Source organism: Stegostoma tigrinum, chromosome 9 (genome assembly GCF_030684315.1).
Source record: "Stegostoma tigrinum isolate sSteTig4 chromosome 9, sSteTig4.hap1, whole genome shotgun sequence".
Taxonomy (NCBI): Eukaryota; Metazoa; Chordata; class Chondrichthyes; order Orectolobiformes; family Stegostomatidae; genus Stegostoma; species Stegostoma tigrinum.
Genome location: NC_081362.1, coordinates 53491314 through 53563402, shown reverse-complemented (window position 1 = coordinate 53563402; position 72089 = coordinate 53491314).

Below are 72089 nucleotides of genomic sequence, written 5' to 3'. Positions count from 1 at the left end.
TGGAAAATTATAGGCCGATTAGCCTAACCTCGGTAGTTGGTAAAATTCTAGAATCTATTGTCAAGGATGAGATTTCTAAATTCCTGGAAATGCAAGGTCAGATTAGAACAAGTCAGCATGGGTTTAGTAAGGGGAGGTCGTGCCTGACAAACCTGTTAGAATTCTTTGAAGGGGTAACAAGTATGTTAGACCAGGGAAACCCAGTAGATGTTATCTATCTAGACTTCCAAAAGGCCTTTGATACGGTGCCTCACGTGAGGCTGCTGAGCAAGGTGAGGGCCCATGGTGTTTGAGGTGAGCTACTGGTTTGGATTGAGGATTGGCTGTCTGACAGAAGGCAGAGAGTTGGGATAAAAGGCTCTTTTTCGGAATGGCAACCAGTGACAAGTAGTGTCCCGCAGGGTTCAGTGTTGGGGCCACAGCTTTTCACCTTATATATTAATGATCTGGATGAAAGGACTGGAGGCATTCTGGTGAAGTTTGCTGATGATGTGAAGATAGGTGGGCAGGCAGGTAGTACTGAGGAGGTGGGTCGCGGCAGAAAGATTTAGACAGTTTAGGAGAGTGCTCCAGGAAATGGCTGATGAAATTCAATGTGAGTAAATGTGAGGTTTTGCACTTTGCAAAACAGAATACAGGCATGGACTATTTTCTAAATGGTGAGAAAATTTGTAAGGCAGAAGTACAAAGGGATCTGGGAGTGTTGGTCCAGGATTCTCTAAAAGTTAACTTGCAGGTAGAGTCCATGATTAAGAAAGCGAATGTAATATTGTCAATATAAAAGCAGTGATGTGCTTCTGAGACTTTATAAAGCTCTAGTTAGGCCCCATTTAGAATACTGTGTCCAATTTTGGGCCCACACCTCAGGAAGGACATACTAGCCTTGGAGCGTGTCCAGTGGAGATTCACACGGATGATCCCTGGAAGGGTAGGTTTAACGCTTGATGAACGGCTAAGGATCCTGGGATTGTACTCATTAGAGTTTAGAAGGTTGAGGGGAGGTCTAATAGAAACTTACAAGATAATGTATGGCTTAGAAGGGGTGGATGCTCAGAAGTTGTTTCCGTTAGGCAGGGAGACTAGGACCCGTGGGCACAGCCTTAAAATTAGAGGGAGTAAATTTAAAACGGAAATGAGATGACATTTCTTCAGCCAGAGAGTGTTGGGGTTGTGGAATTCATTGCCACGGACTGCAGTGGAGGCCAGGACGTTAGATGCCTTCAAGGCAGAGATCGACAAATTCTTGAACTCAGAAGGAATCAAGGGCTATGGGGAGAGTGCAGGGAAGTGGAGTTGAAATGCCCATCAGCCATGATTTAAATAGCGGAATGTACTTGATGGGCCGAATGGCCTTACTTCCACTCCTATTGTCTTATGGTCTTATGGTCTAATGCCAGATGTGAGGATGGGTTCGGATGGCAGTTGGGTAGTGACAGGTATGGTGATAAGTGGATTGGAGCAAGATGGATGGTTGCTGGGATAGGGTGGTAGGGCAGTGGATAAGCTTATAAGATGGCAGGGAAACAGATGAGGGGTAGGGTGGCAGGACAGTCGGGGTGAGAGGGCCATTAATGTAGTTAGCCAATAGATAAAGCGGGTTTTAATTAATCTAACATTACGTCATTAACTATTAAGGTAAGTAAGTTGGAACCCTCCAAGGTTTCTGGCTCTAATTTAAGAGTACAGAGACTTTTTTGAGAGTCCCAGATGCCATATAATTGTCTACTCAAAGTTTAAATGCCCCTGGCATCCTCTGGGGTACGCTTAGTGTCAGAGTATCCAGAAACTGCACTATTTGGGCTCTCAAGGCTATGCTGAGCTCACTTTGCTGACAAAACCATTTGTACTGTCTTTGCCCCCACTCTGTTTTGATGAACGATTCTGCTCAGACACTGGAGCCACCAGCATACCTAGCGTCAAATCCTTTGGAAGGATGATCCTTTTTTTTAGAATGACAGTGAGATGTTCATCAATGTCAGAATAGAACTTCTCCTTAACCAGTCAACATAGAACATAGAACAATACAGCACAGAACAGGCCCTTCAGCCCTTGATGTTGCGCCAACCTGCGAACTAAGCTAAGCCCCTCCCCCTACACTATCCCATCATTATCCATATGCTTGTCCAAGAACTGTTTAAATGCCCCTAATGTGGCTGAGTTAATTACATTGGCAAGCAGGGCGTTCCACGCCCTTACCACTCTCTGAGTAAAGAACCTGCCTCTGACATCTGTCTTAAATCTATCACATCTCAAATTGTAGCTATGCTCCCTCGTACAAGCTGAAGTCATGATCCTTGGAAAAAGACTCACTGTCCACCCTAACTAATCAAGTCCCTCAGACTTTCTTCACAGGGCCTGCGCTCCAGACCAGGCAACATCGTGGTAAATCTCCTCTGCACCTTTTCCAATGCTTCCACATCCTTCCTGTAATGGGGCGACCAGAACTGCACGCAATATTCCAAATGAGGTCACACTAGCGTTTTGTACAGTTGCAGCATGACATCACGGCTCCGGAACTCAATCCCTCCACCAATAAAACCTAACACACGGTAAACCTTCTTAACAACACTACCAACCTGGGTGGCAACTTTCAGGGATCTATTACATGGACACCAAGATCCCTCTGCACGTCCACACTACCAAGAATCTTTCCATTGACCCAGTATTCTGCCTTCCTATTGTTCTTCCCAAAGTGAATCACCTCACATTTATCCGCATTGAACTCCATTTGCCACCTTTCAGCCCAATTCTGCAGTTTATCCAAGTCTCCCTGCTACCTACAACATTCTTCTGCACTGTCCACCACTCCACTGACTTTCGTATCATCTGCAAACTTACTAACCTATCCACCAATGCCTGCGTCCAAGTCATTTATAAAAATGACGAACAGCAGTGGTCCCAAAACAGATCCTTGAGCACACCACTAGTGACCTGACTCTAGGCTGAAAATTTTCCATCAACCACCACTCGTTGCCTTCTTGTAGAAAGCCAGTTTCTCATCAAAACTGCTAAATATCCCTCAACCCCGTGACTCTTGTATTTTCTCCAATAGCCTACCATGTGGAACCTTATCATAGGCTTTACTGAAGTCCATGTACACCATGTCAACTGCTCTTCCCTCATCCACATGCTTTGTCACCTTCTCAAAACACTCAATGAGGTTTGTGAGACACGACCTGCCCTTGTCAAATCCATGCTGACTATCTCCAATCAAATTGTTGCTTGCTAGATGATTATAAATCCTATCTCTTATAATCCTTTCCAAAACTTTTCCGACAACAGACATAAGGCTCACAGGTCTATAATTACCTGGGTCATCCCTACTGCCCTTCTTGAACAAGGGCACAACATTTGCAATCCTCCAGTCCTCTGGTACTAAACCTGTAGACAATGAGGACTCAAAGATCAAGGCCAAAGGCTCTGCCACCTCCTCCCTAGCTTCCCAGACAATCCTCGGAACAATTCCATCTGGCCCAGCGGATTTATCTACCTTCACACCTTCTAGAATTGATAACACCTCCTCCTTACTTACCTTAATCTTTTCAATTCTAGGAGCCCGTAACTCACTTGACTCATCTGCAATATTCTCCCGTTCCTCAGTGAAAACCGATGAGAAATAATCATTTAGCACCTCTCCAATCTCTACAGGGTCCACATACAACTTCCTCCTTCTGTCTTTGACTGGCCCTATTCCTACCCTAGTCATCCTCTTATTCCTCACATACCCTGTAGAAAGCTTTAGGGTTCTCCTTTATCCAACCTGCTAATGTCTGCTCATGCCCCCTCCTTGCTCTTCTTAACTCTCCCTTTAAATTCTTCCTAGCTAATCTGTAACTCTCCATCGCCTCATCTGAACCATCCCGTCTGATCGTTGCATAAGCCTCCCTCTTCCGCTTAACAAGAGATACTATTACTTGACAGTCAAGTGTCAGGAATAATAACTGACATGGCAACAGGTTGGATATTGCCAAACTGCACATGACATGCGATAGGGTTACGGTTAGCTTTCCTGCTCTTCTGATGTTGCTTGGCCTGCTGTGATCATCCAGATCTACACCTTGTTATCTGCACATGGTATGTGATGGGATAATATAACTGTAAAAGTAACTGTAACCCAAACCTTAACCGTAACTAATTCTAACTGTCACCCTAATCCAAACCTAACACTAAGCTACTGTAATTCTAAACCTAACCCTTAAACCAATCTTACTCTAACTAGAACTGTAACTCAAAACCTAACCCTAACCTTAACTCTAACACTAATCCTTACCTTTTCATTTATACAACTAGGGAGTTCTGGCAATGTATCGAGGATCCAAATTTGGATGGATAAAGCTACTCTATGGACTTGAGTCTTGCTGCCAGCCTTCCTTTCCACTATAACGTGTATCCTGCTCTTTGTGCATTTAACTGACTCATCTGCCGGAAGGCTGGTCTCACTGAGGACAGCGATATCAATTTGGAGGCTTGGTAGCTCACGTATAATGTCTGCACTTCTTTCATTGGGACGGTAACTCTTGAGATTATCCATGGCCATTCTAAAGTGCTAAACTGCAATCTTAATGTTTTCTTTCTTTGACCACAAAGGTGGTGACCCTGTAGTGTAAGGCTGCCCCAGCCAGGGTCAAATGGGACAGTCCCTATTCAGGGCAACATTTCCAGGTCATTCCCCACTTAGGGTGAGTTGAGAGTATTCTGAAAATGATTGCTCAATAACAGATTCTTCTGCCTAAATTCACATCTTCCCCCACACAGGTATCTAATTTCTTTCACATAACTGTCTCTAGTGTGTAGATTTTTGGCTAGTGACTCTGAAGTTCGTATGTTTAATATGGGACCTATGGGTACCATCATCATCCAAACAAGCCCTGATGGATTGGTGGCCAGATTTTGATGAGATTAGGACCACCTTGCTGCTACAATCATCTTCCAACTTTTCAGCCAATAAACCAGCCCAGTTCGTCCCCTCCCCCCACTGCACCACACAACCAGCGCAGCTCTTCCCCTCCACCCACTGCATTCCAAAACCAGTCCAACCTGTCTCTGCCTCCCTAACCTGTTCTTCCTCTCACCCAACCCTTCCTCCCACCCCAAGCCGCACCCCCACATACCTACTAACCTCATCCCACCTCCTTGACCTGTCCGTCTTCCCTGGACTGACCTAACCCCTCCCTACCTCCCCACCTATACTCTCTCCACCTATCTTCTTTTCTCTCCATCTTCGGTCCGCCTCCCCCTCTCTCCCTATTTATTCCAGAACCCTCACCCCATCCCCCTCTCTGATGAAGGGTCTAGGCCCAAAACATCAGCTTTTGTGCTCCTGAGATGCTGCTTGGCCTGCTGTGTTCATCCAGCCTCACATTTTATTATATTACATTGTCAACCTCGCTCTGTTATATCATTGAGGACTTTGTCTGGTACCTCATCCTGAACTTGCTATCACAGAGTCCCTGCCAGGAACAAGAATCTCCCAACAATATTGCACCAGCCATCAATGGAGCACCCAGCTCTCTTCACTATCTCAAGGTGGTGATCTACTGAACGGTGAGCTCAAACCTTTTAGTAGAAAGAATAAGGATATCACATATTGTTTGGAAGTCAAGCACAAGTCTGAAGGGTGGGAGAGTAAAGGGGTCTTGGATTAAAAATACACCTGTCAATAGACTCATGTCAGAAATTTGCAAGGATGTAAGAAAAGCCAATCAAGCACCAGACTGTATTTCTTGAGAGATAGAATTGAAAAGTAGTGAGGTTTTGCTAAACTTATACTAAATCTTGCCAGAGGGAAAACCCAATAGTACTTGACTTGTGAAAGGTCAGTGTATGATGAGATCTGAGATCAGTAGATGCCACTCTTGACGTCAGTAAGATGGCCTCTGCCACTAGTAATATTCGTTGTTAGACAAAACTTAGAGAATTATAGGTTGATATGATCCACATAGTATACAAATATGGTGTCTTGATGTACTAGAGAGGGTGCAAGGATGATATACTTATGATGTTGAGTGCTTCATTTATTGTTGCTGAACAATGAGAAGTGATCTAGGTATTTAAAGTAATGAATAGTTTTGACAGAATAGATGCAGAAGAATGTTTCCTTTTGTTGGGAGCAGCATAACTACAGGCCATCCATGTAAGGAAATACAATGAAGGATACAAAATTATTTATGTAAGAAGTGTTAAGAATTTGGAAGCAGCACTTTAGCTGCACCTCACTCAATCTGGTCCACTGGCTCGCTGTTCACAATGTGGTCTCCTCTACATTGGGGAAATGAAGCGTAGACTGGGTGACTGCTTTTGTCCGTAAAAAAGACCCTGAGCTTCCAGTTGCCTGCCATTTCAACATACCACCTTGTTCTCTGGCTACCATCTCTGTTTCTGGCTTGCTGCAGTGCTCCAGCGAAGCACAGCACAAGCTGGAATAACAGCACCTCATTTTCCGCTTGGTGACTCTACAGCATCCTGGAATCAGTATCAGATTCAACAATTTTAGGGCCTGAGCACCTTCTCCCATGTCCTTGTCCCAACCCCAAGTCATTAGGCCTGGTCATCACATGGGCTACTACTGCCCTACAACAGTATTCCCTATTAGCAACTATTCATTCTTTCAGGCTAACTTTTATCCACTCTTTTGTCTGTCCCACAGTTTATCTCTCTCTTCAGATTCTATTTCAATGTATCATTTACTCCAACTCCACCCCACCCCCAACCGTGCAACCTCTTGACCCTATCTTCTGCATAAATATCAACCTTTTCTTAGCAGCCATCAATGCTGAAGAAGGATCACTGGGCTTGAAACATTAGCTCTGATTTCTCCCTACAGATGCTGCCAGACCCGCTGAGTTTTCCAGCAGCTTCAGTTTTAGTTTTTGAATCCCAGCATCCACGGTTCTTTTGGCTGTTCATGAAGATTTTGGAAGTTGACACCACAAGGGCTGATCTAAGCAAATAGTATAGATGCATTTAAAGGTCATGAACTAGACTTTTTCTTTTCTCCCGGGTTGTCTTGGGCGATACCTGGCAGGCTTAGTTTTCATTCCTGAGACTCCAGGAGAGTTAGTGACTCTAACCCATATGAGTGTTATGTGCATATGGGCCCATGGCCTAATGCACTAATCTGCTAGATCTAGACTGGGCTTTATCTATCTCAGAACCTAGGCCAAAAGCTAAGCAGATAATTGTTTAAATGTGGTCTAGAAGTGCTGAATAGGATTTTTTGTATTCTATACAGTCTGTCTCAACAGTGGCCACATGAAGTTTGCTGTGAAAAACTCAGGACAAAAGGCACAACTCAGAAAAAAAGATGCAGCCTTAAAGACTTAGCAAACTCATAAATAAACATTGAATGGGAGCTTGGGAGTGGCCACAAATTCAAAAGTATAAGTTTTGTATTGAATGATTTGGATGTGAATTCAGGAGGCATGGTTAGTAAGTTTGCAGATGACCACCAAAATTGGTGGTATAGTGGTCAGTGAAAATGGTTATCTGAGAGTACAATGTGATCTTGATCAATGGGTCAATGAGCTGAGCAGTGGCAGATGGAGTTTAACTGAGTTAAATGCATGGTGTTGCATTTTGGTAAGGCAAACTAGCACAAGGCTTGCACTGTTAATGGCAGGGCCCTGAGGAGTGTTGTTGAATAGAGAGACCTACATCCATAATTCCTTAAATGTGACAAGGAGACAGGGTGTGAGGAAAGTGTTTGCCATGCTTGGTCAGAGCATTGAGTTGGGACGTCATGTTGCAGGTCCACAAAGCATTAATGAGGCTACTTTTAGAATTCTGTGTGCAATTTTGGGGTCATCCTATTATAGGAAGGATGTTGTTAAACTGGATAAGACGCAGAACAAATTGACAAAGATGTTGCTGGGACTGGAGTATTTAAGTTTTAGGGAGAGTTTGGATAAGCTGGGAACTTTTTCCCTGGAATGTCAGAGACTGAGGGCTGAACTTATCAAGGTTTATAAAATTGTGAGGGGCATTGATAAGGTGAATATCCAAAGTCATTGGCCCAGGGCAAGGGAGTCGAAAACTAGAGGGCAAAGGCTTAAGATGGGAGGAGAAAGATTTAAAAGGGACCTCAGGGGCAACTTTTTTACTCAGAGGGTGGTGCGTGTATATAATGAGCTGCTGGAGGAAGGGGTAAAATTACGATGTTGAAAAGATTTGGATGGTTATATGAATAGGAAAGGTTTAGAAGAATTTGGGCCAAATGGAGGAAAATGGGACTAGTTCAGTTTAGGCAACGTGGTTGGCATGGAGGAGTTGTGACTGAAGGTCCTGTTTCCTTCCAGTATGACTCTATTTTAATAAGATTATTGTTAATGGTGCATTTATTTATAAGGATTAGCAATGTGCTTCTACAAGCGTATTTTTCAGAGTAAACAGTTGAAAGGTTACGTGAGTGTCATTTGTTTTCAAATGCCAGATTTTGAAGTACTTGTCAACATACATACCAACAGTGACAGGTCGCCAAAATAAAAGAGAAACATTATTGTAGGATTATAGTCAACAGAGATGACAGAAACCCTATTTGGAGATGGTATGATGGGATATGTAAAGCATCAGGAAGTTTGCTGCAGATGAAGTAAGTTATAGTTCAAACAAAAGACATGATTCTCATTGGCCACTGATGACATCATGGCTTCAAATGCAAACTATTGAGAACAATTTTGCAGAAAGCCAAGTTTATGACCTTTCAGTCAGGATGCAAACAATGTTTGCACCGTCTATCACTTAAGGGTTGCTTTTGAAATTGCATTAGCTGCCACTACTTGCTTGGTTTTTGTTTTCCAAATTTTATCTGGCATTATTTCTTCTTTGATCCTCTTTTGAAGACATTATCTCCTGCTGTGGGTGGTTCCATAAGTGGCAGTTGTCCTCTGGCACCTTACTCAAGCAGTGATTGTGGTCATTGGATGTTGTTAATTTATTTGACTGCATCCTAGCTGTGACTATTTCTGTCCACAGCTGACTCACATGTGCATTTTCAAAGGACATCGCTGATCCAGTAGAAGCAAGAATGCTGATCCATTTTTACTTGTATAGCCCAACAATTGGAAGGTCACTTTTCTGATGTGTAGGCTAGCTGTTAACATACCTTCAAGAGATGAAAATGTGAGAAACGTAGCAGCCTGTTAGAATTCTCTGAGGAGGAAACAGGCAAGTTAAACAAAAAAGAGACAGTGTACATGATCAATTTGGATTTCAAGACCACTAAATAAGTGAAGAGTCGATGGTGCTAGGTGCAAGTTACTGGCATGAATTAAGGACTTGCTGATTGGCAGAGGGCTGAGAATGGAGATAATGTGATCTTTTTCAGGGTGGGGGCCAGTGACTAGTGGAGTTCTGCAAGGTCTGTGTTGGGACATGACAATTCACATTATGTATTCACATTCTGGATGGAGGAACTGAGGGCGTTGTTACTGAGTTTGTAGTTAATACAGAGGTAGGTGGAGGGACAGGTATTGTTGAGGAAGTGGAGAGGCTGCAAAAGTTCTTGGACGGGCGAGGAGAGTAGGCCAAGCAGATAGAATACATTCTGGAAAATTGTGAGGTTATGCACTTTAGTAGAAACAATAGAGGCATGGACTTGGGAGTCCTAGCTCTGGATTCTGTTAAGGTCAACATGCAGGTTCACTTGGCAATTAGGAAGGCAAATGCAATGTTAGCATTCGTTTCCAGAGGGCTGGAATATACTCACAGAGATGTACAGCGGAGGCTGTTTCGGACTCTGGTCAGGCCGCATTTGGAATATTGTGGGCAGTTTTGGCATCATATTTAAGGAAGGATATCCTGGCATTGGAGAAAGTCCAGAGGATGTTTACAAGAATAATTCTGGGGATAAAGGGCCTGTCATAAGAGGAGCAGTGGAGGGTTCTGGGTCAGCGCTAGATGGAGTTTAGAAGGTTGAGGGAGGATCTGATGAAATTTACAGAATTTTGAGGCATAGAGAAGCTGTTTTGAATCATAGGAGAGACTAGGAGCTGATGGTATGGCCTCAAAGTGAAGGGTCAACCCTTTAGAATTGAAATGAGGAAGAATTTCTTCACCCAGAGTTGATGAATCTGTGGAACTCATTTCCACAGAAGGCAGTGGAGGCCAAGTCATTGAGTGTCTTTAAGACAGCGAGCGTTAAGTTTTTGATTTGTAAGCAGATCTAGGGTTACAGGGTGAAGACGGCAGAATGGGTTTCAGAAACACATTAGCTATGATCAAATGGTACAGCAGATTCAATGGGCTGAATGACCTACTTCTGCTCCTATGTCTTATCATTTAATTCAGTCTGCAAGTCTTTAAAAGTGTGAAACCAGTTGAGAAAGCAATGAGAGATAATGGGAACTGCTGATGCTGGAGAATCCGAGATAACAAGGTGTAGAGCTGGATGAACACAGCAGGCCAAGTAGCATCTTAACAGCAGGAAGGCTGACGTTTTGTGATGAAGGGTCTAGGCCTGAAATATCAGCCTTCCTACTCCTATGATGCTGCTTGGCCTGCTGTGTTCATCCAGCCCTGCACCTTGTTATCTGAGAAAGCAATGAAAATGCTTATGGAATCTGAGGCTTTATAGAGAAAGGCGCTGAATACAAAAACACAGCAGTTTTACTAAATTTGTATAAATAGTTGGGTGGACCATATTAAAAATATTGGGAGGAATTTTTACACCACCAGCCTAACCCCTACATCCACCATATCATTCAAGAGAAACTAGGCAGCCATGAGTGTAAAATGGAGCTAGATACTTACCCAACACTTGAGCCCCAAAACAGCTCATTGGCATTTCAATTGTAGGAAGCAAGGACTCCCAATCAGAGAAAAGAAGTTAAATAGTTGTGTCCTGTTTTGGATGCCTACTTTAGGAAAGGTGCCAAAGCCATGGTAATCATGTAGAAAAGGTATTCATTCAGTTGATACTGGGTATGCAAGGCTTTAGTTATGAAGCAATCCAAAGAAGATAATCGGGACAAAATTCAATAACTGCTAAAGATGAGTATGGGGATTACTATGCATAATAAGCACACACCCAACACTTCTAATGTAGGCAACACGACCAATTGGAGTCCCTTTTTAACTTCTCTCGTTGATGCAAGCAGCCAGAGCTGTTGAGCTCATCTCAGCACAGGTGCCAGGTTTGTCAGAATCAGCACCAATTAAATTGAAGGGAGGTTCCTTCTCACCACAAACTGGCTAGAATTCTTCCTAGTGGAGAGTCTGAGCAGGAGGAAGAGAATGCCACAACAAGATCACAGTGGGCTCCATGGTTCTCTCATTATGAACTGAGGTGGAGAGGTTTTCTGCCAACATAGAGCCTGAAGGCCATCCAGACAAAATTTACAATGTAGTTTTATGTTCCTGTTGTTGCTTTTGTTCATTCTCTTAATTACATTGTTGTGAAAAGGAGATGTATATGACTCTACCCATGCCTAAGAACAATTTGTGCAGAGTCCTTGAATTCAGGATAAAAACATTGAAGAGGTGCCACACCATTCTGATGGACTTTAACAAATCTACTGAAATCTGGAAATTAGCTTCTACAATCGCAACAAACCTGTAAAGAATTGATGAGTTATTATACCTGATAGTTAATTAGCATTGGATAGGTCATTTGTGTTGTTGAATATGTCTTCAGCGGTGAGTTAGACGGATGTGTTAGACTTCAAATTATTTTGACGAGTAGTTGTTTACTGATGCAGAACTTGAGTATTGTTGCGATAAGATATTCTTTCTATCAAATTTTTTTATCTTCCATTCATCAGGACAACTAACAAGAAAACCCCTTTGGGAAACATTTATACTCCATGACAGGAGTGTATTGATTGGTTGGCAAATAAAATTTGATTGGAGAATAATTAATAGTGATTAATTGTTAACTACCAGGCCTCATTTAGATTTTATACAAGACAAGTTGCCTCTGATTGACCAAGACATTGTTTTCAGAAGTGAACTTATTTTGTTGTGTTGAAACTGTAGCAATGCATGTTCATATTCTTTCCGACTCCTAAGAGCAAAACACAATATAAAACTATATATGTAACTTCCAGAGCACAGAAGTATACCAGACTGCGAGCATGGCTGACAACCCTATATTAGTTGTTATAGTTCACTTGGATTATCCCGAAAATGTTGTCCAATTGCAGAATCATCTAATGCTGGAGACTGTGATGTGATCATTGAAAAATGTCATTGAAGGAAAAAATATCATTTTAGAGTTTGTTGTACATGTATAATTAAAATGTCACATGAGATTTCAAAGGATACGTCTTAAATGCCACAGCCTACCCCAAATAAAACTGATGTTGAGCAAAACTTTTCTTCCAAAGGTCGGTTCAATAGTAACCATTCTATGTGGTGGATTCAGAAAAATGTTATAGCTTCCATTTTTATTCATTCCTGTGGATGTCAGCATCACTGAAAAGCATTTGTTGCCCATATTTATTGCCTTTGGTGTTGAGCTGCCATCTTGAATTATGGCTGTGCATGTTGTGTAGGTGCACCCACAGTGTTGGTAGGTAATATCAGGTATGACAAAAGCAAAAATATGTTTTGCAACAGGCACTTTGTGTTTGCATACCTACTTTTATTATTTAGATTTGGGATAAAAATAGTTCATAATGGGAAATCAAAAAGCACAAAAGTTCATATTGGAAACATGGTAACATTTGCAAAATAAAGGCTTAAGTATTGAATGAAGTGAGCAATGTGAACACAATGTGAATTCTCTCTAGAAGTGTGTCACTCACCTCATGGGTCTAAGTATAATTGCTGGTGTTCAGCGACGTCTCACCAAGTGAGACCAACACACATTAAACAATTTAATTCTCAACTGTCTTGAATTGTAATTGATTTTGTAGCAACTCGTTGTTTATGAGAAAACAATTATCAATTTTTTTTTTGGGAATCAGCAAAACACTTGACAGTCATTTTGACTTTAGCAGTGTTGCAGATTTTATATACAAGTCCAAATGTCCTCCTCTATTATTGTTATATGTTGTCATGCAAAAAGTAAAGAATAATATATATTTCAATGACAACTGACATTTCATTTATTGCATTTGAAAACCATCCAAACACATTTGACAAATATTTTTTAACTTAAGAGATGAATTTTAAATTCAAACAAGCCTGAAAATTGCCAGGCCTAGGACCCGCATGCATAGACTGCAATAAATTGCTGGTTCCTTAGTTGATAATTGCTGTTTGACAATAAAATATGCGATGACTCTTCTAACAGCTGCCACATTAGAGATGGGGGACCCAGCGTACCATATCACTTCTACATTCCTTTCATGCGCAGACCACAAGAACAGCAGGGTGCATCAAGTTGAGGGTTTTCAGATTACAGTAGAGACAAATGCAGTCCTGTCTCAGGTTAACAGTGTACCAGTTCCTTACCTTGTACTCTATTTGTGGCCCTGTTAATACCACACATCTGTGGACTTGCCTGGACATCTTGACACGCTGCAGCCTGCAACCTGGCCCTCAAGGTCCACAGCTGCTGAGATCATCCAGAGCATCTTTTAGAAGTGTCCTCCTTAGCAACTTGGCAGCCTTCCAGCTCCAAGGTTATAGTGAATCTGAGAAGTGTGTGAAGAACTAACAAAGCAAAGGTTCTGAAATTATTTCAGAAATTACTAAATGCTACAGTGCAGGAAAGGAAGCAAGCAATCTCTCCGGATAGATATATTGAAATGTGCTGTTCCTCAGTCATGACGAACTCAGTGCTGGCAACAAAAAACTCGGGTGATTTTATCATCAAAAGAAGACCTTGATGAGAAGTACTCAGCTGATCTTAGTAAAGTATGTCAGTATGAGTCCCTTTTTGATTGTTCATGAGATGTGCGCCTCACTGACCAGGCCAACTTTTATTACCCATCCCTAATTGCCATTGAGAATCCGATGGTCAGCCACATTCTTGAACTGCTGCAATTGATCTAGTGTCGGTGGAGCTACACATATAGGAGTTTCAGGATTTTGTCCCCGTAACAGCAAAAAAAGATGGTGGCCTAGTTCCAAGCTAGGATGGTGTGTCGTTTGAATGGGAATGTTCAAGTACTAGTTTTCCCATACATCCACTGCCCTTTTTTTTCACCAGCTACTGAAGGTTTCAGGTTTGGAAGATGCTGGCAAAGGAGCTAGCTGAATCACTGCAGTGCACTTGATAAATTGAGGCTGGCAGCAAGAGAAAAGGAGGGCCTTAAACCAGACACCACAGTGCTAATGCGAACTGAATTAGAAGTAGTAAGGAGTTGGAGGAGTGAGTGGGGGAGGTGGTGGGGGTGGTCACTTGTAACTGTAGGTTGGAGAGCAGTACGTTCAGCAGTACTGGTACGGTGAACCGCCAAGCAATTTTCTATGTTCATGCAATAAGAGTGCGACAAATTACATAACAATTTAGAATGAAACTAAAAATACATTCCTTATCCTCTCTTTGACCGGGGCAATGCATGTAAATCAGGACTTTCCTGACCATCTCTGGCAATAGTCAAATTTATGCCAGCATTCAGAATTGATTACAACTTAAATTCATTAAACTCTAGATTGGCTCTTTTACAGCTTGTTCATCAAGAAATTAATTTGCAATTGTGAACAAAACGTTGGAAAGAATCATTGAATTACCAAATGCCCTGCCATGAAGTTATGCCTAAAAAGAAAGCGAAAAGAAAAGAAAGACATGCATTGATATAACACTTTTTCAGCTAAATCTAAATGGTTAATTTTCAGCATTGTGTTCCTGGCCAGGTGCCACGTCAGTTGGCAGTTCAAATAGGAAATTCCTGCATGTCACATTTTAATTGGAAAACAAATGTTTTCTATTTGTGACAGGAATGTTTTAAAATTGTTAGGATAAGTAACAAATGATTTTCAAGCACAAAGTTAGAATGTGTCTACCAACAGATTGTGTAAACAGCAACCTGATGGAAAGCACCTCACAGACTTAACAGACAGAAAGATATGAGGTTAAGAGTTCTGTGTAATAGCAATTCTGGCCTTTATCAAGAAGATAATTTATTTTGTTGTATGTGCCTTTCATATCCACTTGCAATAAGTGAGGGCTTGGTATTGAGTCAGCTGCAATCAAATCATAGAGATTTTTAAATTCATCGACCTGTGCCCATATCAATCATCAAGCAGCCATCTATATTAATCTCATTTTCCAGCACTTGGCCCATAACCTTGAATGCTATGGCAATAGTCTGGTATTAATGCAAAAGCAGTTCCTGAGGTGGACTGGGTGTTGAAGGAGTTGGAATAAGAAGGGCAAAATTTGGAATTCAAGTTAGCATTCTCAATTCTCCATGAAATCAAGGCAGTAAATTTTGACTTCTGTATATTTAATGCACAAGCTGCATAACGGACATGATTTGGAGTTGCATGATGCAGTTTGAACTCCATTGAAAGGACAACATAGAAAAGGACTTAGGAAAAACACAGAGATTTCTAAGCACAGAGAGTGAGGGCAGAGTGCATCAGAGGGACCTCACAGATAGCTGATAACAGAGTGACAAATATCTCTGACTCAAATGTAAATAATCATCAATGGCTAAACTATAAAAAGACTGAATTTGTGTTTGTTAAATCGCTACATTGCAACAGCTAATCCTTGTTCCTTTCATTTCGCTTTTGGGAGCTTTGCGCAAACAGGAAATATCAGTGAGGATGCATGAGAACAATTCTTCAGAGGACATTAGGAAAGGTTTAGACAGATATGGACCAAATGCAAATAAATGGGACAAGTTTAGTTTGGGAAACTTGGTTGGCATGGGCGAGTTGGACTGAAGGTTCTGTTTCCGTGGCGTATGAATATGTGCTATCATTCCTTCTGCAAATGCAACATCAGTGCACTCAAAAAGATTCACAGTTTGTTTGTGAGTCAGTTAGGTTTTCAGCTGGCACTCCATAATTCCCAGTGACCATAAACAACCTGGTGGCAGACACTTCTGTGGAGTACCAAATCAATGGTCACAATTCTTTCCAATTGCTGCTCAGCCGGACACTGCTGTTGGGAACTTGTGGTGATCATCGAAAGAAAGACTATTAGAGATGTGTCAGTGACTCAAGGACTGACTGACTTACCACTCTCAAAACAGCAGAGAAGTGGATGGCTCCAACTCTATAACCAGTGGGTTAGTGGCACAGGTAATTATGAGAATGCCTCATAGACAGTGTGATTGACTCCATCTAGTATCAAGAATGGTTTTCAAATGAGCCCATGAAGGCGATTACCAATACCACACCACCTTCAGTTGTCAAAAAAATTGTTGCCTCATTCGTTGCCTGATGTCCATCAAGCTAATCCACAATAGGGAGTCAGGAGCAATGTAGCCCTACTTAGGACTGGGTGATGGGAAGGGGATCCTGGAAGTGAGAACACTATTACAAGTTCTCCCATTTCTTGCCAAATGCATCCCTGGCAGCCAGGTGTGCTGCTTCAAAAATTGATAGCTGAGCCTGTTTCCGAGCGATAACGGTTTGGGAAGTTGGAGTATGACAGCAAAGGAAAAGCTCCCAGGAAATGTGGCACTTACCTGCATGAATCAGTATACCAGCTGAATATTGACAGAATGATACCCCTTACAGTTGTTAAGAGCTGCTGCTTTTTCAGGTACTTGAGGGAGCATAGAGTCATTTATTACCTCTGTCCGATTACTGGAATCATATATCTGTGTGGGAAATCTTCCAATTTGTACATTTGAGTCGGATTATGAATGTCATTATCTCTTGCTCCAAGTTTAAATATACACCTGACACCAATGCACCTGCCCCTGCCTGTTCAAATTTCTCCAGTATACTGAGAGACGTTGGACCATGAAAGATACATGTCTCATGAGACACATTTGTGTGACCCGTGCAAGGTAATGGGATACTTCAACAACATGGTCTTGAAAACAGCTCCTTGGTTTGAATATAAATAGGGCTGTACTTCCACATAACACACTTGTTGCTTTAATTACTGATGTGCAATTTAATTTTAGTCACACCGGAGTGCCAGTGTACTCTGATTGGACAAAATATTCCCAACTGAGAGTTTCACTGGTACATTGGCAGTACAGTGACATAATCTAATTCTGTTAAAAGCACCAAAAGGAAGAAATTTTGGAAATATATAGGCCAGCGAAATATCAGGAATATTTAATATTCAGATCAGGGTATGGCTTAAAATGCAGCACTTTACTTTTACGTAAAGCATTTTAAAGTGGACCATACTTACATGATGCTGTCAGCGGTGTAGGTCAGGAGCATCCAAGCTGCAGCATGTGGGCAGTATTTAGACCTTCAATCCCACACAACTCTGTTTTATTTGCACTTATATATTTTAATCACTAATGTTTCCTCCCTAAAATTCATGGGCCCATTCATCAATAACTGTCTTCTCTATTTTCTCACTTCACAAAGTATATAACCTGAGACATTTATAATGCCATATTTTATTCACTGCTGGCTTCCATCTTCATGGAATTACTCTAATCCATTACTGTATTTTCCGAGCATTGACTCAATTACTTCAGTGCTTTTGTTGCTGCCCCATTGACATCCAATCTCTATAAACCACATTTTATCCATATAATTGCTGCTTGTAACCGATTGATTGCATTTTTAAAATTCACAGATCAATTAACACACTAATGCTAGTATTCACAAATCTACATTAGCTGCTTTCTCAAAGTAGGTTGAATTTAAAACATTCTCATCTGCAACCTCAGCCCGACCTATTGCTACAAATATTATAAGCATTAAATTCCTTTCTATGTTTCTTGGTATTCCAGAGACTGTGAAAGCAATATGGGTGGCAAATGGACATTGGCCATGTCCATTTCAAGCTAGCTTCCATTTAATTAACATTTATGTGAATTCATGTCATGGCCTTACCCAGTTCATATACTTCAAAATAATGTACGGTTTGACCAATCCATTCATTTTCAAGCATTAATGTTGTATTTAAATGTGTTTTCTCTTGAGATGCCACCGACCTCCTGCATATCCCATTTTGCTTCCACATCTCCAATGACTGAACTTTTAACTGCCTTGATCCTACTTGAAACTTTTACCCCGAACCTTTCCATCAGCATAACCTCAAAAACCACTTCTTCCATTTAGCTTTTGACCATTTCCCTTACCTATTCCACAAAGGCTTAAAGTTTATTCCTTTTCCCTTCTATGATGCACCTGTGATGTTTTATTATATTACAGACACAACATAAATACAAGCTGTCTTTGTGGAACCCTTTTAAGCCATCTTCCTGAGGTGAAATTTGGTTGGGTGTCTCTAGATGTTGCTTATTCATTTTAAAAGGAAGAAAAGTGTAGGAAGCATTTCATTAATTTGCTGCTGTAATGGCCTAAATCATTTCATTTTCATATGATACAAAAATTATTTCATTAGACTTAATAGTGGAAGTCAGCAGTTATTCCTAGCAATCAAAAACCTGAAAGAATGAAATGAACACTTTCACCTGTGTCCATTAGAGACAGTGATATGAAAACATTTCATTAGTTAACCTAGATAACAAGGGGTAGAGCTGGATGAACACAGCGGGCCAAGTAGCATCAGAGGAGCAGGAAGGCTGACGCTCCGGGCCTAGACCCTTCTTCAGAAATGGGGGAAGGGAAGGGGTTTCTGCAATAGATAGGGAGAGGGGGGAGGCGGATTTGAGATGGATAAAGGAGAAGATAGGTGGAGAGGAGACAGACAGGCCAAAGAGGCGGGGATGGAGCTCGTAAAGCTGAGTGTAGGTGGGGAGTTAGGGAGGGGATAGGTCAGTTCAGGGAGGACAGACGGGTCAAGGGGGCGGGATGAGGCTAGTACGCAGGAGATGGGGATGGGGCTTGAGGTGGAAGGAGAGGATTGGTGAGAGGAAGGACAGGTTAGGGAGGCTGGGGCGAACTGGGCCAGTTTTGGGATGCAGTGGGGGAGGGGAGATTTTGAAGCTTGTGAAGTCCACATTGATACCATTGGGCTGCAGGGCTCCTAAGCAGAATTTGAGTTGCTGTTCCTGCAACCTTTGGGTGGCACTACAGGAGGCCCAGGATAGACATGTCATCTAAGGAGTGGGAGGGGGAGTTGAAATGGTTCATGACTGGGAGGTGCAGTTGTTTATTGCGACCCGAGTGTAGATGTTCCACAAAGCAGTCCCCAAGCCTCTGCTTGGTTTCCCCGATGTAGAGGAGGCCACAACAGGTACAACAGATACAGTATACCACATTGGCAGATGTGCAAGTGAACCTCTGCTTGATGTGGAAAGTCTTCTTGGGGCCTGGGATTAGGTGAGAGCGGAGGTGTATGGGCAGGTGTAGCACTTCCTGCGGTTGTAGGGAAAAGTGCAGGGTGTGGTGGGGCTGGAGGGGAGTGTGGAGCGGACAAGGGAGTCACGGAGAGAGTGATCTCTCTGGAAAGCAGACAAGGGTGGGGATGGGAAAATGTCTTGGGTGGTGGGGTTGGTTTGTAGATGTTGGAAGTGTCGGAGGATGATGCGTTGGATCCAGAGGTTGGTGGGGGTGGTACGTGAAAGCGAGGGGGATTCTGTTTTGGTTGTTATTGCGGGGAGTGGGTGTGAGGGATGAGTTGCAGGAAATGCGGGAGACATGTTCGAGGGCGTTCTCAGCCACTAAGAGATGGAAGTTGCAGCCCTTGAAAAACGAGGACATCTGAGATGCCCGGGAGTGGAATGTCTCATCCTGGGAGCAGATGTGGCAGAGGCAAAGGAGTTGGGAATAGGGGATGGCATTTTTGCAGGAAGTTGGGTGGGAGGATGTGTATTCCAGGGAGCTGTGGGAATTAGTAGGCTTGAAATGGATATCAATTTCCAGGTGGTTGCCAGAGATGGAAACAGAGAGGTCCAGGGTCCTGGGCACCATCCCAAGGCCTCCTACCCTCCCTCGACCTCTTCATCTCCAAATGCCGTCAAGACAAGTGCCCCAACCTCTCCACCCCTCTCACCCGCTCCAACCTCTCCCCCACAGAACATGCAGCCCTCCCCTACCTGCCATAAAACCCGCAGACAAGGGCGGCGGAGTTTTAATACTGACCTCTACATTGCCGAGGCCTGACGCCAGCTCTCTGACACCTCTTCCTACTGCTCCCTTGATCATGACCCCACCCCAGAGCACCAAACCATCATCTCCAAAACCATCCACAACCTCATCACCTCAGGTAACCTCCCACCCACAGCTTCCAACCTCATCATTTCCCAACCCCACACCACACGCTTCTACCTCCTTCCCAAAATGCACAAACCTGACTGCCCCGGTCGACCCATTGTCTCCACCTGCTCCTGACCCACCAAATTTATCTCTACTTATCTGGACTCTATTTTCTCCCCCTTGGTCCAGCAACTCCCCACCTACATCCGTTACACCACCCATGCCCGCCACCTCCTTCAAAACGTCCGATTCCCTGGTCCCCAACAACCTATCTTTACCATGGACGTCCGTCCTCATACTCTTGCATTCCCCTTGCAGATGCCCTAAAGGACCTGTGCTTCTTCCTGTCCGGCAGGCCTGACCACTCCCCCTCCACTGACACCTGCATCTGCTTAGCTGAACTCGTCCTCACCCTTAACAAATTCTCTTTCAATTCCTCCCACTTCTTTCGAAAAAAGTGGGTGGCCATGGGTGCCCACATGGGCACAAGCTATACCTAACTCTTTGTAGAGAATGTGGAACACCCCTCTTCCGTAGCTACACTGGCCCTAAAACCCACCTCTTCCTCCATTAAATCGATGACTGTATCAGTGCCACCTCACGTTACCATGAGGAGCTCAAACAGTTCATCCACTTCATCAACACCTTCCACCCAAACCTTAAGTTCACCTGGTCTATCTCTGATACCTCTCTCTCCTTCCTGGGCCTCTCTGGCAACCACCTGGAAACTGATATCCATTTCAAGCCTATCAACTCCCACAGCTACCAGCTTTATTATCCAGCTCTACACCTTGTTGTCTCTGATTCTCCAGCATCTGCAGTTCCTACTATCTCAATGGTTCACTGGACTGTTGTTGAACATTGTTAAAGTAGATTTTTCTAGACGGTAGACATCCAATATTTTATTTCGCTTGTACACAGGAAATCATCACAGTGGAAATGTTCCAAATTTACAAAACATTGACATATATAGAATAATTTATAAACATTGCTATGGATTTATTTGGGGACAAATCCTTCATTTAAAAAAAATCATCACCACTTTTCAGCAATCAGATGTCAATGGATCAAAGCATTGCATTTTTTTTTCTGTTCCTGCCAGTAATTTTTGATTGACATTTCACTGTGTGTGCACCATACCATTTCCACCTTTAGTATGGTGTAAAATTTGTTGATTAGTCCTTACATAATTCAACTCCAAGAAAAACACAGCAGGTCTGGTAGCATCTGTGGAGAGATAAACAAACTTAACGTGTGGTGTCAAATGATTCTTCATTTGCATTCCCAGTATGAAGTGCATTCTCAAAAAAACCTGTGAGTTTAATTAATAAAATCAATGATAATTCACATCCATAAAATATACCAAATTTTAAATAAGTCTTGCATTATGCTTGTACTTCTACCATCATTCAATTTAAACAGAAAATGTTTTCTTAAAGACAAACAGATCCTGTGCTTAGCCAAAACTGTGGAAATAGTTAAAGCATTTGGTGCTATCCTATAATGGAACATTTAGATTGAAGATCAGAAGAAATGAAGGCATGCTGGAAGGTTTGACTGCTCAGGATGTAACAGTCTCTGCTTGCAACTGTTGACTGAAATATCAATAATCCAGACCAGCTATTTGAAATAATCAGGGGCGACACAGTTAGAGAATTATGCCATCTGCTGCAAGCTAATCTGCCATTAACTTCAAGGGAGTAGTGCCCACCAAAGGTCACAACTGTTCCATCATTAACTCGTATGCCTCTCAGTTCTTCCAACCTTCCTTCGGGAATGTGTAACATCAATAAATCAGCATTTCATAAATGCTTCAAGTAGGATACTAATCCTTTGTTCACTCAAATGAACATCTTCATTATTTTCCTCAGATAAAACGACAATGATAAGATACAATTACAAGTCACCTACCTGACAGGATTCCCCAAAGCCCAGGTGTGTTTAATGGCACCTGTGTGGACATTCTGGCTATTCATAAACCACAAGCATTTCCACTTTATTAAGGTTAAAGTGATCAGGAACCAGAATCACGGATTCATACCAGGGAATCTTCATTAGATTTCAGTTTATGGTATTTCCCTATGCGTGAGCTATTTCATAGAACCATACAAACCCCACAGAGTGAAAGCAGGCCATTCAGCCCAACAAATTCACACTGACCCTCTGAAGAATATCCCTCCTGGACTTGCCCCGCTTCCCTACCCCTGTAACCCTGCATTTTCTATGCTAATCCACGTAGCCTGCACATCCCTGGACATTATGGGCAATTTAGTATGGCCGATCCACCTAACCTGCACATGTTTGAAAGAGAATGATTTAAAGTCAGCTGTAAAATAAGTGAAATAAGAAAAACCTTTTTTGAATAGTGAGTTGTTAGGGTATGGAATGTGCTGCATGGAAATTTGGTGGAGGAACATTCAATTCAGACATCCAAGGGGATGATAAAAATAATGTACAAGATTATGGAGGGATAAAGTAGGAGATTGTCACTAGGTAAAAATGTTCGTTTAACTAGCCTTGGCATGATAGTTTGACAAGCCTTCTACTGTGCTGTAACTTGTTTGTCAATCTGTGAACAGCTGGTGTCCAACTACTGATCTTTGTGGTATCGTACCAGTCACAGCCTGTTAATGTGAGAGTGATTTATTTGTTCCTATGCTGTTTTCTGCCTGATAGCCAGTTCTTAATCCATTTCAATGCATTACCTCCTTTCCTATGTGACATAGTTTTTCTAACTAACCTCTCATCGGAGACATCAAAACCTTTCTGAATTTACAAGCATATAATATTAACCAATTCTCCTTTATCAATTCTGTTAGAACATTCTCAAAAAATGACAAAAATTCACCAAACACCATTTCCCTTTCACAGATTCATGGTGGCTATGACTAATCAGACCATTATTGTCCTAATGCTCTTTTACTACATTTCCTCAAATAGATTCTATCATTTTCCTTACTACTGTTAGAAGGTTAACAAATACGTTGTCCAATGTTTTCTCTTCATTCCTTCTTAAATAGTGGAGCGACACTTGCTATCTTCCAATGTGCAGGAACCATTGCAGAATCAATGGAATTTTGGTGGATGATCAACAATGCATCCATTGTCTTCATAGCTACCTTTCCCAACACCCCAAGATTAGAATATCAAGACACTGGGATGTATTGATTTTCAGTTCCACTAATTTCTCCAACACAACCTTCTTACTAATTTCCATTATTATCTCATTCTCCCTAATTCCCTGCAGCCCTAATGCTAGAAGATGTATTGCATCTTCTGCATTGAAGATAGATACAATGTTAACATTTGTTATCTCTGTTAAGTATTATCCATTGTACATTCTCCTGACTCTGCTTTTAATGAACCCACCACTGTCTTAACCAAATGTTTTCTTTTTATGTACCTGTAGAAGCTTTTACAGTCTGTTCATATGTCATTGGCTAGTTTCCATTCAAACTATATTCTTCCTTTCTTCAGAAGTCCTGTTTCTAGGTTCTTCCTTAGCTTTATTCAAAAATTTTCCCAATCCTTATGTTTATTCTCTTTTTGGTACCTTTATAAGGCTTTTCCTAATATCTTATACAATCCTTGACTTCAATGTCTTGTTGTAATCCAAATCAGCCAATTTGCCCCTCATACCTTCATAATTATCTTTGTACAAATTTAACACCATAGCTTCAGATGAAACTACTTCACTTTCAAACATAATGCAGAATTTTATCACTATATAATAGCATTGTGACCTTTTGCATCTTTTAATGGTTTAAGTGCTTACTGCATCATTGCAAATCATCTTTTCTTCTATACCTGTATAGATGAGAAATGATTGCTGCAATTAATTCTCTAGCGTTGGGTTAAATAAATGTTTCTCTATTTTACTTATAATCTATTAGAAAGCTTGTTTTGTGTCTAATCTTAAACAACACAGCACTCAAGGCATTAAAGCACTACTTCTCTAAAATACAAGATAACAAAGTGTGGAGTTGGATGAACACAGCAGGCCAATCCTAAAATGCTGCTTGGCCTGCTGTGTTCATCCAGCTCCACACTTTGTTATCTCGGATTCTCCAGCATCTGCAGTTCCCATTATCTCTTGTCTAAAATACATTTTGCCATGGTTAATTAAGAGATGGGGAAAAGTGAAAAATTATCATAGGTTTCTCCCCAGTCCACAACAGTAATGATAAAAAGACTATCCTCTACAGCCATAGCCAATGATATCTTTACAGGATCCACTACCACAATATGGAGCAGCACATTGAGCCAGTCTGTCCTGTGTGTCAATGTTACAGTTCGTCATAAGTGAATACACAAGCATGCACAAAGCAAACAACTTTTACCACAAGCACTTGTACACGGTCCTTGTTGTTTTCATGTCTTCACATTCTTCCCTAGGACAATATGAGTAGTGATAGATTTTGAAGGTTGATTAACAAATAACGAGCCATGATTATGAATGTTGCTTCCAATGCGATTATTTTGTTTATCTCTGATACATTTTAGATATTTTTAAGTAATAGGAAGTCTTAGGAACTCCCAAAGGGAATATAATGAAGGAATCCATCCATGGCTACCATGTTAGGATTTGAGTTGGCATTTTCTGAATCAGTGTTGGGAATTCTATCACATCTGAAAAAATTACTATAATTATCTTAAAAACAAAAATTGCTGGAAAAACTCAAGCGTTCTGAGGAAGGGTCACTGGGCTTGAAACAGTAACTCTGCTTTCTCTCCACTGATGCTGCAAGACCAACTGTGGTTTTCCAGCAATTTCTGTTTTTGATCCAAAAATACACTGCTAGTCTTTCTATGCTTAGCTCACCACCATCACTCAACCCATTTACTGACTTTGAATTGTCACACGGTCTGCTATCCATTTTTGATCAACAAAAGTCTCCTACTATTCTCCTGCTAAATATTGCAAAGACCAAAGTAATTGACATCGAGCTCCACCACAAATGTTGTTCTATAGCCCCAAATGTAGCCTCTTGCTTGGCCACTGTCTGAAGCTGAATATTTGCAACTTTTACATTTCCCAGATTTAATTGTGCCTTTTAAAAGGGACAAGTGTTTTATAAGATAATGGTTCTGGAAGGGCTAATATTGACTACTACATTAAGCTCCTACCAATCCAATTACTTCATACAGTCTTGGGAGATGAAAGAGGAGTCCATCTCCGGGTCCCAACAGAGATCCATCTCCTTTAATTGTAAGGAATTAAGTAAAGCTCGCCAATGTAACATGCACCTATAGGCAATAGATTACATCTTGTTAAGACAAGTGCCTCTTCTTCTTAGACTTAGTGGTTCATCCTCAATTGCTTTTAATGAAACAGGCCCTTAGAACTGATATATAAAGTAGGATTGACCTTTTCGGATTGTTAGACAGTACAGGGGTTGGGGTGTATTGTCACTGGATAATGATATTTTAGTTTGACTTTGAGAAGCTTTCATTTCTGTCCTTTAAGTTTCAGTTGATTGTTACAGATTGTTTTTGTTCTAGTATCTCACCAGGGGCCGTCTAAAATGCTTCAGATTTCTTTAAAAGAGTAGAAAGGGGCACTTTGACACCTAGGTTGTGTCCCTACCTTTGAGTCAGAAGACTTGGGCAACATATCTGAACAGGTCAATTAAAAATGTCTAGAAAGGTGGATTGATTGCAACACTCTACCACAGTCATTAGCTCCTAGCGGTTAGTTCTGCAATGCATACAACAATGAACACTCTGAATTCTCATGGCCAGATATTCTGAAAGCTGAGTGAATGTGAATAGAGATTAATTGTATTGGCCTTGTAGAGAGCCAGCACATGCTCAATTGCCAAATGGCCTCTTTTTGTCCTGTAGGCATTTTAACCATTCTATGATTCCATTCTGTGCAAGTGCCAGCGACTGTATTTCTAGGTATTCCCTGTTTGTTCTCAGATATTAAGCAGTAGATTAGGAACAATATCTGGAAATGCCCACTGGCTGGTATCAATAGTGATGATTTCCCTAATATGTTCTGTGAACTCCTCCGTGGGGTGAATGCCCTGAAGTACCAAATAAAGTAAGATTCCTTTCCCCTGAAGTTCTGAATAGTTCAATACTAATTGTCATATCTTTCATCCAAGGTACTCATTTTTGTTCTGTTTTCTTTGCCAGAAAACTGCAAGTTTCATGTTATTTGGTTGTCATTTAAGTAGCATCAGATATTCAGCTCTTTGTAATTGGTGAGTTATGTGACATAGATCACATTGATTATCCTATTATGGTTAGCCCCAGAATCTTACCAAGGTCATCTCAGCTGTTAAGCTAACCTGTTTATGATTGTGCATTGCTCTATAAATATCGATTGTCCCAATTTTAGCTCAGGAATGAATGGAGTGTGCTGGAAACTGGCTTAAGTGGCCAGCTTGCATGAGGATTCTGTATATGTCTTTGACAGATTTTAAATCTGGGCCCTCATGTCTAACACCTGCAAGAATCCAACACGAAGCACAAGTGGGCCAGACAGATAAGGACAAGTGTTGGGGATCTGAGGAAATATTGCTCAATGTTAAACAAAGTGGCCATGGATGTCCATGGGAAATTGTGACTGCAAAGAGTTCTACAGTTTTCTTGTGCACAGCTGTCTGCATGGCACATTAAACAAAAGCAACAAAATATGATACATCCCTTTTGGACAGTTTATGCTCTGTTCCCATGTGCGACAGGTTTCACTGCTGTGACCTTAACTGTGCATGATCTTGCAAGATCAATGGTTAAGTTGGATTTCTGCTTTTACACAGCAAGGAAATTCCCACCTACCTGTGGCAGGTATCTCTCCAGAATCCATAAACTGTACAATTAAGATGGTGGTAGGCATGAACATATTGGAGGCACAATGTGAAGCACACAGTCAGCATTTTAATTGCTCACTCACCATATTTCCACTAGGCAGGCAGGATGAAGATAAAGTCTCATGTTTCTGGAATATTGATGAGTCCTTTGCTCACAGAATAATTAATCTATTTTACAAAATGTTCAGAAGATTGCTGTTATAGAGACATAGAGATTTACAACATGGAAACAGTCCTGGATGTGAGTTTGCTCGCTGAGCTGGAAGGTTAGTTTTCAGACGTTTCGTCACCTTTTTTTTATTTGAAAAAATATACTTTATTCGTAAGATGTACAAAAAATAAAACATATTTATACACCTAGCCAGTCATGCAAGCCACTCCGGGTTACCCAGGGGGTACATAAACCAACTAAAGGAAAAAAACAAACAAAGAAGAAAAAAAAACAAAGCAAAGAAAATACCCCGGCAGTCGTCACCCCACACAGTCCCAGTTGGCCCCCTGACCAGTTGGGGAAGGCGCCAGCTGGGCCCAGTTACCAGATAGGGTTCTTTTTCCTATTCTGGACGAGGGGATTCATACCGTGGTCTTTCCCCACCGCGCCTTGGCGGCAGCTGCCCCAAGCTTTAGCGCGTCCCTCAGCACGTTGTCCTGGACCTTGGAGTGCGCCAGTCTGCAACACTCGGTCGGGGTCATTTCTTTCAGCTGGCAGACCAGCAAGTTGCGGGCAGACCAAAGAGCGTCTTTCACCGCATTGATGGTCCTCCAGGCGCAGTTGATGTTGGTCTCGGTGTGCGTCCCCGGAAACAGCCCGTAGAGCACGGAGTCCCGCGTCACGGAGCTGCTCGGGACGAACCTCGACAAATACCACTGCATCCCCCTCCAGACCTCCTGTGCATAGGCACACTCCAGAAGGAGGTGATCGACAGTCTCGTCCCCCCCCCCGCAGCCACCTTGAGGGCAGCGTGCGGTGGTGCAGAGATTCCGGGCATGCATAAAGGATCTCACTGGCAGAGCCCCTCTCACCGCCAGCCAAGCAATGTCCTTGTGCTTGTTTGAAAGTTCTGGCGATGAGGCATTCTGCCAAACGACTTTGGCAGTCTGCGTGGGGAACCACACGACGGGATCCATCCTCTCCTTTTCCCAAATGGTCCCGAGGATACTACGTGCTGACCACTGCCTGACGGCCTTGTGGTCAAAGGTGTTTCTTTTAAAAAATTTCTCCACGAAGGACAAGTGGTATGGAACGGTCCAACTACTCAGAGCGTTCCGCGGCAACGAGGTCAGGCCCATCCTTCGCAACATCGGGGACAAGTAGAACCTCAGTAAGTAGTGACACTTGGTGTTTGCGCACTGAGGATCTACGTACAGTTTGATGCAGCCGCACACAAAGGTAGCCGTCAGGGCGAGGGTGGCGTTCGGTACGCCCTTTCCCCCATTTCCCAGGTCTTTGTACATGGTGCCCCTGCGGACCTGGTCCATCCTCGACCCCCAAATGAAGTGGAAGATGGCCCGGGTGACTGCAGCGGCGCAGGTCCAGGGAATAGGCCAGGCCTGCGCCACATACAACAGTACCGAAAGCCCCTCGCACCTGACAACCAGGTTCTTACCCGCGATGGAGAGGGACCGGAGCGTCCACCTGCCCAGCTTCTGCTTCAATTTGGTGACACACTCCTCCCAAGTCTTAGTGCACGCCCCAGCTCCACCAAACCAAACAACCAGCACCTTCAGGTAGTCTGTCCTGACGGTGAAGGGGATGAAGGAGCGGTCGTCCCAGTTCCTGAAGAACATGACCTCGCTCTTACCCTTATTGACTTTGGCACCCGAGGCCAGTTCAAACTGGCCGCAGATGTCCAACAGCCTACTCACCGACCGACGATCGGTGCAGAAGACGGCGACATCGTCCATGTACAGGGAGGTCTTGATCTGAAGGCCTCCGCTGCCTGGGATAGTCACGCCCTTCAGGCTCACGTCCTTCCTGATGGAGGCGGCGAAGGGCTCCACACAGCACACGAACAAAGCAGGAGAGAGCGGGCAGCCCTGCCTGACTCCAGATCTAACAGGAAAACTGTCTGATTCCCACCCGTTGATCGAGACAGCGCTAACGATGTTGTCGTAGAGCAGCCGGATCCAATTGCAGAAAACCTCCCCGAACCCCAATTTGGAGAGGACGTCCCTCATGTAAGCATGAGAGAGCCTGTCGAAGGCCTTCTCCTGGTCCAGGCTGACGAGGCAGGTGTCCACCCGCCTGTCCTGTACGTAGGCAATCGTATCCCTGATGAGCGCGAGGCTCTCAGCGATCTTCCTGCCCGGCACAGCACAGGTTTGGTCAGGGTGAATTACTGACTCCAGGACAGACCTGACCCGGTTGGCTATGACCTTGGCCAGGATTTTGTAGTCCACGTTCAAAAGTGAAATGGGACGCCAATTCTTAATTTCTTCCCTCTCCCCCTTCCTCTTGTAAATGAGGGCGATGATGTCCTTCCTCACGGACTTGCACATTTCCCCTGCCCGAAGCGCACTATCGTACACCTCCAGCAGGTCCTGGCCGACCAGGTCCCACAGAGCGGAATACAGCTCGACCGGTAAGCCGTCGCTCCCGGGAGTCCTATTCCTCTCCAAGGACTTGAGGGCTCTGGTCAGCTCATCCAGGGATATCGGCCGGTCCAGCCCCTCCCTCGTGCTGTCGTCTAAGACCTCCGTGATAGACGACAGGAACGACTTGGAGGCCGTGCTGTCCGTGGGCTTCGTGTCGTACAGTCCGGCATAGAAGGATCTGCTGATCCTCAAAACGTCGGGCCGAGATGACATCACCGAGCCATCGTCCTCCTTCAGCCGACTAAGCACAGAGCTCTCTTTGTGCACCTTCTGAAAGAAGAAACGCGAGCACATCTCGTCCTGCTCCACGGAGCGGACCCTGGGCCGGAAGATTATCCTGGAGGCCTCCGCGGCGAAGAGCGAGGCTTGCTGGCCCCTCACCTCGCGGAGGTCCTCCGTGACATCGACCCCCATCAACTGCAGAAGGAGCAGGTTCTGCACCCTTTTCTGGAGTCGCAACAGCTTTCCCAGCCTCTCTCTCGCCTTCCGAACACCATTGAGGACAAAGAACCTCTTGACGTTCTCCTTCACCGTCTCCCACCAGTCGCCCGGAGACTCAAAGAGGGGTTTCATGGTTCTCCAACCGGCGTACTCCCTCTTAAGCTCCTCGACGTTCTCTGGGGTCAACAGAGTCGTGTTGAGCTTCCACGTCCCCTTGCCGGCCGGCTGGTCGCCCTGTAAGTGCCAGTCGGCCAGCAGGAGGCAGTGGTCAGAGAAGAACACCGGCTCGACGCCGGTGGACCTGACCAAGGACGCCCGTGACACAAACAGAAAGTCTATCCTTGAGCGAATAGACCCGTCTGGCCGCGACCAGGTGTACCTCCGCTGCGCTCCGTCTGCAGGTGTGCTGAAGACATCGAGCATTTTGGCGTCCTTCACCGTGCCCACCAGGAATCTGGACGTGATGCCCTGTTGACTCCCCCCACCCGCTGTCCCCACGCCGGATCTTCCATCTGCATCGATGATACAGTTGAAGTCTCCGCCCAGGATGACTGGCCTGGACGTAGCCAGCAGGGGTGGAAGCCGCTGCAGGACAGCCAACCGCTCACTCCGTACCGCTGGGGCGTACACGTTGATCAGCCTCAGGGGAGCGTTCTTGTAGGTGACGTCAGCCACTAAGAGGCACCCCCCCCACCACCTCCTGAACTTGAGAGATGGTGAAGTTGCGCCCCCAATAGCAGAATAGCCAGGCCCGAGAAGCGACAGTCGTTACCCCCCAACCAGATCGAAGGCCCACAGGTCCTGGCACCGGACCATTTCCTGTACCTGCCTGCGGTTCCTGGGCCCGTCGATGCACCTTCCTCATCGCTTTCCGGACCATCGTCCACTCCCCTGGGTCGCCTGCCGCCGCCTCGATCAACTCCGGGTTGTTGGGGGGGAGCGGAGCGAGCAGGGGCAATTTGCTGGCCTCGGGCCCATCCTGCGGAGCTGGGCCCTCCTGCACGACCTGGCCCTCCTGCACATTAGTGGGGTTCTTGCTGGGCCCTGGTGCCTTCCTCTCCTCTGGGGGGGCTGGCCCCGCATTGCCCCTTCCGGCGACCTGGGCGTAGGTGGTCCCCCGCTGCGGGCATTCCCTATAGAGGTGGCCCGCTTCCCCGCAAAGGTTGCAGCTTTTCTCTTGTGGGCAATCCTTTGCAAGGTGTCCCTCCTCCCTGCAGTTCAATGTGTTTGGATTGATTTGGAGCCAATCTACCATCCTCTGAGAAAAAGAACAGAAAATGACATCATTAATGCAGGAAATGACATCACCAACTCAAGGAAACCTAAACAGATAAATAGAAAGCGGGACAGAACACCAGCGCTTCGTCGGAGGCTCACTGATGATGTTACCTAGAATGGTGACGAAACGTCTGGGAACAAACCTTCAGGCTCAGTGAACCAGCTTGCATCTGGAACAAAATAAAGATCCACTCTCTTGTGGACCAAGAGGAGGAGAGTGATGGGTTGGCTGTGCACCCTTGCAACTGGTAGATCTTAATGCTGGCTTCGGCCTAACGCTGGTTCAGGGGAGCAGCCAACCTGCAATGATGGCTGCGGCAAGTGCTCGTGCCCCAGGTCAGGGGGTCCGGAACACCATCCGTGTTTCTGTAAAGAAGGTGGATGAAGGTGCACCTGTGGACCGCACCTCCTTCGTGAAGACGGTCCTGTTGGACTTTTGCGGGTTCGCTGCTGCGGACATTTACTGCCTGCAGGATTTCCCCGGAGGAAGTTTTTATGATGTGACCTTCAGGAGTGCCAAGCTTTGCGAGCGCTTCCTGGAGGTTTTCAAGGAGAAAGGAGGTGAGGGCCCCCTCTCTGTATTGACTGCTGTCCCGCTGTTTGTGATGCCAGTGCAGAGGAGCCGTATGGTGACTGTACAACCCGCATGTGCCAGCAGTTGATGTCCTGACCTTCCTCGGAAGGTACGTGAAGGTGGAAGGGGACCTAACTGACATCATGGACACCTTTGGCATCTGGACCAGTAAGAGGCAGGTCAAGGAGACGCTGAGGATGAGCGCAGACGGGAATGTTGTACACCCACCATCCAGCTTCGCGATCGGCAGGAGCAAGGGCTACCTGACCTATGCAGGGCAACCTAAAGTCTGCCATGCCTGTGGTAGGTCAGGTCACGTGGCAGCCGACTGCAAAGCCACCATCTGCAGGAACTGCAGGGAGGAGGGACACCTTGCAAAGGATTGCCCACAAGAGAAAAGCTGCAACCTTTGCGGGGAAGCGGGCCACCTCTATAGGGCACGCCTGCGGAGGGGGACCACCTATGCCCAGGTCGCTCGAAGGGGCAATGCAGGGCCAGCCCCCCCCAGAGGAGAGGAAGGCACCAGGGCCCAGCAAGGACCCCACTAATGTGCAGGAGGGCCAGGTCGTGCAGGAGGGCCCAGCCCCACAGGATGGGCCCGAGGCCAGCAAAGCGCCCCTGCTCGCTCCGCTCCCACTCGACAACCCGGAGTCGATCGAGGCGGCGGCAGGCGACCCAGGGGAGTGGATGATGGTCCGGAAAGCGATGAGGAAGGTGCATCGACGGGCCCAGGAACCGCAACCATCAGGCGGGAAGAGGCAGCTACAGGGGGGCTATAGGAGCTCCTCTGACGAGGGAGATTCGGAGAGGGCCCGCCCAAAGCAGAAGTTAAAGATCTCCAGGGAGAAGGAAAGCAGCACCACGCTTCCAGGTGACGGGAGGCGTCCTGAGGCTCCCTCTGACACCCAGTCACGTGCTGCTGGGGCACTGGAGGGCCCCCTGGAACTTCAAGGCGGGAAGGAGGAAACAGCGCGTCCCCAGCCTGACCCAGAGCCGGACCCTCCTGCCTCCATACCCCCAACGGGAGGATGCCACCCGGAAGGCAGCACGGATGGTTTCCTCAGCCCGGAGAGCATCCAGCAGTTAGCCCGGGCAATGGGCATGAAGGAACAGATGGAGGGGCTAGACCTTGGACTTGGGGAGGGTACTGCGGTCACTGCCCACAATGGGGGTACGAGTTGTGAGCATTAATGTGCGCAGCGTCAAGTCCACCGCAAGATGTGTGTCCACGTTGGCCTACCTGACCACCATCAAGGCGTACCTCCTGTTTCTGCAGGAGTGCAGGATACCGCACCTCGGCAGGTACAGGAAATGGTCCGGTGCCAGGACCTGTGGGCCTTCGATCTGGTTGGGGCGTAACGACTGTCGCTTCTTGGGCCTTGCTATTCTGCTGCGGGGGCGCGACTTCACCATCTCCCAAGTTCAGGAGGTGGTGGGGGGGGTGCCTCTTAGTGGCTGACGTCACCTACAGGAACGCTCCCCTGAGGCTGATCAACGTGTACGCCCCAGCGGTACGGGGTGAGCGGTTGGCCGCCCTGCAGCGGCTTCCACCCCTGCTGGCTACGTCCAGGCCGGTCATCCTGGGCGGAGACTTCAACCGTATCATCGATGCAGATGGAAGATCCGGCGTGGGGACAGCAGGTGGGGGGAGTCAACTGGGCGTCACGTCCAGATTCCTGGTGGGCATGGTGAAGGACGCCAAACTGCTCGACGTCTTCAGCACCCCTGCAGACGGAGCACAGCGGAGGTACACCTGGTCGCGGCCAGACGTGTCTATTCGCTCAAGGATAGGCTTTCTGTTTGTGTCACGGGCGTTCTTGGTCAGGTCCACTGGCGTCGAGCCGGTGTTCTTCTCTGACCACTGCCTCCTGCTGGCCGACTGTCACTTTCAGGACGACCAGCCGGCTGGCAAGGGGACGTGGAAGCTCAACACGACTCTGTTGACCCCAGAGAACGTCGAGGAGCTTAAGTGGGAGTACGCCGATTGGAGAACCATGAAACCCCTCTTTGAGTCTCCGGGCGACTGGTGGGAGACGGTGAAAGAACATCAAGAGGTTCTTTGTCCTCAAGGGTATTCGGAAGGCGAGAGAGACGCGGGGAAAGCTGTTGCGACTCCAGAAAAGGGTGCAGAACCTGCTCCTTCTGCAGTTGATGGGGGTCGATGTCACGGAGGACCTCCGCGAGGTGAGGGGCCAGCAAGCCTCGCTCTTCGCCGCGGAGGCCTCCAGGATAATCTTCCGGTCCAGGGTCCGCTCCGTGGAGCAGGACGAGACGTGCTCGTGTTTCTTCTTTCAGAAGGTGCACAAAGAGAGCTCTGTGCTTAGTCGGCTGAAAGAGGACGATGGCTCGGTGACGTCATCTCGGCCCGACGTTTTGAGGATCAGCAGATCCTTCTATGCCGGACTGTACGACACGAAGCCCACAGACAGCATGGCCTCCGAGTCGTTCCTGTCGTCTATCACAGAGGTCTTAGATGACAGCACGAGGGAGTGGCTGGACCAGCCGATATCCCTGGATGAGCTGACCAGAGCCCTCAAGTCCTTGGAGAGGAATAGGACTCCCGGGAGCGACGGCTTACCGGTCGAGCTGTATTCCGCTCTGTGGGACCTGGTCGGCCAGGACCTGCTGGAGGTGTATGATAGTGCGCTTCGGGCAGGGGAAATGTGCAAGTCCGTGAGGAACGGCATCATCACCCTCATTTGAAAGAGGAAGGGGGAGAGGGAAGAAATTAAGAATTGGCGTCCCATTTCACTTTTGGACGTGGACTACAAAATCCTGGCCAAGGTCATAGCCAACCGGGTCAGGCCTGTCCTGGAGTCAGTAATTCACCCTGACCAAACCTGTGCTGTGCCGGGCAGGAAGATCGCTGAGAGCCTCGCGCTTATCATGGACCGGAAGATTATCCTGGAGGCCTCCGCGGCGAAGAGCGAGGCTTGCTGGCCCCTCACCTTGCGGAGGTCCTCCGTGACATCGACCCCCATCAACTGCAGAAGGAGCAGGTTCTGCACCCTTTTCTGGAGTCACGACAGCTTTCCCCTCCTCTCTCTCGCCTTCCGAACACCCTTGAGGACAAAGAATCTCTTGATGTTCTCCTTCACCGTCTCCCACCAGTCGCCCGGAGACTAGATCGCCTACGTACAGGACAGGCGGGTGGACACCTGCCTCGTCAGCCTCAGGTGCGAGGGGCTTTCGGTACTGTTGTATGTGGCGCAGGCCTGGCCTATTCCCTGGACCTGCGCCGCTGCGGTCACCCGGGCCATCTTCCACTTCATTTGGGCGTCGAGGATGGACCGGGTCCGCAGGGACACCATGTACAAAGACCTGGGAAATGGGGGAAAGGGCGTACCGAACGCTACCCTCGCCCTGACGGCTACCTTTGTGTGCAGCTGCATCAAGCTGTGCGTAGATCCTCAGTACGCAAACACCAAGTGTCACTACTTACTGAGGTTCTACCTGTCCCCGGTGTTGCGAAGGATGGGCCTGGCCTCGTTGCCACGGAACGCTCCGAGTAGTTGGACCGTCCCGTACCACCTGTCCTTTGTGGAGAAATTTTTGAAAAGAAACAACTTTGACCACAAGGCCGTCAGGCAGTGGTCAGCACGTAGTATCCTCGGGACCCTTTGGGAAAAGGAGAGGATGGATCCCGTCGTGTGGTTCCCCACGCAGACTGCCAAAGTCGTTTGGCAGAATGCCTCATCGCCAGAACCTTCAAACAAGCACAAGGACATTGCTTGGCTGGCGGTGAGAGGGGCTCTGCCAGTGAGATCCTTTATGCATGCCCAGAATCTCTGCACCACCGCGCGCTGCCCTCGAGGTGGCTGCGGGGGGGACGAGACTGTCTGTCACCTCCTTCTGGAGTGTGTCTATGCGCAGGAGGTCTGGTATTTGTCGAGGTTCGTCCCGAGCAGCTCCGTGACGCGGGACTCCGTGCTCTACGGGCTGTTTCCCAGGATGCACACCGAGACCAACATCAACTGCGCCTGGAGGACCATCAATGTGGTGAAAGACGCTCTTTGGTCTGCCCGCAACTTGCTGGTCTGCCAGCTGAAAGAATCTGACCCCGACCAAAGGTCCAGGACTACGTGCTGAGGGATGCGCTAAAGCTTGGGGCAGCCGCCGCCAAGGCGCGGTGGGGAAAGACCACGGTATGAAACCCCTCGTCCCGAATAGAGAAAAAGGGCCCTATCTGGTAACTGGGCCCAGCTGGCGCCTTCCCCAACTGGTCAGGGGGCCAACTGGGACTGTGCGGGGTGACGACTGCCAGGGTATTTTCTTTGCTTTGTTTATTTTTCTTTGTTTGTTTTTTTTCCTTTAGTTGATGTATGTACCCCCTGGGTAACCCGGAGCGGCTTGCATGACTGGGTAGGTGTATAAATATGTTTTATTTTTGTACATCTTATGAATAAAGTATATTTTTTCAAATAAAAAAAAGTGACGAAACATCTGAAAACTTACCTTCCAGCTCAGCAAGCAAACTCACATCCAGAACCTCAACCTGAGCTACAAATCTTCTCATGGAAACAGACCCTTTGGTCCAACTTGTCATGCTGACCAGATATCCTATATATATCTATTCCCATTTTCCAGCTTTTGATCCATATCATTCAAAACCTTTCCTTTTCATATACACATCTAGATGTCTTTTAAATGTTGTAATTGTACCACCCTCCACCACCTCCTCTGGCAACTTATTCCATACACACACCACCCTCTGTGTGAAAATATTGCCCCTCAGGTCCCTTTTATATCTTACCCCTCTCACCTTAAACCTCGGTTTTCTAGTTTTGGAATCCCCCACCCAGGGGAAAAGACCTGCCTATTTACTCTATCCATTTTATAAACCTCTATAAGGTCACCCTCAGTCTCCAACACTCCAGCAAAGATGGTCCCAGCCTATTCAGCCTATCTCTGTGGCTCAAACCCTTCAATCCTGGCAACATCCTTGTAAATTTTTTCTGAACCCTTTCTAGTTTTGCAACATCCTTCTTGTAGCAGGGAGATTGGAATTGCTCACAGTGTTCAAAAAGTGGTTGAACCAATATCCTAAACAGATACAACATGACCTCCCAACTCCTACATTCAAAGTACTGACTAATAAAGGTAAACATACCAAAAGTCTTCTTCACTGCTCTGTCTACCTGCAACTCCACTATCAAGAAACTATGAACCTGTTCTCCAAGGTCTGTTTGTTCAGCAACAATGCCCAGGACCTTACCATTAAGTGTATAATTCCTGCCCTGGTTGTGCAAAATAGGTGTAGATTCATTTTGAGAACATAAGTTAGTTCCTATTTAAAAATTAAATAACATGCTATTATGTTTCTTTCATCCATTTCAATGTATTCAGTAAACTATCATAATGATTTTCTATGGCTACCCCATCTTTTTTATAGTAAATGTTTTTTATAAATAAAGCTCTGTGGTTTGTGATCAATGTTCCATTGAACAGTGCTCTGGGTAGTTAAGCCCCTGCCACAGTCCTTCCAGTCACTTAAAAGGAACACATATTGGCTCATAAATGCAAAATGATGAAGTAAGCCGCAATGAAATATATTATCATCTCAATGAGTATGAGATCATCATGGTAAACATGCTGTACCCTTCCAACTAACTCTTACCTTTGCCAAACAAAAAGAGATTTTTGTTTGTTTTACGTCTGGCAGTCAGTGCAATGAATCTTCAAGCACATCTAACTTTCAAAGTGATTTTCTGCTTTGAAAAAGGTGACAGATGTCTCTCAGGATGAACTGAAATCAAAGAGTGAAATTAAGACTGAGGATTTCAGTTTTAAAAGGCAGACTCAGCTAAATTGGATAATCCTCGAAAGAGTCATAGGAGTCACAATAAACATGGATGGGGTGATTGAAAAATTGGCATGATAACTGTGAACTGCCTGAAGCGTTTCATGATTTCATGATTTTCATGATTTTTTTTCATGCAACTAGTAGTCCCCATCCTGTTTACTGACTGCATGTATCAAGGCTATAAGACTGTAAGACTCAGGAATAGAAGTAAGCTATTTTGTCTATTAAGTCTGCTCTGCTATTCAATGAAATCATGGCTGGTCAGAATATTCTTAAATCCACTTTCTTGCTGTAACTCATTAACCCTTGATTCACTTACTGATTAATAATCTGTCTATCTCAACCTTGAATATACTTAATGACCCAGCCTCGATCCTCTCTGCAGTCAAGAATTCCACAGATTCACTACTCCTGTGAGAATGAATCTCCCCTCCTTTCTGTTTTAAGCACCTAATCCCTTTCTCTGAGATTTTGTGGTCTGTCTTAGACTCTCCCTTATAGGGAAACAAATCTCATAGCATCTATTCTGAAAATACACTTCAACAAAGTTTCTTCTCATTCTTTTAAACACAAACGTGTGCAGGTCCAACCTGCTCAAACTCTCCTTACAAGAAAATCCCTCTGTATCTGCAAGCAAAATATGTTATATCTATTTGTGCTCCTATATACATCTTGCTTATTACCTCCTCAAAGAATTCTAATTTTTTTTTCAGCATCATTTTCCTTCATCATTCTGATTGAACTTGATTATATTATTTATTTCTAAATGATCAAAGATTATATCCTTTCTAATAGATTCTAACACTACCCAATCACAGTTATTTAGCTAAGTGGTCTATAACTACCAGTTTCTTGTTGCCCTCTCTTTTTGAGTAAGGGCATTACATTGGCAGCTTTCCAATCTTCTAGGACTTTTCCAGAATCTCCAGAACCACATTTTGAGCCACATTTTGTCTAGAACTGCCATCTCCCATTGCCCCTGACATTGTCACCAAGGTGGGGCCCTTCCAGGAGAAAAGAAATCCTGATGGTACTATTCAAGCAATAATTGAAGTAATCAAGCACCTCCACCACATCAAGGTCATAATCAACAGACGGGCTTTGAACCTTCTGGACAGAAAGACCAGCATTCCTTTTACCTTCGAGGTTATTTCGTGTATAAGTTATTGACCTTTAGCTGTACATGAAGTCTCCACCTAAGTCACCATTTGGAAAGTTCCCAATTTTAACATTTTTACATCCTCACATCTGCTCACATTAAAATTCCAGTTACCTCAGTTATTCTAATTACTATGTCAATTCTAATGTTGTGCCTCCACTTGTATTACTTTCAACAACTATCTTTGTGTTGTTGACAAATTTGCATTCATGTTTTTCTATTCTTTTTAAGCCATTAATAAATATAGTTTATAATAATTTATAATTATATTTTAGAATAATTATAAGTAATATTAATAAATAAAAATATAAATAAGACAAATCCTTGTGGAATGCTATTCATTGTGTTCTATCAATTACTGTGCCTGACCATTAACCCTAAACTTTGTGACCTGCCATTTAGCCAAACTTTATGTTAATAATTCGTTTTCTTCTGCATTGACTTTTACTTCAGTAAATGGGCTGTAATAGATGGCTTCATTAAATACCTTCTGGAAGCCCATATAGGTATCATCAATTGAGATTCTCATGATCACTTGTTCATACACCTCTTCAAAAAACTTGGCTTCATCAGACATCACCCACCCTCACGGAGCTAAGTTGTCTCTTTCCATTCAGCTGTCAATTTTCAAGGTGCTCAATTACCCTCTTCTTAATGATAGACTTTAGTAATTCCCCAAATTTGAAATTTAGCCAACTCATTTCTAATTCTGCGGCCTCCTTTTCTCATCATTCTTAACAGTGAATGACATACTGCAGGCAGTCTCTGTTTCATCACATTATTGTCAGTCTAGCTTAAATCTAAAATCTTAGTTACTTGTCATGTTTTGCCCTTTTGAAAGCCACAATGAACTCTATCATATTGTGCTTTTATTAACCAATGTTCATTGTAATCCTTAGGCTGCGTAAATCTGGATCATTCATCCTGATAAGTCTAATATGGAAGTAGTTTTCAATTTCTTTGCTTCAGAGGATCCTGGACTCTTTCTTTTGTTCCAAAATCTCCGTAGACTTCATTATCAGAGCATAAATACCTTTGATTGTATAACGAAGATTTGACATCAAATACTTCTTTTGTTTAATCATGCATCTTGCTGCTGGTGCTGATCAACACTTCTGCAAGACATGCAGTTATTTTCAACAAGTACACTCAAATTTTATGCTCAATGTTCCTACTGGCTTGACAATGCTTCTGTTAGTAAACTGTTAACAAGTTTGGGAAACTGTCACTGTGAGGCTGGTAAACTGCCATTCTGAGGTTAGTCAGATATCATTGCAGTTGTTGGATCATCGGTGAGGCGGGTACTTTATTACTGTGTGGCTGGTAAACTGTCATTGTGAGACTGCTCAATGACCTTTGTGTGGTTTGTAGGCTATTCCACTGAGCTGAGTAGACAGTTGTACTAGACTGTCATTGAGGTTGGCAAAATGTTACTACGTGGTTGGTAAGCAATCACTGTATGGTTGATAGATTGTCATTGAAACTGATATGGTAATGACACTGCCTCTGTTGCTGGCTCAGGGAATTTGGTATCCAAGAACAAATCGCTATTGAGATTGGCATCAGAGAACCAACATTCTTGCCAATTAAAGAGGCACCCTTAAGAACATCCCAGTTCAGTAACAGTCTCCCCGAGGACAGGTTCATGGTGTGACTTCAATTTCCAGCCCCTAGGGATAAAATTCTGTCCATGTAGGAAAGGAGGTAATTGATATGCTAAAAGCCAATAAAGACCAAGTATTAGAAAGCCTGACTACATTCAAAGGGATAAGTCAAAAGCACTGAATCGAATGCCATTGAGGTGGCTGAGATAAGTGAAGGTGGAAATCACAGACATACAAGCTACACTGCTCAAATACTCATTAGATCTGGAAGTAGTGGCAGGAACTAAAGATTTTCAGATGTTACGCCCTTGTTCCAAACAAATGTAACAGAAGGCCGTGCAGCTACAGGCCAATCAGCTTAACTGCAGATTTGAAAGACAATTAGAATTGGCAATTTGGTCAAGACCATTTGATACCACACTTTGTCAAATGCGTCCATGCTGTCAAGGGGCAGTCACTCTCATCTGACCCCTGGATTGCCGTTCTGTTGTCCATGTTTGAACCAAAACTGTAATGAGGTCAGGCCCTAAGTGGTCTTGGTGTATATCAAAACCAATAGCAGTGAGCAGGTTATTGTTAAGCCAGTGTTGCTTGACAGCACTGTTGATAACACGTTTCATCATTTACTGGTGACCTAGAACAGACTGATGGGGTGGTAATTTGTGAATTTCAATTTGTCCCTTTTTTTGTGCACGTGACATATCTGGGCAATTTTCCACATTGTGAATTAGATGCCAATACTCTAGTTGTACTGGACAGATTAGCTTGGGGTGGGGCAAGTTTGGAAGCACATATTTTCAATACTGTTGCCAAAATGTTGTCAGGGTCTGTAGGCTTTGCAGTGCTTCCGATAATTTCATTGCATGGAATAAATTGGATTGGCTAAAAACTGGTGTCTGTGGAGCTGGAGATTTCTGGAAGAGACCAAGATAGTTCATCCATTTGGCATTTCTGGCTGAACACTGTTGCAAATGCTTCATCCTCACCATTTGCACTGATATGTTGGATTCTCCCATCATTGAAGGTGGGGACTTTGGTGAAAACTCCTTCTTCAGAGAATTTCTCAACTGTCAATCACTATTCATGATTGGATGTGGCAGGACATCAGAACTTTGATCAAATCTATTGGTCATGGAATTGCTTAGTTCTATTTATCACTTGCTGTTTACATGCTGTTTGATGCACAAGTAGTGCTGATTGGCCCGAAACATCAGCTTTTGTGTTCCTAAGTTGTTGCTTGGCCTGCTGTGTTCATCCAGCTCCACACTTTGTTATCTCGGATTCTCCAGCATCTGCAGTTCCCATTATCTGTGATTTGTAGGTTCACCAGATTGACACCTTACTTTTAGATGTGTCTGGTGCTGCTCCTGGTATGCCCTCCTTACACTCTACACTAAACCGGGGTTGCTCATCGGTTTGATGGAATGGTAGAATGGGTGATAAAGAGGATCACGGGGTTGTAGATTGTGATTGAATACAAATCTGTTGCTGCTGCTGATGGCCCACAACACCTCATGAATGCCTAGCCTTGAGGAGCTGGATCTGTTCAATGTCTATACTATTTAGCGTAGACATACAGCCACAGCAAACTCTGGTATGTGTCCTGAATGAGAAAATCGGGCTTCGACTCCACAAGGACTGTGTGGTGGTGACTCTTACTGATACTGCATGGACAGATGCATCTGCAGTAAACTGATAGTGAAGATGAGGTCAATATCGCGTTTCCTCTTGTTGGTTAACTTACCACTTCCCACAGATCCAGTCTTGCAGCTATGTCCTTTAGGGCCTAACAAGCTTGGTCTGTAGTGGTGCCACTGAGCCACTTTTGTTGATGGACATTGAAGTCCAGCCTGCCAATGTACATTCTGCAGCCTTGCCATCCTCACATCCTCCAAACACTTCATCAGCCAAGGGTGGGGGTGGGCATAAAGCAACCTAGTCGGAGGTTTCCTTGCCCATGTTCGCCTTGGGGTCCAGAGTGAATGTTGAAAACATCTGGGGTTACTCCCTCCAACTGTATACCACCATGCTACCACCTCTATCAGTGGGATTGACCCAGCAATGATGATGATGATGTTGTTTGGGACATTATGTGCAAAACATCATTCTGTGAGCATGCCAGGTCAGGCTGTTGGTTGACTAGTCATTTAGGCGGCTCTCCATATTTTGTTGTTAGCCAATGTTGGTAAGAAGGACTTTACAGAGTCAACAGGTTTAGACAGGCTGAGTTTTTCAATTTTGTTTCTGCTACCTAAGTCAACTCCACAGTGGTTCATCCAGCTTCATTCCTCTTTTGAGACTTTTCAGCATTTGACACAACTGAGTGGCTTGGGGGCCATTTGAGAGGACAATCATTCATTGTCATGGATCTGGAATTACATGTAGCTGAGATGTTAGTTGTTTTCCCTTCCATATTAGAAATTGATTAACCAAGCTGTACCCTTACGATAAAAACAGAAATTGCTAGCAATCTCAGCAGGTCTAGCAGCATCTGTGGAGAGAAAAGAGATAAATAGAGTTTTGAATTCAGAGACTCAATTCAGAAGAAGGGTCAGTTTTCTGTTTTTTTTTATGTCGAATTTAAGATTCACTATACAGTCTTCTGCCGTAATTCAGTCTTTTGCATGGCCTCAAAATGGCGAATCTTGTTTTATTTAATCATTCTGTCATTATCTTGGAGGGGGGAGAAAAGAAAATTGGCCAGACAAAACTTAACATGATCATTGTATCAAACAACTGGTTTTAGAATACACAATGACGACAAGGGAAATATTTAATGGCCCCTCACAAATATTGAAGAAGAAACAGTCTCTATTGGCTCTCAATGTATTGCAATGACAAATTGTTCAGCAGCATTGTTACTGCTGCAATCCTAAAACGTCAGAGTTATATCCAGTGTCCGTGCAGTTCAAAAATATCCTGCAGATATGTGACAGGCTAACTATCAACATATCAATACATTTACAACTTGCATTCTTGTGACTGAACAGCTGTTGGCTATATACGATCAATTTGGATTTGACAAAATTGTTGCTGTGATTAATCTTTGGTTGAATGTAACAAGTACCAACATGAACAATGTTAAAGGCAATTGTGTTACCACAATTCTTTCTTTGGATGAAGAAGTCTTGTTACTCAATCAGACTCTCACCGTAAGCTCCGATACTGACACTGCTCATGCTCTGGAGGCAGGTAGAGTGGTAGAATTAGCACATGGTGAGTGACCAGGCAGGAATGGATGACAGATAACAAGGTGTAGAGCTGTATGAACATAGCAGGCCAAGCAGCATCAGAGGAGCTTTTCCATCAGAAAATGAAGAAGGGTCTAGGCTTGAAACGTCAGCTTTCCTGCTCTTCTGATGCTGCTTGGTCTGCTGTTTTCATCCAGCTCTAGACCTTGTTATCTCAGATTCTCCAGCATCTGCAGTTCCTACTGTCTCTGAAACAAAGGAATGGATGACAGTCATGTTTGGATGCAGGGGCCTGGAGGGGGAGGTAAAGTTCTTGTATCAATTCACTGGAGGTTGAGATCAGAGATGAGTTGCAGACTCAGATGACCATGTTAATATGATGGCAGAGAGGAGAAGATGAAGGAGGACACACAGCAGAATGCCAGACAGGCTGCTGTGTCTGTCAAGAGGCGTGGATGAGTCTAGCTACAACTTGGCAGAGAGCATCACTCTTAACCTGCCCTCTCTGCAGCCTCGGCTTCATCTCTTTGTTTATGCCTCTAACCCGGAGACCTCCATTTTCAGCCAAGCTCTATTGCTGCTATAGCCTCAGTTGGACAGATCACCAAAATCTCTATCCTCTTATGAGGATACAAAAACATGCTGGACCAAAAGAGAATAGTGGGTGTCACGGTGGCTCAGTGGTTAGCACTGCTGCCTCACAGCACCAGGGACCTGGGTTTGTTTCTATCCTTGGGTGACTGCCTGTGGATTTTTTACTTTTTCTCTGTGTCTGTGTGGGCTACTTCAGATGCTTCAGTTTCCTCCCACAGTCCAAAGATGTGCAGGTCAGGTCAATTGGCCATACTAAGTTGCCCATAGTGACTAGGGATGTGCAGGCTAGGTGGATTGCTCATAGTAAGTGTGGAGTTATGGGGATAAGGTAGGGGCCTCGGTCTGGGTGGGATGCTCTTCAGAATGTTGGTGCAGACCCGATGGGCTGAATGACCTCTTTCTGCACTATAGGTTTTCTACGATTCTGTGAAAAGCAATAATTCATCATAACACATTGAAAAATACTCAAGTACTTCCAAAGACAGAGATAGAACATAGAACATAGAACATAGAACATAGAACATAGAACAGTACAGCACAGAACTGGCCCTTCAGCCCACGATGTTGTGCCGACCATTGATCCTCATGTGTGCACCCTCAAATTTCTGTGACCATATGCATGTCCAGCAGTCTCTTAAGTGACCCCAATGACCTTGCTTCCACAACTGCTGCTGGCAACGCATTCCATGCTCTCACAACTCTCTGTGTAAAGAACCCGCCTCTGACATCCCCTCTATACTTTCCTCCAACCAGCTTAAAACTATGACCCCTCGTGTTAGCCATTTCTGCCCTGGGAAATAGTCTCTGGCTATCAACTCTATCTATGCCTCTCATTATCTTGTATACCTCAATTAGGTCCCCTTTCCTCCTCCTTTTCTCCAATGAAAAAAGTCCGAGCTCAGTCAACCTCTCTTCATAAGATAAGCCCTCCAGTCCAGGCAGCATCCTGGTAAACCTCCTCTGAATCCTCTCCAAAGCATCCACATCTTTCCTATAATAGGGCGACCAGAACTGGACGCAGTATTCCAAGTGCAGTCTAACCAAAGTTTTATAGAGCTGCAACAAGATCTCATGACGCTTAAACTCAATCCCCCAGTTAATGAAAGCCAAAACACCATATGCTTTCTTACCAACCCTGTCCACTTGGGTGGCCATTTTAAGGGATCTATGTATCTGCACACCAAGATCCCTCTGTTCCTCCACACTGCCAAGAATCCTATCCTTAATCCTGTACTCAGCTTTCAAATTCGACCTTCCAAAATGCATCACCTCGCATTTATCCAGGTTGAACTCCATCTGCCACCTCTCAGCCCATCTCTGCATCCTGTCAATGTCCTGCTGCAGCCTACAACAGCCCTCTATACTGTCAATGACACCTCCAACCTTTGTGTCGTCTGCAAACTTGCTGACCCATCCTTCAATCCCCTCATCCAAGTCATTAATAAAAATTACAAACAGTAGAGGCCCAAGGACAGAGCCCTGTGGAACACCACTCACCACTGACTTCCAGGCAGAATATTTTCCTTCTACTACCACTCGCTGCCTTCTGTTGGCCAGCCAATTCTGTATCCAGACAGCTAAGTTCCCCTGTATCCCATTCCTCCTGACCTTCTGAATGAGCCTACCATGGGGAACCTTATCAAATGCCTTACTCAAGTCCATATACACCACATCCACAGCTCGACCCTCATCAACTTTTCTAGTCACATCCTCAGAGAATTCGATAAGGTTTATGAGGCATGACCTGCCCCTCACAAAGCCGTGTTGACTGCATTTGATCAAGCCATGCTCTTCCAGATGGTCATAAATCCTATCCCTCAGAATCCTTTCTAACACCTTGCAGACGACAGACGTGAGACTTACTGGTCTGTAATTGCCGGGGATTTCCCTATTTCCTTTCTTGAAGAGAGGAATTACATTTGCCTCTCTCCAGTCCTCAGGTACGACTCCAGTGGAGAGCGAGGATGCAAAGATCCTCGCAAGTGGTGAAGCAGTTGCATTTCTCACTTCCCAAAGCAGCCGAGGACAAATCTGGTCCGGGCCTGGCGACTTGTCAATCTTAATGTTTGACAAAATTTTCAGCACATCAGCTTCCTCGATCTCTATCCATTCCAGCATGCACACCTGCTCTTCAAAGGTTTCATTCACTACAAAGTTTGTTTCTTTCGTAAAGACAGAAGCAAAAAACTCAGATAGTAGACATTATTTTAAATCATCATGTTAGCAAGGTGGATGCCTATTTCTGTGAATAACACTGGTGCTGGGAACATTTGGAGTTAAATTTTTTTTTCGTGAGTGACAAGAGAACTGATTAGATGGATCCCAGGGGTCCAGGTTTGCTGATTGGAAAGTCAAATCAGTTGGTTGTGCTACTTGATGACAATGCCAGATCAGGGGTTTGCTGTACACACAAGGAACACTGAAACAAGTGATCTTCCCAGCATGAGCTGCACCCCCAGGGCCTTCAGAATTGGCTGGAGTTGCTGCATGCTTTAAACGAAGGGTGCCTGGTTTCACTGGCATCATTGCCGGCAGAATTATAGATCTGAAATCCATTCCAACCACCTAAATGTATGTGTTAGTATTGAATATGACTCATGTTGCAGCAATAAGATATTGGACCAAAAGTTCCAGTTTTGTAACTTTTTTCAAAATGAAAACTAATGAAAAAAAAATTGAGCCACATTATTTTTGACTATTGCTTTTAATTTTGCTGTCCACTGCAAGCATCAATTTTAACAGAAATTATTTTTTCTCACGAATACATTGAAAGGTTACAGCTCCATAGTCATGCTCTCTCACAGACTGACAATACTCCTGGTGAGTTTAACCTGAGGGTCAGCATATCTCAGGCAAGGGCACCTGGCGGAGGAGATTCCATGATTCAGAAGGTGGTAATCCCAAAAAAAGACTGAGCTGAGAGCCTTCACCACCATAAGATCTTGAGATCACTGCTGGATTGTAATTGGAAGCAGAACTTGGAGGATCATGAGCTGAACTGAGCTGTGGTTGATGGGTCTTTATGCTGGCTTCAGCTGAACACCAATTCAGTGAGTGTCCGACCAGAATGATGGCCCACACCTGTGTCCCAGGCCAGGGCTTCTCAACACAGTCAGATTGACTGTGAAGAAGATAGAGGAAGGATCACCAGTTGACCAGTGCTTCATCATGAAGAGAGTCCTCCTCAATTGCTTCAGAGATAGTAGGAACTGCAGATGTTGACGAATCTGAGATAATAAGGCACAGAGCTGGATGTACACAGCAGGCCAAGCAGCATCATAGGAGGAGGAAAGCGATTGTTTCAGGCCCAGACCCTTCTTCAGAAATGGGGAAGGGGGAGGATGTTCTGAAAAAAAATAGGGAGAGAGGGGGAGGTGGATAGAAGATGGATAGAGGAGAAGATAGGGTGGAGAGGAGACAGACCAGTCAAAGAGGTGGGGAAGGAGCCAATAAACGTGAGTGTAGGTGGGGAGGTAAGGAGGAGATAGATCAGTCCAGGGAGGACGACAAGTCAAGGGGGTGGGATGAGGTTAGTATGTAGGAGACGGGGGTGTGGCTTGCGGTGAGAGGAGGAGATGGGTGGAAGGACAGGTTAGGGAGGTGGGGACGAGCTGGGGTGGTTTTGGGATTCAGTAGGGGGAGGAGAGATTTTGAAGCTTGTGAAGTCCACATTGATACCATTATGCTGCAGGGATTACAATCCGACCCCATCACCAAAGATATTTATCCCTCCCCACCCTCATCTGCCTTCTGGAGGGACTACTCTCTCCATGACTCCCTTGTCCGCTCCACACTCACCTCCAACCCCACCACACCCGGCACTTTTCCCTGCAACCGCAGGAAGCGCTACACCTGCCCCAATACTTCCTCCCTCACCCCCATCTCAGGCCCCAAGAAGACTTTCTGCATCAAGCTGATGTCCACCTGCATATCTGCTAATGTGGTATATGTATCCGCTGTTCCCGTTATGGCCTCCTCTACGTCAGGGAAACCAAGCAGAGGCTTGGGGGCTGCTTTGCATAACACCTACGCTCGGTTCACACTGAACAACTGCACCTCCCAGTCGCGAACCATTTCAACTCCCCCTCCCATTCCACAGATGACATGTCCATCCTGCGCCTCCTGCAGTGCCACAACAATGCTACCCTAAGGTTGCAGGAACAGCAACTCATATTCCGCTTGAGAACCCTGCAGTCCCATGGTATTAATGTGGACTTCACAACCTTCAAAATCTCCCCTTCCCCCACCGCATCCCAAAACCAACCCAGCTCATCCCCGCCTCCCTAACCTGTTCTTCCTCTCACCAATCCCCTCCTCCCACCTCAAGCTCCACCCCCATTTCCTACCTACTAACCACATCCCGCCCCCTTGACTTGTCTGTTCTCCCTGGACGGACATATCTCCTCCCTACCTCCCCACCTAGACTCACCTTTACAGGCTCCATCCCCGCCTCTTTAACCTGTCTGTCTCCTGTCCACCTATTTTCTCCTCTATCCATCTTCTACCCACCTCCCCCACTCTCCATATTTATTTCAGAATGTCCTCCCCCTCCCCATTTCTGAAGAAGCGTCTAGGCCCGAAGCATCAGCTTTCCTCCTCCTACGATGCTACTTGGCCTGCTGTGTACATCCAGCTCTACACCTTTTTACCTCCTCGGTTGCTGTTGGTTCCAAGCAGCAGATATTTTCTGTCTGCAGGTCTTCCCTAGCATGGGCTACTTTGATGTGACTTTTAGCAGCGTGAAGCAATGTGTCTTCTGAAGGCAATTGAAGAGAAAGGATGTGAGGGCTCCCTCTGCGTCCTGTCTGTAGCACCATTGTTCATTCTCTCTGCACAGAGGAACCGGGTTTTTTACAATCCATGTGGATAACTCCCATATCCTGGAAGCAGATGTCCTGACCTCCCTAGGAAGCTTGATACAGCGAGAAGGAGGCAGCACTGATGTCGTGGACCTCATTCAGATCTAGACCAGAAAGTAGCACACCAAGGTGACACATATGTGCAGATGGCCGGAAGTGGCATTGCGAGCCATGGAACCCACAAATGAGTGTAAGGTGTTACCCTCCAGCAAGAAAACAGAAACAAGGGGCACTCAGAAGAAGGGCCAGGCCAGGGAGAAGGAAAAGAGAGCTAGCATAGAGACACAACAACCGATCCAAGCCCCATCTGACCAGAAAGAGCCAATGAATGAGAAGGAAACAAAGGAGGTGTGAAAATGGATACCAGTGAGAAGCAACTAGGAAAGGAAAGCACCTCGGGCACCCATGGTCCCACAGCAGCTGCATGATGGGCACCCCAGCAGCTCATCTGATGTTGAAGACACGCAGAGGGATGGCCACCATCAGGAAAAGAGGCACAGTACCAAGGGGGAGATGGAGAGGACACCCCCACTGCCCCCGCCCCCAACCTGGATACACTGGACAGCTCAAGGGGCCCAGAGAACTCCAACCTCCAGCTTCAGGAACCAAGGGGTATCCACGGCACTGCAGCTCCCAGGAGATATAATGCAATTTATCTCTACATTGGCTCACCTGGCCAATGTCAAAGTGGACCTCTTGTTTCTGCAGGATTGTGGGAGGGTGGGCAGCTCCAAATAGCATATGTTTTGTATAGATATGCTCCCCTGAAACTAATTTACGTGTGCAGCCTGCTGGTACAGAGCAAGCAATTGGCTGTCTTGCAGTAGGTCCCAATGCTGCTGGCAACATCGAGGCTTATCATTCAGCTGGAGACTTCAACTGTATAATCAATGTGGGTGGACGATCTGGAGGGACCGACAGCGAACCCGGCATCACGTCCAGGAAACAGTTAAGGATGCTAAGCTGCATGACATCTTCAGAAGCCCTGCAGACAGAGCGCAGCGCAGATACACCTGGTCGTGCCCAGGCGAGTCTACCCACTCAAAGATGGATTCGCTGTTTGTGTCCCGCAAGTTCTCGGACAGATCCACCAACATCAAACCAGCGATCCTAACTGACCGCTGCCTCCTGCTGGCCAACTGTCACCTACAAGATGACCAATGGGCCAGCAGGGGCATTTGGAAGCTAAACATGAAATTGTTGACCCCAGAGCACATTGAGGGGCTCCAAAAGAATTACATAGTTTGGAGAACTATGACCCCTCTTTGAGTCTCCAGCAGACTAGCGGGAAACAGCCAAGGGGAAAAAAATCAAGAGGTTATTTATTTATCTTCAAAGGTGTTTGGAAGGTGAAATAGAGAGAGATGGGTACAAAAAACTGTCCAAACCCCAGAAAAGCATGCAGAACTTTCTACTTCTGCTGCCAATAGTGAGGAGTGGGGGGCGGTGTCAATGCTATGGAGGATCTCCAGGAGTTGAAGAGTCAGCAAGCCTCATTTTTTGCCTCAGAGTCCTCCAAGATAATTTTCCGGTCTGGGATCTGCAGCATGGATCAGGGTGAGGCATGCTCACATGTCTTCTTCCAGATCGTGCACAAAGTGAGCTCTGTACTCAGCAGCCTGAAGATATAGAGGGGTTGCATTTCAGTCTGATATCCTGAGGATCAGCAAATCCTTTCATGCCAGAATGCATGACAAGAAGTCCACAGACAGTGTGGCCTCCCAGTCATTTCTGTCCTCTTTCACTGAGCTCTTGGACGACAACATTGAGGAGAGGTTGGATGAGCTGACCAAGGCCCGCAAGTCCTTAGAAAAGAATAAAACTCTTGGAAGCAACGGCTTACCAGCTGAGTTGTCTTCAGTTCTGCTGAAGGTGTAAGACAATATGCTTCTGCCAGGCAGCATGTGCAAATCCATGCGGAAAGGTATCATCACCCACATCTACAAGGAGAAGTGGAGTGGGAGGAAATTAAATATTGGCGAACAATACTTCTGCTGAATGCTGAATATCATCAACCAGGTCAACTCTGCTGTGGGACTGGTGATGCACCTCAACTAAACCTGTGCGGTACTGTGCAGGACGATCTCTGAGAGCCTCCCGTGCTCCAGGGATATAATCACCTAAATGCAGGATGGGGGTGTCGATGCCTGCCTCAGCACTCTGGCCTTTGGCGTGGTATTGCACAACTACATGTGGAATATGCTCTTCAAAATGGGCTTTGGGAAGGAAATCGTAATTGTTCAGACTGCTCTACAGCAACATTGGTACTGTAGTCTCAGTTAATGGTTGGGAATCAGTAAGTTTCCCAAACAGATCCAGCGTCAGGCAGGGCTACTCTCTCTCTCCTACATTGTTTGTGCGCTGAGTCTGTCAGAAAGGATGTGAGCCTATGAGCGGTGACTATCCCTGGCAGCAGAGGCCTGCAGGTCAAAGTTTCTCTATAACTGAATGATGTCATTGTTTTCTGCTTGGATCCACAGTCAGTGTGCAGGTTCACGAGCGTGTGCGACCAGTTTGAACAGATCTTGGGAGCCAAGATAAATTGAGGTAAGAGCGAGGCAGTGTTCTTTGGGAACAGGGCCAACTGATCCTTTATCCCCTTCATCGTCAGGACAGATTGCCTGAAGGTGCTGGGTATATAGTTCGGAGGGACTGGGTTGTGCATGAAACCTTGGGAGGACCACATTTCCCAGGTGAGGCAGAAACTTTTTTTGTGAGCACTGCTCCCTCTTCATTGAGGGTAAAAACCTGGTCATCAGGTGTGAGGTAACAAAATGTGGAGCTGGATGAACACAGCAGGTCAAGCAGCATCTTAGGAGCACAGAAGCTTCATCCATCAGGTGTGAGGTTCTCCCTCTATCATTGCACATGACATAGGACTGGCCCATTCCCAAAACCTGTGCCATTGCAGTTACCTGAGACAGCTTCCACTTCATCTCGAAGTCTGAGATGGACTATGCCCACAGGATCACTATGTACAAAACTCTAGATGGGTGTTGCAGGGTGATAGGAGAGAATGTACTCAACACGGCTGTCATCCCCATGGCCACCTTTGTGTGTGACTGCATCAAGCTGTGTGTAAACCCTCAGTACACAAACATCAAGTGTCACTCCTTACTGAGGTTCTAACTTTCCTCAATGTTGCGAAGGATTGGACTGGCCTCATTGCTGTGGAATGCTCCAAGTAGTTGGGCCATTCCGTATCACCTGTCCTTCATGCTGAAATTTGCGAAGCAAAACACATTTGACCACGAGTCCATCAGGAAGTGATCAGCACATAGTGTCCTTGAGACCCTGACGGAAAAGGAAAGGGTAGATGCAGTCAGGTTGTTCCATTAGCCCATTGTCAAAGTCATTTGGCAGAATGCCTCATCGTCGGAACTTTCCAACAAGTACCAAGAAGTCACTGGGCTGGTGGTGAGAAGGGCACTACCAATGAGCTACATCATTTATGCCCAGGGTGTCCACACGCTGCCCTTGGAGGAGCCACGGGGGCATTGAGACTGTCACACATCTCCTGCTGGATTGTGCCTTTGCAAAGGAAGTCCGGAGAAAGATGCAGTGATTTATCTCAAAGTTTGTCCTGACCAGCTCCGTGACGCAGGACTTTGTACACTATGGTCTGTTCCCCAGGACTCACACCGAGACAAACATCAACTGCACCTGGCGGGCCATCAACTCGGTGAAAGATGCTCTTTGGTCTGCCTGATACATGTTAATCTTCCAGAACAAGGGGTTAACCCCGACTGTTTATTGCAGATTGGCACATTCCAAGCTCCAGGACTAGGTGCTGGGGTGTGCGCTAAAGCTTATGGCAGCTGCCACCAAAGCACAGTAGAGAAATACAACTGCCTGAGGGCTATATATTAAAGCTAAATGGGAGCCATTCAGTTATTGGACCATCCCCATGCCTCAATTGTGTATAAATATAATGTTGTACAAGTAAGAAATGCCTTTGATTTGTTTGTTGAACGGAGTCAAATTCCAATGTTTCTTTATTTCGTCACATGCCTCTGTACATAATCGAACTGCTTTAGGAACTATGTATATATATAAAGGTCTTTTCTGAAGAAAGTGCATTTTTTAAAATAAAAGGACATGAAGCTGGTATCTTCACATTGCCATAAGCTGGTACAGGAATTGAAATGCTGTTGGGCCCACTCATGTATGCCAAACTAGCTGTTCAGCCAACTGAGCTAACCAAGTTTCTGTTGAAAAGGTTATGCTGCATGGAACAAAATAATATTTTTGGAAGCTGACGAGGAGAACTGCAAGTGCCTGATTATATCTATGTTGCAAGTTTGCATCTCGTGAAAAAGTCTAGATCGTTCAAAACAAATTTCTCCATAAATTGATTTTTCATTTAAAAACACATATTCCTTTACTTTTGATTATTGCTCCTTAGATTTCCGGCCCAACAGTCATCATGTGCATTCAGCAGGCAATTTGTAAAAGTAAAGGTACATACATGCATTCATTAATTCAGCTGGGTCATCATGACATGGCCTCATCTGAATGTAATCTGAAGATATTGGAGAAAAAAATGGATAGACGTAAGAATTTAGAGGTTCTGTTCTGAAGAATCAGTTCTGAAGAAAGGTGACTGGGTTCAAAACGATAACTCTGGTTTCTCTTCATAAAAGCTGCCAATCCTGCTGAGTTCACTCAGCAATTTCTGTTTCTCGATTCGGAATTTAGAGGCATTTTTACCTGTTCATTTGTAGGAAGCAGAGTAGGAGCACATGTTTTGAAAATGCATATGAAAACTCAACACAGAAAAACTTATCAAGGGCTATCTCATGTTGTATGCTATTAACAAAGAAGTTGGCCCACTTTTGCGGTTTTAATTTTTTAGCTTTGTTTCATCCAGTGTCCTGCAGGTATAAAAACAACTAATAAAATGTGAAATGTTAATTAAATCATGACCAGGTAATGAATGGCTTGAGATCAAGTTTTTGTTAAGAGTAGGTTGGCGAAAGGGAGTCGTCCCTTTCGGGAATGTGAATGTTGGCTACATTGAGCTGCATGTGCTTTAGTCACAGATTTTAGAGCCGAGGCATCATCCATCGCCAAAAATGTAAGCTTTTAAGTGCAGGAAGCTCAGCCCTATTAAAATAGCCAAAAGTTTTCAAGGAGCATTTGCCTTTCAAAGTTTCTCAAGATGCTCTTGTACCATTTTCTGATCTAGGTTTAAGATGCCTGAATTTAGTTCCTAGTGTCTGGTATGTCACTGGGGAAAGCAATAGAAACGAGAAGAAATGTACCTCAATTAGGCAAGTTAATGGCACTCAACCATTACAGGAAAGCTTTAAAAAGCATGTGAGATTCATTGGTGAAGTTCTGGTGTAGGTTGGATACTATCTAATCTGCAGAATTTGGATGACCTATGATAGAATAAAGAATAAAAAAAACTTTTCTTTAAGAAGGATGTAACATAATGTAATCACCTGAGCAATATCCCAGAAATATTTATTAGAAATAGTTTAGAGATGATTTTTGTATTATTTTTGTGTAGATTTATGATCAACCCTGCAAAAAGTAATGAAACTACATAAAGTGAGTTACCAAATGTGGGAAAGTATATTTTAACAACATAAAGATATGAGGATGCAAAATACAGAGGAAGTTAAGGATTTATATATATTTGGACTCCTAGGGGAAAATGGTATTAACATATGTGGATAAGAATCACTGTATTAGAAAAAATGGACACAAATAGTTTCTGAGGGAAGTGGACATGTGAAACTATAGTAAATAAATAACAATATTGTCTTTGTAGGCAACAATATTGTTTTAAAATTTTGACATTTTGTGATAAAGTTAATTTGGATGGAAGAGATCTTTAGAAGCAGCCAAACAATTTGATATCATGTGATGGGAAAATATCTGGTCTTTTGGCATACAGTGCAGTTTTAGGTATTCAGATCCATGTCAATTCAATATGGACTACATTTTGTCTGTCTGGCTCATGTATACTTAAAGAGAGCTAACTTTTTGCATTGTGTCAATAGTACAATAGTTTAGTGTTGGGTTAAACTCAAGAGACCAATAGTAAGCTTCTTTCTTGATGATTCTATCTCACCCCACATTCCTATCAAAAGCAACCATGACAAGGTTCTTGCAGTAAAACAACACAAGCTCAAATATATATACACACTGTGTTTGGAATACCGAAACAAGACAGGGGTCCTCCATCACATATAATTATATAAAATGTCCACAGTAAACAACAGTAGATGAACTGAAATAGCTATGAGTTAATTTCCTCACAATAAACTTCCAAAACAACTTGTTTAATTCGTTTTTTCAAACGTTTCCATTTTTAAAAAATTCTGCATTAGGTGTTCAAATTACTTCATCTCTATTTGCATTAAACTCGTGTCAAGTTGTCTACTCTAAATACTAGCTAACATCTTGCATATGTTACAGGTAGATGACAAATCCTTCTCTTGGCTTCACTTTTCATGATCAGTTTTACTGATGAGATAATAATATTGTGAAAAGAAAGCGCCATGAAAATTTGAACATCAATGATAATTTCAATTATACATCACTCATAAAAAGATACAGCTAAAAGAAACAGCAAATTACTGTGATATGTTTCATAACTGGGATTTTTGTGAATACCTGGGCTTTTTAGAACTGAGAGAGAGGAGAGAAAATATTCATCCCAATACAGTACAGTAGAACTGTAATGACATAACTGGGAAACTGGGGCCCTGCAAATAATCATGCTCCACTGTTTCATACACTGACATAAAATGTTTATTTATATGAAATCCCAATGAGGCACCAAAATGATCTATTTGCCGAACTCTCTACTAGTTGCTGCTTGCACCACAATGTTCAACATTTCCCAGTAGTCCCCATCATCTCCAGGCAGGCTCCATGAGCAGCAACCACCTGTAACCATCACTCCACCTCCAACCGTTCATGGAGGTTGGCATCGGACACACACCCAACCTCATCACAACATCATGGCCTATCTCTGACTAACTAGGAGTACAGTTCACAGCGTCAATGCTGCACCTTGGAGTGCATCGACAGCTTGCATTGTAGTGCTGATGGCCAGGCCACTTTGTGTTCAGGGACAAAACCCAGACTGTGTATTGGACAAGGGTACATCTCAGAGCTCAAGTTTGTCCTCTTAATGCTCTCTCACTTTGCATTTATTTGGTTGTCTTTTCATTGCCCATTTATGGTTTGCCACCTGTTCTTATTTGTTCATGGGATCTAGGCATCGTTGGCCATGTCCTTCCCAATTGCCCAGAGGGCAGTTAAGAATTGATCACATTGCTGTGGGTCTGGTGTCATATGTAGACTAGCCGTGGATGGCAGATTTTCTCCTGTTCCCACAGGAGAACCCTACAGAACTGCACTGTGTCTCTATGTGAGCACTGCCTTCACATCCCTTCCATCTGCACACAGCACCAGTGTTTTTCTTCCTGTCTGTGTCTTTTTGTGTTCAAGGAGGACTAAAGGAGTTAGAGTTTTAACTGGTACAGTCAGTTGTCAATGGTTCCTAGTTGTTTATTTGCAGTTGGAAACTATTTATTTAAATATTTAAATATTTACTATTTAAATAGTAATTCTTGCTAAATAGAGAAATGTGTTCCATGCTTCCTGTAAACCTGGGTCTCAATGACAGGTAAACTGGTGAATTCTGCATACTTTTGAAACTCTTTGTCACAAAGCTGGGAACAGCAGGGGTTGACTTCTGGCATACTACCGCAGTGGGGGATAACGTAAATATAATTTTGCCAGGTCATGCCAGTTCATCACATTTCCCTGTGCTGCAGCCCAGATGATAGGGTTTGCCTCTATGACTGGCTTCTTCCAGCTAAAGGGTGCTATAGACTATATGCACATTACATTGAGAGGGCCATATCACAACGCAGCTGTCTCTATGAACTCCATGTAAAACCATCTGTGATCATCGGTGTCACATCTTAGAAAACTGCACCAGGTACCCTGGGTGCTGCCATTATGCCAATTCCTGGAGGATTCTTGGGTTCCTGCTTCATTTCAAAGGCTGGATACCTTACAAGGAGACAAAAGCTAGCCTTTGCAAATATGGCTGATGACTCCAGTGCACAGTCCTCTGACTGAAGCCGAGCTTAAATACAGTGCAACCTGATCCTCTGCAAGAACCATTGTGGAGCAGGTGATAGTCCTGCTAAAGGTGAGGTTCTGATTTCTGAGGGGTAGGATTTCATGAGTTTGGAAAAGGAAAAACTGATTCGGGATAGCCAATATGACTTTATCAACATGAGAAATCGTGTCTCACTAAATTGATTGTGTTTTTTGAAGAAATAATGAAGAGGGTTGATGTGGGCAGAGTGGTGGATGTGATATTTATGGATTTCAGTAAAGTGTTCAACAAAGTTCCTCATGGCAGATTGGTTAGCAAGGTTAGAGCACACGGAATACAGGAAGAACTGGCCATTTAGATACCGAGCTGGCTCAAAGGTAGAGGACAGAGGGTAGCAGTGGAGGTTTGCTTCATAGACTGGAGGTATGCCAAAAAGATCGGTTCTGGGACCACTGCTTTTTGCCATTTATATAAATGATTTGGATGTGAACATAGGAGGTATGGTCAATAAGCTTGCAGATGACACCAAAACTGGAGGTTTAGTGGACAGCAAAGATGGTTACCTCAGAGTTGTTGTCTCAGACTCCAGCATCAGCAGTTCTTATTATCTCATACTGAAGAAGGCATTTGATATGCTTGCTTTTATTGTTCAGTGCATTGAGTTGGGAGGTCTTGCTGCAGCTGTGCAGGGCCTTGGTTAGGCCATTTTTGGAATAGTGCGTTCAATATTGGTCTCCCTGCGAAAGGGTTAGAACATAGAACATAGAACATTACAGCACAGTACGGGCCCTTCGGCCCTCGATGTTGTGCCGACCTGTCATACCGATCTCAAGCCCATCTAACCTACACTATTCCATGTGTGTCCATATGCTTGTCCAATGATGACTTAAATGTACCTAAAGTTGGCCAATCTACTACCGTTGCAGGCAAAGCGTTCCATTCCCTTACTACGCTCTGAGTAAAGAAACTACCTCTGACATCTGTCCTATGTCTTTCACCCCTCAATTTAAAGCTATGCCCCCTCATGCTCGCCATCACCATCCTAGGAAAAAGTCTCTCCCTATCCACCCTATCTAACCCTCTGATTATTTTATATGTTTCGATTAGGTCACTTCTCAACCTTTTTCTCTCTAATGAAAACAGCCTCAAGTCCCTCAGCCTTTCCACGGAAGACCTTCCCTCCATACCAGAGAACATCCTAGTAAATCTCCTCTGCACCCTTTCCAAAGCTTCCACATCCTTCTTATAATGTGGTGACCAGAACTGTACGCAATACTCCAAGTGCGGCCGCACCAGAGTTTTGTACAGCTTCACCATAACCTCTTTGTTCCGGAACTCAATCCCTCTATTAATAAAAGCTAAAACACTGTATGCCTTCTTAACAGCCCTGTCAACCTGGGTGGCAACTTTCAAGGATCTGTGTACATGGACACCGAGATCTCTCTGCTCATCTATACTGCTAAGAATCTTACTATTAGCCCAGTACTTTGCCTTCCGGTTACTCCTACCAAAGTGCATCACCTCACACTTGTCTGCATTAAACTCCATTTGCGACCTCTCAGCCCAGCTCTGCAGCTTATCTATGTCTCTCTGCAACCTACAGCATCCTTCATCACTATCCACAACTCCACCGACTTTAGTGTCTTCTGCAAATTTACTAACCCATCCTTCTACGCTCTCATCCAGGTAATTTATAAAAATGACAAACAGCAGTGGACCCAACACCGACCCTTGCGGTACACCACTAGTAACTGGTCTCCAGGATGAACATTTCTCATCAACTACCACCCTCTGTCTTCTTTCAGCAAGCCAATTTCCGATCCAAACTGCTATATCTCCCATAATTCCATTCCTCCGCATTTTGTAAAATAGGCTATTGTGGAGAACCTTATCGAACGCCTTGCTGAAATCCATATACACCACATCAACCGGTTTACTCTCATCTACCTGTTTGGTCACCTTCTCAAAGAACTCAATAAGGTTTGTGAGGCACGACCTTCCCTTCACAAAACCGTGCTGACTATCCCTAATCAATTTATTCGTTTCTAGATGATTATAAATCCTATCCCTTATAACCTTTTCCAACACTTTACCAACAACTGAGGTAAGGCTCACTGGTCTATAATTACCAGGGTTGTCTCTACTCCACTTCTTGAACAAGGGAACCACATTTGCTATCCTCCAGTCGTCTGGCACTATTCCTGTAGACAATGACGAGTTAAAGATCAATGCCAAAGGCTCGGCAATCTCCTCCCTGGCTTCCCAGAGGATCCGAGGATAAATCCCATCCGGCCCAGGGGACTTATCTATCTTCACCTTCTGAAGGATTTCTAATACCTCTTCCTTGTAAGCTGTGGGGAGAGGCTGAATAGGCTGCAGTTATTTTCCCTAGAGTGTCAGAGGCTGAGGGCTGACCTTATAGAGGTTTATAAAATCATGAGGGGCATAAACAGTGTAAATAGACAAGGTCTTTTCTCCACAGTGGGGGAGTGCAAACTAGAGGGCATAGGTTTAAGGTGAAAGGGGAAAGATTTAAAAGGGGCCTAAGGGGCAACATTTTTACACAGATGGAATGTACGGAATAAGCTGCCAGAGGAAGTGGTAGAAGCTGGTACAATTACAACATTAAAAAGCCATTCGGATGTGTATATGAATAGAAATGGTTGGGAGGAATATGGGCTAAACGCTGGCAAATGGGACTAGGCTTACTTCGGACAACTGGTTGGCATGGATGAGTTGGACGAAAGGGCCTGTTTCCATGCTGTATATCTCTATGATTTTATGATGCTTGGATCAGTCTGGCTGGGCCTTACAGCACATTCCACACAGAACGTGCCATGTCATCCTTGTGGGCTGTACCCTGTACAATTGGAGCAAGCAAAGACGGTACGTGATCAATGCTGAAAAGTTGGGAGGCCAGAAAGCAGTCTTATGAGGATGAAGATGATGACATTGAGCTGGAGAAACATCACCTTCACTCTAACTGAGCAGGCAGAGCCTGTCTAACAGGCCAAATAGGACATTATTGACAGCCATTCCAATGGATGTGTGCTGGGTGCAATGATCATTCATTGTCTGCGGTTGCTTGAAAGGCAAACAGCCTCTGCTTGTTCCCGATAGCAAATATAGCTCTCTTTGATCACTTTTTCTTTGCTTTTGTAGCTGTTCAATAAAAATTAACATTTTTGACTATTTCAAACCCTTTAAGTATGTGACGCTCTCACACTAAACAATGAGATGATGTTACACTATGCTGGATGTTGGGGATGAAGTAATGCTCCTTTAGACAGGGCTCTCTCGAGTTAAAGCGCTAAGGATGGGTAACCTGTATAGCTTGATTCCTACAGGTGCAGATACAATAGCAGTCGATCAGACACAGGGTGATGTAAAATAGTGATACATTTACAAACTTGAGATTCAATTTGCACTAAAGTGATACCCACACTACATATGTGCCTTTAGAATAGTTTCTTTGTTGATTCCCTCCCACAGTTTGTACTATGAAGGGTATTCATTGCTGGCAACAATTGACCTGCTGCATAGCCAAGGTTTAAATATGGCACCGTGGTGAAAATCCCAGAAAGATCATAAGAACATAAGAACTAGGAGCAGAAGTAGGCCGTTTGGCCCTTGAAGCCTGCTCCGCCATTCAATGGCTGATCTTTTCGTGGACTCAGATTCACTTACCCGTGTTCTCACTGTGTCCCTTAATTCCTTTATTGTTAAAAAAAATCTACCTTCGCTTTAAAAATAGTTACTGAAGTAGCGTCAACTACTTCACTGGGCAAGGAATTCCATAGATTAACAACCTTCTGAGTGAAGAAGTTCCTTCTCAATTCAGTCCTAAATCTGTTCCCTCTCATCTTGAGGCTATGGCCTCTTGGCCTAGCTTCATCTGCCAGTGGGAACATCTTCTCTACTTCAATTTTATCTATTCCCTTCATAATTTTATACGTTTCTAGAAGATACCCCCTCAATCTTCTGAATTCCAATGAATATAATCCTAATCGACTCAGTATCACCTCATAAATCGACCCCTCAACTCTGGAATCAACCTAGTGAACCTCCTCTGCACCCCCTCCAGTGCCAGTACATCCTTTCTCAAGTAAGGAGACCAAAACTGCACACAGTACTCCAGGTGTAGCCTCACCAGCACCTTGTACAGCTGCAATGTAACCTCTCTGCTCTTAAACTCAATCCCTTTAGCAATGAAAGACAAAATTCCATTTGTCTTCCTAATTACTTGTTGTACCTGCAGACCAACCTTCTGTGATTCATGCACAAGGACACCCAGGTCCCTCTGCATAGCAACATGTTGCAACTTTTCACCATTCAAGTAATAATCTTTTTTACTATTACTCCTACCAAAATGTATGACTTCACATTAATTTACATTGTATTCCATCTGCCAGACCTGTGCCCCCTCACTCAATGTATCTATGTTCCTCTGCAAAGTTTCACAGTCCTCTGCACACTTTGCTCTGCCACTCATCTTAGTGTCATCTGCAAACTTTGACACACTACATGTGGCCCCCAACTCCAACTCATCTACATAAATTGTAAATAATTGCGGTCCCAATATCAATGCGGTCTCAAAATCTCAATGCTGTCACATTCTTCCAACACTGTTGAGCATAGGGTAGTGTGAGCAGCCCATCACAGAGGCATGATGCGTACATAATGAGGTAAGCTTCCTAAAATTGCCTGACATAACTCATGCAAAGTCACGGAGAGAAACCCTCTACAACACTGAAATTGACATTTGGGCGAATTCTGGTAAAAGTCAACCTTCTTTTTCTTGTGGCTTTGCTTAAGAAAAGAGGCAAAATTGCAGAGGAGACTAGGTCACAGTATGGCCAAACAAAACTCTCCTGGGGAGGGATGCACATGTAAGGAGCTGACATGCTGCAATGTGTAAGAGATTGAAGCAAAACATCATCTTGCCCCCAAAAACTGGCATGATCCAAAATCCAGCACAGATTTGGTTCTGAGGCTGCCCATTTTGAAAGTCTCTACTGGATTATACAAAACTACAAATTAAAACAAAACAATAAAATGCCAAAAATATAAATCAGATTCATCTGCACTTTTCCTGTTTCTAGATTATGTCAACTGGCCTTTTCATTTCTGGTAGCTGTGAAGAAACACATTCCCAGATGCTGCCAATGTATTGACTCCATCTCATGGACAGGGGTCATCACCACAGATCATCAGGAAAGAACATTGTTGATGTTAAAGATCTATCAGTCTTTACCATTTACATGTCTTTCATCCCATTATAGTCAGTTAAGCTACTAAAGCTACTCTTTATAAAAATGACGACTTTGACTTTTGGCTGGGATATACATTTCTTTCAACACAATTGACCTAAAAATCAACAAAGAAGCACAAAAGATTGTGGAATTTTATACGCAAATTGCAACTACCACAAACAGAGTTCAGAAAACATCTTGCTGGACATCAATTGCACTCAGAAACCCCCCATCCCAGGGTGAATTAATGACTAGAAGATATTTCCAAGAATTATATCTAAATGCAGGTCTTTGAGGAAATTCTTAAACTTAAGTGTTTGTGTGGGCATGAGGACAGTAGGCATGTTTTTTTTTAAAAAACTCTTTGATTTAATCTTTCAATTTGTGAAAAAACTGACTATCGTCCAGCACTATAATTAATGAGTAAATTGTTCTTCATCATTTATAGCTCTGTAAAATCAAATTACTCACAGGTCATGGGATTGGCAATGATTAAAATGCATATTTAGAAGATGAACTACTTTCAGATGTAATGATCAAGCTGCACAAGATTATCGCCTTTCAATGTTTCATGAAATATTTTTGAAGCCTTAATAATGAAACCATACCAGCATGTCACTGAGGGAAGCTTACACACTATCCTGTTAACCACATAACCAAAAGATACAATCACATGAACAGTTTAAAGTAGAGCTAAAGGTCACTGCTATTGTCCTGGCATCAACCTCTTCAGTACTGTGCAGCCAAGTGATTGCATAGGACATTTTGCTATTGTTCCAGGTGGTCACGCTATGATGGTCAGCAGATACTATATTTTAGATGTAGTGAAAGGTCACCACCGCACTCTTCTACAGACTAAAGGTAAATCTAAAGAGTTACTATAATGATCCAGTTTGTGAAGACATACTCTTCATGGACATTAGCCATAAATAAATGGAGAGAAATTTGTATGAACAAGGAGCTTAATTTTCAGATTCTGCAGGGGATGGGAACAGAGGAAGGTGGCCATTTGGAAAAATTAGCGTGACCGGAATGGCATATTCTGAAAACTTCTCCTAGCATGTCCAATTTTGCCAAGATGGGAGAGGCTGGCCATACGATCCCACCAGATCCATGATGAAGGTCATTGAAGTGGTTAAAGACTTTGTTTATTAATGGGGCTATTGTAATTCAGGGTGGAGTTGGCAGATGTTGAGATGAGTAGGGATGTGTGGCAATCCAGACTGAGGGCAATTTCTGAGAAGAGCAGCTGTGTGAAGCCTACACAGTGTAGCCTGTCATGGCCTATAATTCTTCATTCCAATTCCTAGAAGCATGGCATTCCAACTGGAACTCCATCAACAAACACATTGATTTGGAGCCAATCTACCATCCTCTGAGAAAAAGAACAGGAAATGACATCACCAACGCAGGAAATGACAACACCAACCCAAGGAAACTTAAACAGATAAATAGAAAGCGGGGCATAACGCCAGCGCTTCATCGGAGGCTCACTGATGATGTTACCTAGAATGGTGACGAAACGTCTGAAAACTAACCTTCTACCTTAGCGAGCAAACTCACATCCAGAAACTCAACCTGAGCTACAAATCTTCTCAAAACTCTTCATTCCAATCTCCAAACACTGTGGATGGATTCATGAAGATCTTGAAGCAATGTCTACTCACTCCACTATCAAATCTCTAGACTGAGGCACAGAATCTGCCTAACTAAAGCAGCCTGCTTACCAGGGACATGACTGATCAGGATGTTGAGGTTTTGAAGATGTGGTTATAATGCCTGCATTGGTTGTGTGATGCCTCTGCAATAGGCTCCTCTAAGGGTTTTGCTTTCTATGTTGGTCTTCTAGGGATGGCTCTGCAGAGTGGTGTGGATGTTGAGGATGGTGTGGTCCTGGAAGGACAAGGCTCATTGGTAGATTTGGAGTATCAAAGCATGGAAGAGGAGGAGGAAGACGAGAAGAGAGAAAACATGAAGGATGCAGAACACGCAGGTCCTCTGGCTGTACTGAGAGATGACCAGGACTGATGCAAGGCTTAAAGGTCTTATCAGGCTATTTTGGTTGTCAGGGAACATCTATTTAGGAATGTTTCAGCTGAGCACCCGTGACCCAGGAGGAACAGTATGGTAGGAAACTCACTCTGACCTGCATGTGCTAATAAATCCACAGAGGTTATAGCCTAAAAGAGATGGTCTATTACTATCTACTCTGATGCAGATCTACCAGGAGGCTTCACCTGCGATTTATTAGATGGATTTCTTTCACCAGTTCATACCTCATTTCTTGTCCTGCTGTTAATAAAGAGAGTCTTAGAGATCTTCCTTCAAGTGTAATTTTAAATGTTGTGTTCGTACAGGAAATCAGTGAATAGTGTTGAGAAATTCAGGAGGTATGAACTGATTCATTTTCCTACTCCTGAGTTGGTGACAACAGAGATTGACATTAAAAGGGAGGCGAGATTGCTAATTTAATAAATATATGCTTCACTATGCATAACTTAATGTAAGAAATAAGGCCACTAAGTTCCTTCAGTGAACAAGGAAAGAGTTATATTTGCTAAAACTAATTCAAACAAAGGTTCTGAAATTTGAAGCTTAAAGTTTACAATGTAACAATTTAACCATTAACGCAAAAAGAACAGATACAATTCCTTCAAAAATGCAAAAAAAACAGCAAAACTGCAAAGAATAAAATCTTTAAAGTTAGCCAAGTAACAATTCAATTAAATTGTACACAAATTACTCAGAGGCTTGTTTGGAGCTGAAACGAGGGTTATTTTCCTCATTGTACCTGCTGGTAATGATGTTTTGCACTAGAGCAGTCACACTGTAAATTTGGTTCAGGGAAGTGCTGGTGTAATGATAGTACCACAAGACTAGTAATTCAAGCCAACATTTTGCGGTAATGGGCTCAAATTCCACCCATGGTTCAGTTTGAAAAGTTGGCCTAACAGCAGTTATACAGCCTTTGCGTTATAAAGCCATCTTTTACACTAATGTACTTCAAAGTAAACAAAATGCTGTCCTTATCTGGCCCGCGTGAGACTGTTCTACTGTAATGTGATTGACTGTTTTCTGCTCTCTTGATAATTGAAGATGGGCAATAAATGCTAACCTCGCCAGTGATGCTTACATCCTTTCATTGCAGCAATGAAGACTTCTGCAAAGGTTTTCAAATCAACAGTTCAGCATTAATAGACAATAGACAATAGGTGCTGGAGTAGGCCCTTCGGACCTTCGAGCTAGCACCACCATTCATTATGATTATGGCTGATCATCCACAATCAGTATCCTGTTCCTGCCTTATGCCCATAACCCCTGATTCCACTATCTATAAGAGCTCTATCTATCTCTTTCTTGAAAGTATCCAGAGAGTTGGCCTCCACTGCCTTCTGGGGCAGAGTATTCCATATATCCACCACTCTCTGGGTGAAGAAGTTTTTCCCCAACTCTGTTCTAAATGGCCTACCCCTTATTTTTAAACTGTGTCCTCTGGTTCTGCACTCACCCATCAGTGGAAACATGCATCCTGCCTCCAGAGTGCCCAATCCCTTAATAATCTTGTACGTCTCAAACAGATCCCCTCTCATCCTTCTAAACTCAAGTGTATACAAGCCCAGCTGCTCCAATCTTTCAACATATGATAGTCCCGCCATTCCGGGAATTGACCTCGTGAACCTATGCTGTACTCCCTCAATAGCCAGAATGTCCTTCTTCAAATTTGGAGACCAAAACTGCACACAATACTCCAGGTACCATCTCACCAGGGCCCTGTACAGCTGCAGAAGGATCTCTGTGCTCCTATACTCAATTCCTCTTGTTATGAAGGCCAACATGCCATTAGCTTTCTTCACTGCCTGCTGTACCTGCATGCTTGCTTTCATTGACTGATATACAAGAACACCCAAATCTCGTTGTATTTCCGCTTTACCTAACTTGACTCCATTGAGATAATAATCCGCCTTCCTGTTCTTGACACCGAAGTGGATAACCACACATTTATCCACATTAAACTGCATCTGCCATGCATCCGTCCACTCACCTAGCCTGTCCAAGTCACCCAGTATTCTCATAACATCTTCCTCACATTTCACACTGCCACCCAGCTTTGTGTCATCAGCAAATTGGCTAATATTACTTTTAATGCCTTCATCTATATCATTGATGTATATTGTAAATAGTTGCGGTCCCAGCACCGAACCTAGTGGTACCCCACTGGTCACCACCTGTCTTTCTGAAAGGGACCCGTTTATCACTACTCTTTGCTTCCTGTCAGCCAGCCAATTTTCAATCCAAGTCAGTATTTTGTCCCCATTACCATGTGCCCTAATTTTGCTCAACAATCTCCTATGTGGGACTTTATTAAAGGCTTTCTGAAAGTCCAGGTACAATACATTCACTAGTTCTCCCTTGTCTATCTTTCATAGATACATCCTCAAAAAATTCCAGAAGATTAGTCAAGCACGATTTCCCCTTCAAAAATCCATGCTGACTCTGACCTATCCTGTTACAGCTATCCAAATAAGTCATAATTCCATCTTTTATAATTGACTCAAGCATCTTTCCCACCACTGACTTCAGGCTAACCGGTCTATAATTTCCTGTTTTCTCTCTCCCTCCTTTCTTGAAAAGTGGGACAACATTAGTCACCCTCCTGTCCGCAGGAACTGATCCTGAATCTATAGAACCTTGAAAAATGATTACCAACGTGTCCATGATTTCTAGAGCCACCTCCTTAAGTACCCTGGGATGCAGACCATCAGGTCCCGGGGACTTATCTGCCTTCAGACCTAACAGTCTATCCAACACCATTTCCTGCCTAATATAAATTCCCTTCAGTTCGTCCATTACCCTCGGTCCTTCAGCCACTATTGAATCTGGGAGATCGCTTGTGTCTTCCCTTGTGAAGACAGATCCAAAGTATCTATTCAACTCTTCTGCCATTTCCTTGTTCCCCATACTAAATTCACCCGTTCCTGACTTCAAGGGCCCAATTTTAGTCTTAACTTTTTTTTTCTTTTTACATACCTCAAAAAGCTTTTACTATCCTCCTTTATATTTTTGGCCAGTTTTCCTTCATACCTCATTTTTGCTCTGTGTTTTGCCTTTTTAGTTATCTGAAATTGCTCTTTAAAAGCTTCCCAGTCCTCCAGTTTCCCGCTCGTCTTTGCTATGTTATACTTCCCTTTTATCTTTATACAGTCCTTAACTTCCCTCGTTAGCCACGGCCGCCCCCGCCTCCCCTTAGGATCTTTCTTCCTCTTTGGAATGAACTGATCCTGCACCTTCTGCATTATATCCAGAAATACCTGCCATTGTTGTTCCACTGCCATCCCTGCGAGGGTACTGTACCATTGAACTTTGGCCAGCTCCTCCCTCATAGCTCCATAGTTCCCTTTATTCAACTGCAATACTGACACTTCCGATTCTCCCTTCTCCCTCTCAAATTGCAGATGAAAACTTATCATATTAGGGTCACTACCTCCTAATGGCTCCCTTACTTTGAGGTCCCGCAATGAGACATACTTGGAAGAAAATTGGAGATATGTGTCTAAGACAATCTTTGTCTCACTTTTCAAAATTCATCAGTATTTTTAAACCCCAGGGCTGCCTAATATGACCTATACCTGAGCACTCTATAGAGTCTGTGGCTCCCAAAAGCCAGTTGTGTTATTCATAAATGGCACACCTTAGCAGCTACTAACCTATGTCTTTTGTTTTGAAAAATGCTCTTTTAAAAAAAGACCATTACATCCAGCTGATATTATGAATTAATATTTCAGAAAATACATGCTTTATAACAGCAGTTGAAGAAAGATTTCTAGCTAATTGCCCCACTCAGTGCTCTGATAGCCTCTACTCTTGGCTCATTCCATATGGTGCTCACCTTGTGGTCTCCAAAAAGGTAGAGACAACCCATTCACTTCCATCAGTTTGGGACTGAGGTAGGTGGTGGTCATCCTTGTGATGTAAGGCATCTCTGTACCTACATCATTGTCTCCAACCCTTAGCCATGCTGTATTGATCAGAGGGGCCATCGTGGTCTCAGCCTTTGCAAGTCCAGCTTGTCTCATATTGCATTCTCGGCTGAGAGCTCGAACCACAACTGGAATATTGAATCACCTAGGCCCCAGGGAAAATGTTGCTTGGCTGATGGATTCAGCTCTCTGATCTATGCTGGCATAATGTCTATTTATGCAAGGTAACAAAGTTTTGAGTGCTTGTAGTTTCCGCATTGATAATTTAAAGGACTGGCTTGATTGACACTTTTATTGGCCTGTAGTGAAGAGGAGTGTTTTTTTTAAGAAACAGAAAGTGATCAATGAACAGCTACTTTTTATGAAGTTGCTTTAACACATCTTACTAGTTACTATAGGATTCATTTTTCTATACAGTATGTAATAGTTGAATGAGGATGGAAGCACATCAAATCTTGATACGGAGGACATGAAGATTCGTAAGGAGGGAGGAAGGGGTGAGGCTGGTGGGGTGTGTTGGGGTGAGGGGGGTGGTGTTTGGAGCGACTTACCTCAGTATGTAGATCATGGAGCACAACTCTGAGGTATCATGAAAAAGGACTGATTGAAAAACTGACCTGAATCTATGAATGTTGTGAAGGAATGGGGCATACCTACTTTCACAATGAAGAGGGCCATATTAGGAGTACAGATTGGAGACTCGTGGTCCTTATCAGCCCACACATTTAAAGGAGCTTGGTGATATTCTGAAATGCAAGGAATAGGATCAGGAATCCCAGAATAGGATCCCAGGTGCATTTTCATCATGACTCCACAAGAATTTAGGCCAAAGGATACAGAACATGTAGAACCAACTGCAAATCAGCTGTTGCATGTAAGCCAGTACCTAAAGATTTAGAAATTCTATTTTTGTATTATTACGTTTTGGTCCTGGTTCGTGCTCACGTATGCCAGCTTTTCCAGTTTAGCGTGCTCTTTAGAATCGAGGCTGAGGCAGGCAGCTTGCTCTCAGTAAGTTTCATCATACACATTATCAGCTGCATGCTAGCAGCTGGTTTTAGTGCATGGAATAGCGATTAAAGGCAATGTTCACCTTTAGGAACCCTCTCAAGGAGAAAATAGCAGATAAGAGCAGAAGTAAATTCGTAAGTGGCAGACCACCAAAATTCCAGCAAGAAGAAACTCTCTGAATCCGAAGAATGAAGAATGCAGTGGATCTAGGAGATGGAAAGTGAGAAGTCAGTAGCAACTCCCGGTTCAGGGTGACATTCAGTACTTTCTCCAACTGGTCACAACTTACCTGCCATATCGCTGAAATCCTCAAAGCCCCGTTGTCAGTGAAAATAATGCATGAACTCCATTTGACAGCAATATACAGCAACAACTTGGTTTGTTTTGTCACCTGTAGAACAAACAAAACTATCTTCAAATGCTACACCAAATTATATTCAGACTAACATAAATTATTCAAATCTGCTTTCCTCTTTCGTCCTCTGGGGTTATAAGTATTTGAGGTGAATCACAATGCCCAAGAGATTACAAGGAGCAATGCACTTTCAAAGAGGTGTCCTTTTCTGCTGATGTACATATTAAATATTGATGAAGAATGTTTGTTTGCCCATGTAGTGCAATTTATGACTCTTTGCTCTGTGGAAAATCCTACTATTCAATAACGTAATTGTTGCTTGGGCAAATTGCTTCCGGTAATTGTTAGGAAGGATAGTGAAATTGTTCCCTTTATTTTACCCAGGGTTGCATGACACATCTGCTGTTATACATTTTACAAATCCTGTCAGTGACAGCTTGGACTAACATCCTCTAAGTGTTAAGGGCAGTACTGACTGTAACAGTTCCTGACTTATGAGATCACGTGGCCAAGACAGCTTGCAGTGTAGCTTGCAGAAAGTGACAGAACCTCATGACAATTGCATTAGAAAAGCAAAGCTTCCACAATGCTTATCACTTAGTTACATTTTGGAGTGTGTCTGTCGGGATGCCTTGGTATGGCACACCAGTGGGTGGGTGATTTAAGTTTAGGAGCAGAGTTGAGAGTCTGGCGCTCTCCATTTCCCCTTATTTTCTTCCCAAGCTATAAAGCAAGAAGGAAATTTCTGATAGGAATCACATTCTCCTAATACCACCCCTTGTTGGGTATTTACCATACCTTCTGACATTCTACACTCTTTTGCTGAATGTTCTGGATTTAGTTTTATCTCTTTGTGTCTGAACCTCAGTGGATTTTGAGTATGCTATGTCATTGAACTCTTCTGTTGGCTTTGCCTCCAGGCCCATTTCTTTGAACAGGAATCATCTCCCTTTCACCCACCTCCAAAACTCTCCCTTCCTCTGATCTATTATTTGTACTCAACTTGTTCATTGAGAACTGTTGACATGCGATCGGTTGCCTAATTTCTCGGCTCTCCTCATCCATTCCAACTTTTCTCCCTCTGAGCTGACTGCATTCCGTGCTTTCAGATCCAATCCTGACTTTGTAAGCAGCCCTACCGACAAGGCTGGTGCACCAACCTCTACCATGTGGAGACTAATTGTCAACTCTCAGGCACGTCTTCTTATTCCCTCATGATTGAACATCAAGTTATTTCTTCCACAACTGCCATTAACTTCAGATTATCTAGCAGTCTCCTCCTAGCACTTCCCAACTCATTGTCACCCAAGCCCATAAAGGACACTTCTACCTTCTCCACAAAATCTACAAACAGGACTGCCCAGGCAGACCCATTGTTTCAGCCTGTTCCTGCACCATGGAACTTATCTCTTCCTGCCTCGACTTGACTTCTTTATGCCCTTGAACAGTCTTCCCATTATATCCATGATTCTTCTGTCACTCCACGTCAGTTTGAAAATCTCCAGTGTGCTAGCACCATAGTGTATAGTGAGAAAGGTTGTCAATGGATACTGCAGGGTATTATCTCACGGCCATTATTTAACTTTGAATGCCACTCCTGTGTATGACTCTGAAATCCAATTTAATATTAATTGTAAGACTCCACTTCTGGCTGAATATAAACCACTCCAGGTACGAATGTGTTTAGACAAGATTTTTAAATTTATTGAATTGTCAAAATGAGCACAACAAAAGTGACACTTAGCAAGGCATTGGGCTCAGTCGATGCACAATGGTATACATGGGGAGGCGATGTCCTTGTTGTATTATTGCTAGACCACTATACATCAACTCAGCTAATCTTAGGACCTGGATTCGCATCCTGCCTCGGCAGATAATGGAATTTGAAATTAACAAAATATTTGGAATTAAGAATCTAATGATGACTATGACACCATTGTCGATTATCAGAAAAAACCATGTGGCTCACTAATATCTCTGGGAAGGAAATCTACAGTCCTTACCTGGTCTGGCCCTCATGCGACTCCAGACTCTCAGTAATGCAATTGACTCTCAGCTGCCCTAGGAAATGGCCAAGCAAACCACTCAGTTGCATCAATTGCTACAAAGTCACAAAGAAATGAAGCTAGATGGACATCAGCACTGGAAACCTATGTAGATCTGCAGCAGTTGAAGAGGCATCTCACCACCACTTTCTCGAGGGCAACTAGGGAGGGGCCTGAAATGCTGGTCAGACAGCAATGCCCATGTCCCATGAGTGAATAAAAAATGCAGATCAGTTGGAAAGTTGGCGAAGAAATCGCAGACAACGTTTAATCTACTGAAGTGTGAGGTGATGTATTTTGG